General features: G+C 41.3%; 3 protein-coding genes across 5 annotated transcripts; all 3 read right to left on the reverse strand.

Annotated features, from left to right (window-relative positions):
- Positions 1 to 7,103: 7,103 nt before the first annotated feature.
- On the reverse strand, positions 7,104 to 18,747 carry VGLL1 (vestigial like family member 1). 3 transcript variants are annotated; one of them, XM_030576201.1, is made up of 6 exons: positions 17,836 to 18,747; positions 14,226 to 14,353; positions 12,664 to 12,893; positions 11,433 to 11,849; positions 7,898 to 7,957; positions 7,104 to 7,343 (listed from the first exon to the last, which is right to left on the reverse strand). In XM_030576201.1, exons 3-6 carry the CDS (start codon positions 12,872 to 12,874, stop codon positions 7,303 to 7,305), a joined length of 729 nt encoding a protein of 242 aa, XP_030432061.1. In that variant the 5' UTR covers positions 12,875 to 12,893; positions 14,226 to 14,353; positions 17,836 to 18,747; the 3' UTR covers positions 7,104 to 7,302. The 3 variants fall into 3 exon arrangements, with proteins under 3 accessions (XP_030432061.1, XP_030432060.1, XP_030432062.1); XM_030576200.1 differs by lacking the exon at positions 14,226 to 14,353; XM_030576202.1 differs by lacking the exons at positions 7,898 to 7,957; positions 14,226 to 14,353.
- A 783-nt stretch (positions 18,748 to 19,530) lies between these two features.
- HTATSF1 (HIV-1 Tat specific factor 1) lies at positions 19,531 to 39,696 on the reverse strand. The gene is made up of 9 exons (XM_030576198.1): positions 39,415 to 39,696; positions 35,656 to 35,854; positions 35,269 to 35,316; positions 31,686 to 31,840; positions 30,470 to 30,633; positions 29,288 to 29,387; positions 25,229 to 25,318; positions 24,471 to 24,608; positions 19,531 to 23,987 (listed from the first exon to the last, which is right to left on the reverse strand). The coding sequence occupies exons 1-9, from the start codon at positions 39,589 to 39,591 to the stop codon at positions 23,706 to 23,708; spliced, it is 1,353 nt and encodes a 450-aa protein (XP_030432058.1). The 5' UTR covers positions 39,592 to 39,696; the 3' UTR covers positions 19,531 to 23,705.
- Positions 39,697 to 51,270: 11,574 nt separating this feature from the next.
- Positions 51,271 to 57,526, reverse strand: BRS3 (bombesin receptor subtype 3). Its single transcript, XM_030576199.1, has 3 exons — positions 56,227 to 57,526; positions 53,276 to 53,627; positions 51,271 to 52,654 (listed from the first exon to the last, which is right to left on the reverse strand). Exons 1-3 carry the CDS (start codon positions 56,658 to 56,660, stop codon positions 52,259 to 52,261), a joined length of 1,182 nt encoding a protein of 393 aa, XP_030432059.1. The 5' UTR covers positions 56,661 to 57,526; the 3' UTR covers positions 51,271 to 52,258.
- Positions 57,527 to 71,376: the final 13,850 nt, after the last annotated feature.

Here is a 71,376-nt window from a genome sequence, read left to right on the forward strand (position 1 = left end):
CGGGATTACATATGAAACAGTTGTGATGAATTTAACAATTCTTCAACGTGATGCCTTCTAATAGGGCTGGCAGAGCAGATCGCTTTGCCACAGTGTGTAAGAACTTGTCTGGAATACTGTGTCATGAGTCTTTACAAGAATTTATAACAAGTTCATTAATAAATATGGAGAGCCTTCATCTGATCTTCACTGATCCTCATCATGTAGAGTTTGTAAACTGATAAACACACATACTCAGCGAACTGGTATTTTAGATCACTATATTCTCTTCTTTCCCCAAAGACTGAGTGCAGGGATTTTCTTTCTAGGGTAGTTTACAGGAGCCTGAAAACCTAATGATGTGGGTTGCAGTGTAGTTGTATCTGTGTTGGTCCCAGGATAGTTGAAAGACAAGGTGGGTGAGGTAATGTATCTCATTGGACCAACTTCTATTGGTGAGAGAGACAAGCTTTCGAGCCACACAAAGTTCTTCTTCAGCTCTGGGATAGGTATTCTGTGTCATTACTAAATGCAAGGTGAAACAGAGTGTTAACCACAAGGAGTTAACACATGTTGCAATGCAAGAGACCATTCAAGGTGAAGTGGGCAGCTAACACTACTGCAGTCACAAAGGCAGGTTACAAATTGTTGTAATGAGCCACTGATCCAGTGTCATTACTAAGTCCATGATTTTTAGTATCTAGCAAAGGTATGAATTAAGTGCCTAGGATCATCTTTGGAAGATCTCATACAGGTTCTTTGAGGATAAGGACAGAGGTCAGATATGCAGTGATTTGTTTTGTGAAAAGTGTTTGCCCAGGGGTGATATGGTAATTTTGTCATCACCTTTCTGTGAGTGCTTCAAGCGAGCGCATAATGATTCTCATTTCATCTACAGATTTTTGGGGCATTTGATGCACTGGATGAGATACACCACATATGATAGGCATGTGCAGGACCCACGGATCTTGAAAGGTGTGTTGCAGGGTAGGAAGGTGTATTGATCATCATCGCAGTGGAGATATGTCGGCAGGTTTTGCGTCTGTTTTGGCACGATCTAGTGCAGTGGTCACCAACTGGTTGATCCTAGAGGATCTCCCAGTTGATCATGATCTCCAGCGGTACAGTGTAGCTGCTTCTAAGGCAGATTCCCTGCTTATACTGGCCCCACACTGCTCCCAGAAGCAGCCAGCACAGCCCTGGGGATGGGAGGTGGGCAGGTGTCTCCCTCAGCGCACTGCTCCTGCCTGCAAGCACTGCCCCCACAGCTCCCATTGGCCGAAGGAGCTACAGGGTCAGTGCTTGCAGAGAGGGGCAGCGCACGGAGCCACGTGCTCCCCGCCCAGGGGCCGGGAGCAGCATGGGGCCGGGGTAGGCAGAGAGCCTGCCTTAGCCTCGCTGTGCCTGCCACCAACTGGGAGCCACCGGAGGTAAGTGCTGCTCCTAAGGGAGGCTGCACCCCAAGCTCCATCCCTGAGCGTCTTCCCGGAGCCTGCACCCCAGACACTCTCCTGCATCCCAACATGCTGCTCCAGCCCTGACCCCTTCTCAGAGCCTGCACCCCTGCCCCAGCACCCTGTATCCCCTCCTGTACCCCAACACTGTGCCCCAGCCCTGAGCTCTCTCCTGCACCCAAACTTCCTCCTAGATTTTGCACCCCTCATCCCCTCCTGCACCCCAACCCTCTGCCCCAGATTCAGCCCAGAGCCCCTTCCCACATTGCAAACCCCTCGGATCCAACCCAGAGTCCACACCTGCTCCTGAACCCCAACCCCTAGCCCGATGAAAATGAATGAGGGTGGGAGAGAGGGAGGATTGAGTGGGCGGGGCTTTGGGGAAGGAGTGGGGCTTTGGGGAAGAGGTGAGGTAGATCTTGGGTTGCCCTTAAATTGAAAAAGTGATCTTGGGCTAAAAAAGTTGGAGACCACTGGTCTTGTGCTTCTTTGAATTGGTGGGGAGCTTGCTTCTGATGGTGTTTGGAGAGGTTGGGGGTTGTTTGAAGGCCAGAAATGGAGGTTCATGAAATAAATCTTTCAGGATATGATCCCCATTGAGTATGGATTGTAATTATAAAGGGCAAGTCTCGACTACAAAATTAAGTTGACTTACGTTATGTCAATGTATAGTCACAGCATTGGTTTTACATGATCACGCTATGCTCCTTCTGTTGGCAGTGCACATCCTCCTGCTCTCCCAGGAGAACTTTCACGGATTTAACTGTCAGTGTGGGGGGAGGACTGACAGCCAGAGCCCCACCACTGCCCGGGGCTGACAGTCTGATATACGTAACAGCATCCACACTGACACTGCGTTGACCTAACTACATCGACCTAACCTCTGTGCCTCTTGTGGAGGTGAAGTTATGTCGGTGTAACGGGCAACTTATATTAGCAGGAGCAACATTGTAGTGTAGATGCTTATAAACTCTGTAACGTAGACCACACTTTAATGATACCTCACGTGGAGTGGTATGTGACAATCACCTCACCCACTTGTCTTTCTAACAATATGGCATGTCTTCCATAATGCGTTGCTGACTGGATCAGTGTGTGTGTGCATATTCTGACTTGGAAAAGTCACTTTCTTAGTAAATGGGAGCTTGCTACTGAGATTGTGCTGATCAAGATGTTACCTGTGACTTTAATGCCTGAGAGTATTTCCATTTCTGACCCCACTTCCCCATCTCACTCCCACCAAACAGTTTCTGCAGAGGAAATAGAGAGGTTGCACTAGTATTTAAGAAAATCAGAAGTCATTGGTTGATGTCCATTATTAGATAGGAGTGGACATGTCTCAGTACTCTTCCCATCACCATAGTGATTAATCATTTGGAGCTGAAACTGAACAGAAACATGGGACGCACCAGATGGTAATTACAGAAGGCAATATAATATTTTGCCAGGCCTTTGTTAGGAAGAGAATATGTAGTGCATGGGAATGAAGACATCTTTTCCAGAGGGAATAGTACATCAGCATAATCAGAAATACAATTGTGGATGAAAAGTCAAAAGGAGCAGCAAAAAATGCACTCTACCACCAACATTGTTGAAATGGAGAGGCATTGTAGCTGTGTGGGTCCCAGGATATTACAGAGGCAAAGTGGGTGAGGTAATATCCTTTATTGGACCAACTTCTGTTGGTTTGTCATATGTCTACAGTGGTGTTCAATGGGCCACTGCACTTTGAATGGTTTGCATAGTCTGTGCTAAGTACTTATGCTAATACTAATACTTATGCTGTTTAACCTTGTATTTAGCTGAGTACCTTTCCCAGACTTGTGGAAGAGTTTTGTGTAACTCAAAAGCTTCTCTTTCACCATCAGAAGCTGATCCAATAAACAATATTTTCTCACCCATCTTGTGTTTCTAACATTGTTTAGAGGAAGAGTAAAACTAGGCATGCTACCTCCAGCTAACATAGGGGCAAATCTGGAGAAGTATTGACCACTCCCTGATGGCCAAAGGAAGAAATACCTCCTCCTGGAACATTGCAATCTACCAGTTGGTGACCAATCACTGAGACTGAGAGAGTTTGTCAGAGGCTCCATGACTGACAAGTCAATCATGATAAGGTTGCCAGCCTTCCTGCAGCCAAAGGGGGAGATCGGTCACTAACAGTACTGTAGAGCAGCAGTGCTAAGGCAGGCTCCCTGCCTGTCCTGGCCCCGTGCTGCTCCTAGAAGCAGCCAGCATGTCCAGCAATGGCTCCTGGAGGCGGGGTGGGGCAGGCAGCTCTGCCGCATGCTGCCCTCACCTGCAGGTACCACCCCCGAAGCTCCCATTGGCTGCGGTTCCCCATTCCCAGCCAATGGGAGCTTCAGAGGCAGTGCCTGCAGGTGAGAGCAGCATGTGGTGCCATCTGCCCCTCCCCCCACCCCCGGAGCTGCTGCTGAATGTGCCAGCTGCTTCTGGGAGCAGCGTGGGGCCAGGGCATGCAGGGAGCCTGCCTTACCCCCACTGCACTGCTGCCGCCTGAGGTAAGCAGTACCCAGCTGCAGTCCACACCCTGAACCTCTCTTTCACCCAAGCCCAGAACTCCCTACTGCACCCCAAACCCTTCCCAGAGCCTATACCCTACACCTCAACCTGCTGACTGAGCCTCCTCCCGGAGCTAGCACCCTACACTCCATCCTGCACCCCACCCTCCTGCCCCAGACTCAGCCTGGAGCCCCTTGCAGAGTCCACATCTCCTTGCACACCCCAATCCTGTCCCAGCCTGGGCAAAGTGAGTGATGAAGGGAGGGGAGATGGAATGAGTGGGGCGAGGCCTTGGAGAAGGGGCAGGGCAAGGGTGTTTGTGTGGTAACTGTAGTTTCTACATTTTCTTTAAAGTAGATCCTGGGTTGCACTTTAATTTCAAAAAGTGATCTTGTGCTTTTAAAAGGTTGGAGACAACTCTCCTAGAGGAACCAATCCTTACCCATTACTGATATAAATACAAGTGCTCAGAGTTCTTGTACATACAAGTAAAGATAAAATCCCACTATCCTGGAAATTTGCTTTCTGCTTAAATCCCTCTGTTTTTTCACATAGCTATGGTACTCTTCCCTTCCCTTCCTAAATCAATCTAATGTAGCTGTGCACTGCTTTGTATGTGTTTAAAATATTCTCTGAGTAGAATGTTGATGGATATATGATGGGGGGGGTGTGTATAATATATGAGAGAGGGGTGCATGCCTCATGTCATCCCAGTAAAAGATACACACCTTAAAAAACCGTTTTGGTGACAAATAAAAAGCTGGACAGTGGCAATATAACCACCTTTTATATTTTTACAATTTTCAATCTTGACATTCACAGTTTTATACTATCATCTTTATATCTTCAGTTTTTTAAAGAAAATCATTTTAACTATTGCAATTTCAAAGTTGTAATTTCATCTGAGTTATTACCAGAAGCTATATCAGCTTTGATGCAGGAATTACTGAATAGAATTCTTTGGCCTGTGTTAGCCAGGAAGTAAGGGTAGATTTCATTCATATGTTTTAAGGCTATGATAAAAACTCATTGCAATGTGAGCTGGAATGGCCGGAGTAGTAATATCAAAGAAGAAACGTATTGGAAAGCTACACCTAATACTGGATCAGAAGAAGAAAAACAGTTCTGACTAAATATGAAGTGTTAGTTTTCAGTGTTTTTGGTTTTGCAGAGCAGTGGCACTGGTATAACAAATCAGTCAAACTGGTGCAACTTCTGTGTATAAATTCTTATGGGTTTAAAACAGGTCACTGGGCTTTAGCTCAGGCCTGTAACCTTATCAGTGCAAGCCAATCAGCTATAAAGCAGGATTAAACAGTGATGAACAACTTTGTGTGTTACTCAACTAAATCAATATATAATAAAACCCTTAGTTAAATGGGTGTGACTGTGGATAGACTAAGCCTTAAAGACTGTGGCCGATTGTCATCTAGTGTAAATGGAGCTCAGGCTAGATCCTCAGCTAGTATAAATACGCTATCAGTTGCAAACTCTAGATTTTCAAGTGTAAAATTTGCTTATAGGTTATGTAGAGATGGCACATGAAAGTAGTAACCCATTTAATGCACCAGAGGGATATCTTTCAATGCAGACAGTAGATATGTGGGAAGGGGGGGAAATGCCCAAAAGTGAGGGGCTTCTTAACTTACAAAAGTCCCAATGACTTACCATTCAGCAGCTTAAGCAGCAGTAGTGGATTAGTTAGACCTCCCTATTCCTGCTAGTAGTTGCTCAGGAGTTCCATTGAAGCAGATGGCGATTATTGATGAGAACCACTCACCAAGGGGAGTGTGCAAGGGGCCCTGTGTATTGGATCACGTCTTTTTGTCCACATAACTTTTGAATATTTTCAGTCCTCTGAGCTTATTCAGCTCAAGATATCTTATGAATAGGAGAAATTAGTGGCATGACTATAATTAGGAAAATGTACATATTAAAAGATACTCTGGATCTTTACTTCCTGAATACTTTTGGAGGCCAGTAGAAAGCACTACCAGTTGCCCTACATTAGAGAGTTGGCTTCTTTCAAATGCCATAAAGGGTAGAAAGGGCTCCTGTACAGTATTTCTGCCATGAGATACTGCAGTAGTTACACATGTGAACTTGAACACTGATCCGGTGAGATTTTTTCATGCAGTAATCGCAGCAGACATGTATGCTAGAGATGATCAGTGTGAAAGTTAAGAGATGAGTGTGTAATATCAACAGGCAGTATGTCTTCTGGGCAGGCAGCACAGGGGAGTGGGCGGGGGGGTGTGTGTGGAAATTCATGAATAGGACATGCTTGTGAAAAGAAGATCCCTCCAAGGTCAGAGGATTACCATGTACTGCCACCTGCCCAGCAATAATTACTCACAAGTCATATTACTTAAGTTGCTTTAAAATTAAACCACATAAAGCACTGGTGGATACAAGTCACTATCAACAGGAAGACTGGGCCAGTGACTTAATAGGCCATCCTCCGCTCTAACGTCTATTGCTGTGGAACACGTTCATCTTGCCCAGTAAAGACCCAAAATTCCTACCAGATCCACTAGTGCTACTTCACTGAAGCCCCAAGGAGCTGCACAGATATACCAAGGACAGAACTGGTCACTAAGGGACAAGTATAGCCTCAGAAATGACCCATCCTTGCTGATAGTGGAGGTGGCACACTGAGGGCAGCTGGCTTCAGCAGTGTTACTGAGCATGCTCAGCACCAACTAAGCAGTAAATCTTGGGGGGGGGAGTGACCCTGCTAACCCTGCATTGCCTCTGTATAGCCTTGAGTCTCCAGTGGATGCCAATGGGAATTGAAAGTATGAATCCAAATATCGGATCCCTAATGTTTCCAAATCTCTAAAGACGGGGGAGAAATGAACTTGGCTATGTTGGCTTGTTTCTCATGTTCAGTCCTCCTGTGAACAGACTCAACTGAGCTATTTTAAACAAGTTCAAATCCAGCTGCCAAGTAAGGGAACTTGCCAGTGTGAGGACATGAAAGCTTGTGGCATTGAATGCATCCCCCCATAATGGTAATTCTTTCCAAAGGATGGAAAACAAAGGGTTGTAGGGGGATTTTAAAGTGCTAGGAGTCTTTAGAGGGCCCAAGGGCAATGCTTCTCTAGTCAAATATATTTCATTTATACAAGGCAAACTACTATAGTAGAATCACACAGGCTGGAAGTTATTTACTTAGAAGTAAATCACTCTTTTACAAAATAGTATATTAGCATGTGTAGTCATGCAACTGGCTGATTGGAAAAAACACAGAATGGCTGTGGTCTATTTCCTCCTGATTCACAATTGGGAATTATAAAAGTTCACAGAAAGAACTCTTCAGGAATAAAGCAGAAATGTCCATTGGCTAAAAGTATAAGTCTTGTCTTCTAGCCTGAGACTGGATACCTGAAAAATACAGCAATATGAAAGTAGTCAGTACAGCACGAGCCTACATGAATTCTTAAAAGGTTTTTAAAAAATTTTCTTTTTTGGCACCTGGTGGTCATTTCACTGGGGCTATTTTAGTTCTGAGATAAATCACATCACTGAAAGTATAAAGAAGCCATGTGACCAGAGCAACCTCCCAAATGTGGGACAAAGAGCTAAGGTGAGATACCGGCAATAATAGTGGAAGCCTGAAGGATCTGGGGTTATTGCTCTGCTAGCACTAATATTGTAACTGCTGCTGCAGGGTGTGGTGTTTCTAACATCTCTACTAAAACTAGGAGATCGTACTAGAGTTGTGTAGGATGAAAGTAAATCTACCCTAGAGGCAGATAGTTGAGAAACACAGCTATGAAGTGTCCCAACTAGCATAGCAAACCACCATCTCCACAAAGAAACATGACTGTTCTTAGAAGTATGTAACACACCTGGAAGTACACCTTGTTGAAGATTACAAGAGCTCATTCCAATTTCATTTACACTGTTTTACTGTAACTGCTGGTCTCATTACCTACCTGAACTGGCAGGAGTGATGCTAGGGTTTCCTGGGCTTTGATAGGAGCTGGCTTTCCTTTCTTAATTTTAAGGGGAAAAAACATGATAAGCTGTAGTGGTACAACACTAAAAGTAGAATACACAGGCAGTAGTTCTTACATGAAACATTGTGCTTTTGCAACCCAGCTTTTGGCACAGGTGTTGCAGGACCATTACACAGCATTCTGTGCTTTTATAAATGTAAATATCAGCAGGTCTAGAAAAAAGTCCCTAGTGCATTGAGAAGTATCCTCTCTTGGTTAGAGCAAAGAACTAGAAATCAGAATTCCTAGGGCCTGATTACAGACTGCAAGGGGAGTAGCTATAATGACTCACTGTGTGAACTTGAGCATGTAACTTTTTCTGTGCTGTACATTGCCCATATGCACAGTGGTATGTCACAGAACTGTTAGAGCTTTTCAGACATATTAAAGCCTCCTGAGATCCTCAAAGGGAAGACAGTAGTTGGAGAATGGCAACCTTTTCCCCCCTCCCCTCAACAGTTTTTCCCTGACATTTTGAATTTTTTAAAGTTTCAACCAGCTCTGGTGTTAGCATTATTACTTCTCTGTCCTCACCCTATGCTCACTCACCCAGCCTACATAAAATGCTTCCTGCTAGTGTAAGAGTGAGTTCCATATGCTTTAACACCCAGATCCACACTGCCAGGCTTTAATTAGAATCCTTTAAATCCAGAGCACATTGTTAATGTAGTAAGAACATCACTTAGTATTTGCAAATATTAACAATGGCAAACATTACACCCTGCAAGGAGAAATCTAGGAAATATATGTGCAATGTAAACACAAAGCTAAGTCCATCTATTAATGGACCTAAAGCAAAAAATTTCTGTTTCAGAAATACACATTGCGTTTTCCTTATGGGGTCTGAGAACAAAGACACACTCTACGGTCTGACTTGAGAATCTCCTCTCCTTTTCAGCTCCACTAATGTGAGTAATGATGGAAGCCCTTGCAGAGATGGGATGGCAGCCTGTCCAGGCGCACAGGAGGCTGAGTGTTCACCTGTTTATATTCATGGCTGGATAGTTTTAAAAACACCTACTCTGAATTGCTTTGTTAATATATCATTGCCCCTTCCTGCTGTGGACATTCAGCTGTCTGGCCCATAGCAGATGTGCTACACATTCCCCAGTGTCTCTTTAAGGAGTTTTATAAACCATTTTCTTGTGAAATTAATAGGGAGAAGGGGCCAGATTGACAGCCCTGGTTAGAAAAGTCCTGTGTTCTCTCAGAGAACAGGGATAGCATAGGCAGCCGCAGTGCCAGCATCCCTACCAGGGAGTTGAACCCAGCCTGGAGGGACATTGAGGGAAGAGCTTCAATGTCCACATCTGTTCAGTCCTAGGTGGGTCAGAGACTAATAATGGTGCCAATTAGTCCCAACTGCAGTGGCTGACTTTCTGATGTGGGCACCAGGGAAATGGACTAAACTCCTCTCTCATGGGTCCCTGAAAGGTGTAAATTTTGGTCACGAAGCTCTTTAGGGCAGAGACCATCTTTTTGTTCAGTGACTGGCGCCTATCCAAATGGGATCACCTATGGGTGCAACCATGTTACAAATAACTAACCACCAGATTTTCCTGGTGACTGAGTTTGTCTGAAGCTGTTCTGTCATACATTTCTGCCCCCCATCACCATAGTATTGGAGCGTCTCACAGTCTTTAATGTATTTATCCTCATTTCAGCTCTGAGAGCATAGCAGTGCTATCAACCCCATTTTACAGATCACCTCCCTGTCCCTCTGTTCCCTAAGTGACTTGTCCAAGGTCACACAGGAAGCTGTGGCAGAGCAGGGACTTGAACCCAGGTCTTCCAAATCCTAGTGTCTTTACCCCTGGACTACTTTAATCCCTTTTGGAAAGGAACAGGGATAGCCATAGCGTGAATTACACTCTGTCTATAGAGTCTACTGAACATCGTTAAATATTTATTCAGTAGTGTTTGAAGTGAATATTAGTGCCGTCTCCTGGGTCTAGCTGGGAGACCAGCATGGCTCAAGGACCAGCCTTTTAGCCCAATTATTGTTGTAATGGGGAGGGAAAAAAAACTCTTAGGCACATGGACATTTTTTTTATGGGTGCTGTGGTTTGTTTCTGTATATGGGGTATAATTAACGCCTACACAATAGTCAGATTGCTCAAATAATATCTAAACATTCTACTCCATTTATAGCCATACTCTGAGCTTCCAGCACGCACCCAGCTGTTTGTTACCCACTTTGAAATCTACTGGTGAAAAGTGATATATAAGAGCTAGGGGCGCTCAATCATTTGTGTGTGTTCTGAATATATTGTCGCCTACTTACATATTCAGTGTCTCCTCAACATAACACAGAGGGGAAAGAGCTGTGCATGAAACTATAGAGGAAACAATTATAGTGCTACACTATGCAGCCAACACACAATTCCCAAGTACTACAGTACATATCATTGATGCTCTGTTGAAAATACTTCCAGCCAAGGGCTCTGAATTGTTAACTTACCACCTTGTCTCGTGTATCATTTTAGGTTGCTATAAAAGGGACAATATTGGTGTGTGATATTGATTGTGTATTGCTTATTGTGCTAAACATAAGGAGGCAAGTCGGAGAACACAAGTAATGGGGTTATTAGGCTTTGCTGGGGTTAAAGGCTGATTTTATTAGTATGAGACTTTGTGGAAGTAGTTATGCTAAAGGGCTGAGTTTTAATTAGAAGTTAGCAGGCCCAAGAAGTTAAGCCCAGGTCATTAATTCTGCACTCTTATTCTGAGAGAGAGAGAGAGAGAGAGAGAGAAGTGACCACAGTGGTACAATACATCACAGAATTATAAAAGTAATTCTGCAATAAGAGAGTTCTGGCAATTTGGTAACTAGGCAGTTAATTCCTATGCATTAATGCAGTCTAAGAAATAATTGATGTTTAGTGAATAAGCGCATAATTTACAGAGATCCAGAATGCCACATACGAATAAGAGGCTGGTGTTAATCTTGTTATGGTCCAATATATCACATCAAGATTAGGTATAAAAGTTCCAGTCTAGTTCCCTGGTTTTGGGCTTCCTGAACTGGTGTCAGCTAACTCGTGGCCTTCAGGAGTGCTCTGCTCACCGTGTATTCAGCTCTATTTCTAAGTGTTGTAAGTATGCTATCGTATCGTATGGCTTAAAAGTAGTTGCTATGTATAAGGCTTTCTGCTGTTTGGTTATATTGATGAGTAGAATTATGTGGTTTCTATGTAAAGGGTCAACTGAATATGTATATCTCGCTTGCAAATCAAGTCAGTCCTGTAATGAAAGAGAAAATTCTGTATAGCCCACTTTTTAAAAAGTACCTGTGAAAATCAGTGTGTGTGTGATAGGTTTATAGTTTCATTATTTGATCAAGCTACAGAATAAACTGGATTGAAGAGGAGCTAGACTGAATGAGTCTGCTTTTACCACCTTCAGTCATAGATTTTTATTTTTCATTTATAAAGGCAAATCACAATAAAAGGAATAGTAAATATTTTCTTACCTTCCCCAGGAGTTAAACTTTGACTCATATTTTGTAACCTAGCTGATCCAGTAATACAGGCTGAGTTAGAGCTTTGCTTCACGACAGATTCCTGGCTAGATGCTGGGCACCTTTCCTGTTGCAGAAAATCAAGAAAAGAACCGTATTTCCCATCAGACATTGGTCCCTGCACCATATCAGGGTCAGGCAAGGAGCGAGGATATCCTGAATCAGTAAGATGTGGATTAGCTATTGAAGGGAAGTGCCACAACTCTGCAGGCTGAATAGGAGGATTCCGCAGAACTGATGCCTGACGGTGGTCTGTAGCAGCAGCCGACAAATTCAGATCAGAATTCGATGCGTTTGTAGCAAGAGATGATTGATATGACTTGGTCCAATGAGAAGAGAAATTCCACTGATGGGTAGACATGTGGCTATCTAGTTTTAAAGAAAAGAGTGTTGGAAGCTTTATTGAAGTTCTTATTTACTTTTCCAAGACAAATTCCAACTAACTTTTATGGGAATTTTTATCTAAGTAAAGGCTGCAAAATTTCATCCAGATTATATAAAAGGAAACTCTTACAATAATTGACTTATTTAGTACAATACTAGTTTTTAAAAAACAAATCTACACTAAAATAGACTAACCTAGAAAGTCATTACCACCTCTAACTGTGACTGTGAAACATCTCAGGCATTTTTTCTGAGGGGTAGGTGGCATAGGGTTCCTCGATGTTTGTCTGAATTTTTTTGTCTTAAATTCTGCAGCAGCCCTGATTGGCTACTCTTCCCCAGGAGGTGGGCAGGTAGGGAAGGCAGTTAATCAGAGGAGGTTTCCCTGCAGAGAGAGCAGAAATTTGGGTGGAGGGCTGGAGCTTCTCGTGTCATGGCAAGACAAACTCTCTTCAGTTTAATTTTAAAAAATGATCTAAAATGATGTCCTACATCGGAGACAGGTGGAGACTTTCTTCATAAAGTAGAGCCCTGATCCTGCCCTTGGACCCATGCAGAGATTCACTGGGGATCCACGCAGGTGGGCCTAATGGCTTACCCATGAAATCCTAGGTACAAGATCAGGGCTTTGAAAGAATGATTTCACTCTTGATCAGAATTTGGACTCCTTTGTGAAAATGGGCCTACATAGAAGTAATTTGATAATTTGGCCCTCGGTGTCTAAATGTCCCAGCATAACTCTCTAGTGAGTTAAACAGCAGCATTGCATTGAAACACACACTGATGGAAAACTGCTCACCATTCTTCAGGGTAACATCCTCACTCTTGTGCTTTGTGCTCAGATCTTGTGGGTTCTTGGCATTTCTTAACGCTCTAGAAAAGTGTTCATCTATCACACTGTTAAGGTCCCCTTGAAAGTAAGTAAATACAACACTCTGAGACCCCCATTCTGTTTTCACAGGCTGTTTGCTTTTACTCAGTGTTGGAGAGTTTTTCCTTTCTGCTTCCATCTTCAGTAACTAGCAGTGCCTATGAACAAAAACAAGGACTTTTGAGCCAAAGTTGTATTGCCAATGTTGGGTTTGATCATCTCCCCCCGAAGCTCGTAGGACTTGAAGGACCGCTTTCAGTAGAAGTGGAGTCAGATCCTATATCTGGGCTCCTGCTTGCTGCACTCTCCCTTTTCCCACCAATTTGCACAAGGACCTATAAACCCTGTGTGTACATGATTGCTGGCTCAGATTCGATGGGTGCACATGGATATCTGTGCAGGAATGCCAACAAAAGAGCTAAACGATGCCAACTGGCCAGGTTGGTCCTTGCAGTAAGATTTATAATCTATAGGTGCAAAAGGTGGTATGAGCATGGATAAATTTATCTCTGCTACACAGTTTCTGTGCATGTATAGGATCAATGGCTGGAGCTCCCAAATAAGGCAGAAAGAAAGGGTGGGGTGGCAGAGAACTAGTGACACAAGCTGTTCACTCACTAAGCAGTCCCCTTTTGGAAGGCACTGTGCCTAGACTCCACGTGTCCTGCCTGGTATTACCCAAGTCACAAGATGGGAGCCTGATGGTCTATTGGCATTAGCTCTAGGAAGGAATGGTGTCCAAGCTGGCCAAGCTGGCAAAAATAGTATTAAGATGGTCTTAGTCAGCAACCACTGTGCCCGTGTCTCAGGCAGTGTACTCTATGATGTCTCATGGTGGTGCCACAGAACCATTACAGAAGTTACTCGACTGTTACACTTAATGTTAAATTAATATTTATCCTGAGGATCAGAGTGTGCACTTCAGGGATCTCCAACACACTCCAATGTTGGCTTAAAATAGCCCTTTCAAGCTTATATAATAAAAATATTGCTTGCACACAAGCACATAGATGGATACAAGGTAATAGCTATGCCATACTAGCGTCAGAAGCAGTTGCAGAAGCCTTAGATTTATGACCACGTGTCTATAGTCTCTGAACAGCTGCAAGTTAAATTTGTTTGCTTGGTGCACTCAACTCATTTTCTATCATTTAAAACCAGTGCTGGCAAGTGCCTGCTTGACATCAGTTATTGTTTTCTAGTACCACTGGACAAACTGTAGTATGGGAACTATTCTTTGTAACCTCTATAGGAGATGGGATGGTCTAGTGTTTAGAATGGGAACCTGGGAATCAGAACTACGGGGGTCCCAGTATTACCTGTTGCATGCATACAATTCCCAGAGAGGTCAAGGTAAGTGGCATGGATGCAATAATTGAGCTCAAAAGTTCTATGCTACAAATTCAAAAATGTCAGACTTCCAGAAAACAACAAACCCCCCCATAATTGGCCCCTAAATTGAGAGACTTAAATTTTGTCTTAATTCCTACATCAGTCCTGGTTGGCAACTCCTCCCCAGAAGGTGAGCAGGTACGGAAGGCAGCTACTCAGAAGAGGTTTTCCCTCCAGGCAGGGCTGAAGCTTCTCACAGTCATGGCAAGACAACTTCCAGTTCCAGCTGAAATCACAAGGGTTGGCAATACTGACTTATTGTGTGATCTTGGAGCAAGTCAGTTCAACTCTCTGAGCTTCATTTATTCCATTAATAAAATGGGAGACCACCTTCTCTTAGCTCACAGAGCTAGTGAGCAAATGGAATTTCTGTCCCCCAGGAAACTTAGACATTCTGAAATTTATTTTAGAATTTATTTTGTGGAATATTTCAAGATTTTACTTTGTCCTGATTTGGGAAGAAAATAATGTGATTTAGAAACATCAAAATGACCTTGTCAAAACACTTCAGCCAGTAAGGTTGAAACTTCATTTTACAAAGTTTAAAAAAATTTTAAAGTCAAAATGAAATGTCTAAATACTCCACTTTGAATTTTCCCCTCAAATGTTGTCAAAGTTAACACATTCTCACAGAACACCTTGAATCTGACTAACAGCATTTTGCAATGAAAGTGGTGATGAATTTTTTGACCAACTCTGTTCTGAGGCATTAAGATTGATTCACTAATGTCTGGGAAATGCTTTGAGATCCTTTAAGGAACAGATCTCAGAGAATGGCTCTGGCTCCAGAGTCTTGCTACCATCAACATAAGAATGTTGTATCAGAGAGGGAAAGGAAAACCCTGCAGCATGTTCTCTTATGACACTTACTTCAGTGGAGCTTAGACACGTAGTTCCTTACACATTCAGGTTAGACTATCAAGTGACAAACCAAACACAAACAGATGATGCTCTGTATATTTTAATTTATATTTCATTTCGCGGGGCAGGAGAAACAAGCCTTGGCCCAGCTCAGATATTCAAGTCAGGGAATTCCAAAAAACTTTCAAATCCTGACTCGGGATTAAATCACATCTTGCCACGCACAAATGATTGCCCCTATCTAGGTAAGCTTTTCCTTGTTCAAGGCAGGCTATGTATAAATAGCCATATGAGAAATCCTTTGATTACCATATAGTAGACTTTTCAAGGCACTGCTAGGAGTGCATTTATTCATACTAGGCACACTGAGACCAGCATTTCCCTAACTCATTTTAAACAAATCTTTTGTTGGATAGGTGTAAGCACTGATGGAAATTTGAAATCAGTTTAAATGTGAATCATTAGCAGAGGGACTGCATTTTGGAAAGTGATGCTGAAGAGACTTGGAGTCTGGTGAATAACCAACTCAACTTGAGCTCCCAGTATGATGCTGCAGTTAAGAAAGCTAAGATCTATGTACTTGTGGCATCTTAGAGACTAACATTTATTTGAGCATAAATTTGTTAGTCTCTAACATGCCACAAGTACTCCTGTTCTTTTCATGGATACAGACTAACACGGCTGCTACTCTGAAACCTAAGATCTATGGATGTATAAACAGAGAAATATACAGTGGCAGTAGAGAGATGGTATTACCTCTCTATACAGCATAGGTGCAATCTTCAGCAGATTAGTGTGTCCAATTCTGGTGTCCACACTTTAAAAAGTATATTCATAAATTGGAAAGGGTTTAGAAAAGATTGAATAATGAGGTCTGGAAAACCTGCCTTACTGTGAGAGACTAAAGCAGCTCAGTATTTATCTTATCCAGGAGAAAGGTGAAGAGGTGACTTGATCAGTCTTTACATACCTATGTGGGAATTACATTTCTGATCCTAGCACTTCTGATCTTTACCTCTAGCAGAAAGATGTAATGAAATCAAATGGCTGGAAGTTAAAAGCAGACATAAAAAAAGTAGACTAAAAATTAGGTGCAATTAAAAAAATGAGGTCTTATGTTTATACACATTTCCTAGTACAAAGGGGTCCTGCTTCATGATTGGGGCCTCTAGTGCTATCACAGAAATTAATAAACGGAAGGATCAAAGAAGAAGCCTCAAAGAGCTTGGACTCCAACACCACCAGAAAAGCACAATATTCCTACTTGATTTTCCACTGTCATTGTCCATATTCTGCACCAAACAGCACAGCTGATTTACCTTAGTGAAGAAATAGTGGCTCTTACTTAGCCTTGATCTGGGAAATCTCAGGCCTACAGCATCATGTAAATTCTAGTATGAATCATTAAGTGGGTCTCTCTACATCTGAGTCCACAGATTTTTTCAGGCTAGTGGAAGGGATTATGCTCAGGATCACTTGCTGCCAGAGCACTTGCAGGAGTCAAATCTATCCCATGCCTCGCTTTTAGAGGGATGGCAAGCACCCCGTGATTGAACTCTCCCTAATGAATGCTCTTTTAAAAACACCTGTTCCAAGATTTCCTCCGTTATTTGTGATTACACATTAAAAATTCATTAAGATTGTAAAGTCAAGCACTCAATTTCCAGGCCAAAGGACTGCTTCTCTCATTACAAGTCACAATGTCCCTAGATCACCCTAGTTAACCATCCTCAAGCTACTCAAGACTTTAAATTGCATCTGGAGGCAGGTTTTTTTTCCCAGTAGGAGTGCTCAGGCATCTTCAGCTCCTCTCACTTAACGAAAAGGACTGCGTACTTACAGCACTAGACAAGATACAACAAAGTCCTATGAGAAAATAATCAGTATCTATCTAGTTTTCCATACCATGCACATACCCATGGTATCTGTGCACCTAAAACCATGAAATACTGTTTGAAGCCAACTTATGGCAATAGAATCATGACTGAGGTCATTTCTATCTATCCATCCCCTAGAATAAATCATTTGGACAAGGTTTGGGTGATAGGGAGGTTGACAGTATAAAGGCAGGGCCAAGATTTGGGCAGTATGTTAACCACTCCAGCCTTAACTTTCCACTCCTCCATCTCTAGCAGGAAGACTACAAAGAGGTAGCATACATTGCTTCCAGGGCAAATGGTCACAGAGCTAGAAGCCACTAGTTCACTTGCCTACCAAACTACTGTCAAAATGCGTTTAAGAGGAATGTATTGATTCAGAGTGGAAGAGTACAAACAGGGTAGGATTTAAGAATTTTTTTTTAAAACAACCTCTTATTGAAATACAAGGATAGACTTACTGCCTTAAAAATGTATCCCCAGAGCCTCCCCCAACTATAGTGAGACTTGGTGCAGGTAAGAACATAAGAACGGCCATACTGAGTCAGACCAAAGGTCCATCTAGCCCAGTATCCTGTCGTCCAACAGTGGCCAGTGCAGGTGCTCCCGAGGGAACGAACAAGTAATTGTCAAGTGATCCATCCCATTGTCCATTCCCACCTTCTGGTTGTATAAAGTTCATTTGCTCTTTGAGAGCCAAGATGTGTAAGCAAGTCCCAGGGAATCCGAATGGTTACAGTTGCTGCAGACGACAAGGCTCTGTGCTGGTTCTCCAACACAGTGTCTCATGGAAAAACTTTGCCCTCTGTTCCCTGCTGCCCAGAGATCCAGAACTGCCTGGAAAAAAAATTCTCCTTTCTCTCACTGTTTTTCCAAGCAGCATACAAACAGCTCAGTGAAAGTCTCACCCTTTTCCAAATACATGTGGAGAAGTTACTCTAAGAGTACTGATACAACAGGATTCTCTTACCTTATTTTTACTGCCTTCAATTAAGCCCCACTGGGAGACTATCCACACTCTGAACAGTCATGCTGTGGTATGCAGTGGCGTCTGTGATCCTTTCCCAGCATGGACGTGTCAGTTTTGCAGAAGAATCCAGGGAGCGTGCATGAGCTCCCTAGCTGCTTTCTACCCCCTAGCTGTGACTGAATTAGGCGTTTCCTTCAGCTTGTTACTAAGAATGCATGAAATGCACTCCAACAAGTCAACCAGGTTAGGTTGTTTCAGGAATGAGGAAAATAGGCTTTTAAAAATAGGATTTTGTTGACAATGTGTACATAATCAAGGAGACAATATCTACACTGAAGAACAGTTCCTAGTTTAAAAAAAAAAAGTGGCAAAGAACCACTGGGTACATGACCAGGATCAAAAATGTTACCTTCCTACAAAAGGTCAGAGATACCTGAAGTCACTTATATAGATTGTATTCAACATTGAAGAGGAAAGATTGCTTAGATGCCACCCCCAGATGCCTTATTTTCCATTTTCCCTGTCTCCTACCCCACCTTACATCCCTCTGCTTTCTGGTCTCACTGAAGTGATGGCTATAGCCGTGTATGTGGGTACAACAAAAAGTATCTGCTCAACAGAATACAAGAGTTAGGTAGGTTGCTTGCTTGCTTGCTTGCTTAACTTCACTTTCTCTGTCCTAAACACATTCTACCTGTCATCTTGATGCAAGTTACCCAGCAGAAGCTGCAATTCTGGGTGGAATTTAGTTTGGTTTTAGTGTGCCTATCCATTTTCAGAAACTTTCATAGCACAAGAGAGAAAAAATAGAATGTATAGATTGTAAAGTAATCTTACCAGAGATACAAAGTCTGGCTCTAAAACATCAGTGTATATGTACACATGCATTAAAGTTACTATTCAACCACAATTTATAAATATTAATTCATGCTGCCTTAACAAAAAACTTACAAATCAAATGAGGAATTAGCCTAAAAACACTGATCAGAGAAGCAAAGACTGGCTTGTTTATAAGTTTGTTTATTAAAAAGGTAGTATAAAACACAACCCCTTTAAGAAACAAAAAAAAATTCAAGACAAATCAAGAGCTTCTTCGATTCTGTCACAGGGCTAGAAATTATAAGTATGAAGGAATTTTTTTTTTTTAAAAAGTACTTTTCAGAATGAGAATTTTAAATGGTAAATTCAATTTCACTCTAAGGGAAAAGCCAATTAGAAAAACTCAATTTATTGACAGACTTAATCTTACATTACTATAGTAGTATTACATAATGGGTCAGTGCAAAAATTGTAACACTAGCTGTGAAAGCCATTTTTTATTTCTATAACCATATTTGATAGCACTTTCAAAATACCTTAATACCAAAAACTTCAAGCCCTGCATAATCCAGCACACTCACACATCAATTTAACACAATTTCCTTAATATACAAAATTTAATTTGTCATACTACAGCGTATTCTCAAATTCAGACAAAAATAACTGAGTCCAATGAAAAATCTAAAGCCATGTGATATCTTAGAAAGACTTTAGCCAGGTTGCAATAAAGGAGTTTAAGATGTGGATACTGATTCACTACTATTCAAAGGTCAGTGTGGTTTTATGAAGCATCTAATACCTGTACACTTTAGTGAACTGGGATCAAATATTCAAAAAGTTAAATAGTTTAGCCTTGTGAATGAAATCTGGGACAAGTTTTTAGGTCAAAATGCACTGCATTTAATACATTAATGATTTTAAGCAAATTGCAATCCCTGTACAAAATGAAACATATTAAGGATTGAAATTCAGTTAAGAGTTAAGTATATCCAGCTGTATTTTAAAAGTGAAAGTCAGCAGGAGCAACAAACATTTTGATGCAAAATGAAACTAAACTATCCCTACACCTCCTCTCTTCAGACACGTACATGCAAATGTGAAACATACTTAAATCTGCTCCTTTGCAGCTTTTTTTCCTCTTTTCCAGTCCATCTTTGCATGGTACTTAATTGGTTTAGTTTTACCACCTCTTATGCACATAAGCATCTATGAATCATTAGACTATTATTCAGTTATAAAATGACAGATCAGTATGATTTGGCCATTCAATACTAATCTATTCATTATTTTGAACTTGGCAATATTATCCACACTTTATATAAGTGCAAACTATTTAATATTCCCCCCTCTTTGTATTTAAATTCTTTTAAATACACTCAGTGCTTTGCCACTATTTAAATCTACGAGCAAGATCTTCAGAAAGCAGGTCTTTGAATTTGAGCTACATTGATTACTGACAAATCATTTACTGACAATTTACTGCTAGACCAGAAACAGTTGGCCTTTTCATAAGACATTATAATATATATATTTTAAAAAAAAAGGGCGGGGGGGAGAAGGGTAACTTCTTGAAATGTTCACTTCTGCAAGACCTGTTTTCTCTGCTAACTGTAACAACTTCATAAAGGTATCCAGGCAGAAACAGCACAGATCAGATTAGGAAAACGGCTTTCAAAAGCTAAGGTTTAAGGTAGGGTCTGAAAGCATGCAGTATATTAACAGCACTTTGGAATGAAACATAAGGAAAACTAGAAACCCATATTGAATCCTGATCTTGCCATCTTTACTGAATTGAGGGGATCAGACTCAATCCTATAAAACTACTCACAAGAGCAGTCTACTTCAGTGGGACTGGTTATGTGAGAGTTTTGTAAGTCTCAGGCCATGTGACAGGACTCAAGTTTTCTGCTACTTTTGGACTGTACCCATGTAAAACTATTTTGGGGGTAGATATTGAATTTCAGCAGTTTATTACTACAGTCACTTGGCATAAAAACACTTACTAGATGTCTAAAAAATTATTAAACAATAATACATTCACAGATCAGAGTTAATTCCACACTATCCACTAATTTATTGTACTGTAATATTAGAATTCATAACCATGTGCTTCAAATTCATGTTTTGTGATCGTAATTCACTATAACCAGATGGCAAACTGTAATTTCCCCTATAAGCTAATGAATTATGAAAATTTTCATAATTATTGTATACAATAAAAAGGGAAAAGTATTCTAACTTAAAACCACTATTTATATAAACACCCCACTGGAAACAGTCATTGTTTCACCATTTGTTTTCCAATCACTATCACAATTCTTGTATAGATCATGGATAAGCTGCTGCTTTTAAAAAAATATTTTCCCTATTTTGCTGTCAAAGCATAAAAGGAAGGTGAAGAGAGGTGCACCAACTTCAATGTTAAGATCTCATTGTAGACCGTTGTTTGGCTAGAAGCGGAAACAAATGGTTCAGAATTTCAGGCAGTGTCATGAAAATAATGTTTATATTCTTAGAAATTATTTCAAGATGCCAGTAGTTTTGTTTTGTTTAGTTTTTGTTGTTGCTTTGTCTCCAGTCTGAAATGAGGAAAATTTAAAAATTTACCCCACTCAAAAAAATTTCAGTAGGTAGGCAAGCCAATCAAATTTTAAAATCAACTGAGAGGGAAGTTACTGTACATACATCAATTCCTTAGTTTTACATGGTTTTTAAGCATACTGTTAAATAGTCAATACTAAACTATATTTGATTTGACACTAACTGATAAGGCATTGTAGTACTGTAAAATATTCATTTAAGCATTCTCTACAGCAACTTCAATTCCCCTTTTTAACTGGTACATTGAACTGCTGAGAATGTTTTATATAATTAATTAGGACCTCCAGAAATCTAACAAAGCATGCCAGCTTGACAGGTCCAAAGCCTAGAGTTTGGGAGCTAGAACAGAGAAGCATTGAAAACAATGCCCATGGTAGTAAGCTGCATGTTGCACACACAAGCTTTAAGTATTCACGTTTGTAATCATGAGAATGGTTAAGTACATACTGTACCAGCAGGAACATTTTGTTTAGAACTATATGGGCTAGAGACAGTTTGAATTTGACACTATCCATAATTATATGCTAGCCAATACAGAATCCTTAAACAAATCAGAAGCACTTATTTTGCTAAGGTTTATAATTCATGATGTGCTCAAAGATGGGAAGAGAATCTACTGAGATAGTGAGAATTCAGTAGTTTCCTCTCAAGGGTATAATCAACTTTTAAAAAAAAAAATCACTAAAGGGTGTTTTATTTAAAATTAAATTGTCACACTAGTTTATAATTAAAGTATCCATCAATTTAATACAATCAGGAGTTACAAGTCTGATGATCTTAACTACTATTCTGTTATCTAGGTTGCTCATAAGGAAATAAGATGCAACCACAATGGCAAGTATTATTTTATACAAACTTATTGCCATAACCTACATAAACACACCGATTACCAAAAAAACCTAGCTACAGTGTAGTTTTTCAGACAAATTTCAAAAAAATCAAAGGTAAGTACAGTACAAATTAAGGACAACCAAGGTCCTCTATCAAAATTGAGTGCTTCAAGTTGGAAACACAAGCACTAACAACCATAATCTTTCACAACCCGCTATCTTCTTTTTTCAAAAGAATCAACAATTCCAGTTGGAAGTTTAAAAAGTATCCGCAAATGAACAAATAATCCAGAGCAAGTTCCAAATCTTAAACAGATATGCTGAGGAACTAGGGCCAACATTTGTAAAGAGGATGCCTAAAGTAATGTTGTTCAAAAGTGCTCAGCATCCAAGCTGATCCATTGAAGTCGCTTTTGAACTTCAGACTACTTTACACATCTAATTAAGGCGGCTAACTTTAGGCATTGTTTTGAAAATCTTTGCCTAATTGAACAAAAATGTTTAAGTCAATTTAATGGCTAGTAAAACAAGAAAATATAAATATAAAAGGGCAGCTAATTTTTGAAAAATATGTTCCCCAATATTCATAGTTGTGAGAGACAACCTTGGGATTAAAGGTTAAAATCTTTTAAATGTTATGAAGTCTTTGGTGGAAGGGGCCCCTCAGGCTGTGAACTAAACCAAAAGCATCAATCTCAAAAAAGAATATGGTTCATACTGACTCCCCACCCTACCAAAGAGAGAAAAAACATTTCTTAGATTTAAGGCAAAAGAACCCCAAAAGCCCTATGGTCAATGTATAATTTTTACATGATTTCAGCATATGGAAATACTTCATTCTACCATCTGAATTTAAATTGAAGATTAGAGGTCAGCTTTATTTACATAGTGTTCTGGTGCTGAAGAGCTTATGGGTGCTAATCTCCTCCAAATACTCACAACTTGTTTACATCAATGGAAGATTCAAGGAGGACATAAGACCCCCTCTATACTGAACATTCTGATTTTAAAGTATCTTCTCACATATCTGTGGTTCCGTGTAGGCTATGGCAAGATTTCCAGTTTTGTAGACTGACCAACAATTTCGTGCTATTTAAAATGTCTAATATGGCAACGCATGTACAGGGTGAATGTATTGGGCCTTTCTGCAACAACTGTTCTGTAAAACTGTCAAAAGTGCTCAAGCCAGTTACTTTAATAGGAAGATACCAAGTTCCAAAAGGGTAGGGAAACTAAAGCAAACATTAAAATCAACTTTAATATCTTTGTATATTACTAAAATGTTTTTAGATTCTGTGTAATTGTTCAAACTCTGGAGTTCACATACACTTCACATTTATATAATTTAAACACTGACAAGCAAATATATAACATAAGAAGCCTGGTCAGTTCTACTGTGCTCTTGGCAATTTGAGATATTTTGCTTGAACAATAGCCAATTAACATGAACTTTAAGATCTTCATTAACTACTGCTTTTAATAAAAATTTCAAAGCACAAGCTGATGACATCAAATATGCATATGAACACATGAACACTGTCTGTAGTCACCCTGAAGCACAGGATAAGAGAAATCCAAACATCACCCTAAAAAGCATGCTTTCATAAAATATTAGAGATGTTATGTATCTGTTTCATCATCACTGCCTGCAAGGCTGCTGTCTGTTGATGCCGTGCCATCTTCATTAATTCCTTCACCATTATCCTCTCTCTTATGAGCTTCGTCATTCACATCACCTTTAGATGTGCCATTATCTTTTGAAGGCCGATCTTCAGGCAGTTTCACACTACTCGCTGCAGAATTTGAAGCAGCTGCAATTTTCTGTTTCTCTACATCAGACTCTCCTAAAAATGACCCCCACAGCTTGAGCCTTTCCTCTCTTTCTCTTGAGGTCTCTTCCACCTGTGTATAAATAAACCTTAGTTAAAATTACTACAGAAATCCAACCTTTCACTTAGTGTAAAAGAAGTTAGTAGTTTACACTTGTTAAAACTATGCAACAGCTACTTTATTATAATCAGCATTGACTGCAGTAATACCATGAGGTTTCACTTGAGTCAGGGCCCATTGTGCTAGTTGTTAATGTCTGTACAGCAATGAGTAACTGAACAATTTACCTTCAGTGTACAATTAAGATAATTGGGGCCTTTGAAAATTGGATTAAATACAATTTTTAATAGAGCAAAAAATAGGCCTGCTAGGATCCCAAATAACTAACATCTGCGGCTAAGCCAGGCTTAATATTTTTTCTTTGAAAAGAACATTTAAATTCCTAATTTTATTTAAATTTAGGATTTTGTTTCCTCTATTTTTAAAATTAAATTGATTCATAGTTAAAGAATTTTTAGAAATTAAAATTTGGTTAAAAAAAACAGTAAGGATTACCTGATAATCTGTTGTACCATCCCATGTTTCAGCACTTAGCTGACGACCACCAAACCACCTTCCATTGAGAGCTTGTATGCACAGATCAGCTTCCTCTGGTTCTTTAAATGAAACAGATGCCACACCATCTGGGTGTCGCTGTAAGAAAAAGACAAAACCATATGATATACATCTCTAAACAGGAATTAAATTTTGTTCCAAAGATCTTTACTCTGCCCTTGTAAGAGATCAGGTACAGTTTTATATGCAGACATGTACAAGCTTGTTCATGTGCATATACTTTTACAATATGTATCCTTCCATTCTTTTCAGATTTTGAAGCAGCACCATCTTTAGTACTTCACAATTATGGTTTTCAGCTTTAGGTTTTAAACAAAGCTCCTTAAAATCTTTTTGTACACAGTCCAGTCTTTAAAAAAAAAATAGTTGAATTTAGCTATTTGCATTTTCATGGGTGCATGCTTTTCAACTTCTAATGAATCCGTCCCCAAATCTGTTGGAGAAGCTGAATATTGCATCTAGACATAGGGGGAGCTGGAATATGCAGATGTGCAGTTTAACTTCACTTTTGTTAAAATGGGAAGAAATTCTGAATTAAATTCAAGAACTGAAAATTTGAAAAATGAAATTAAGATTGCATGAAAAACAAATTTCAGAGAACCAGAAATCTTATATTTTAAAGGAGCATGAACATCTTGTATATTTGCTTTGAGAAGGTACAGTAATTATGACCATGCAACATAATAGAAAATACCTACATCAAATAAAAGAACCTTCTTTACTTCTCCAAACTTTTCACATTCTGTCCGCAGGTCTTCCCTAATCTCATTCAGTACTAAAGGATCTTCCTGTAAAGAAATACATAAATAGATGGATTTGTTGTAAAAATAAGCTTTTAAAACAAAAAATAAAGCTGAAAATTCCCTTAAATGTGTATAAACTGCAGACTGGAATTTACACTCTTATGTCCTATAGTTTAAAGGATTAATAGTGGCAATGTATTATACAGGAAAAACACTGGGTACTTTCCCTTATATAGTATGTTGCAAAATAATGACAATTCAAAATATTAAGAAATAAGCAGAGATTTGGACCAATCAAAGTTTTGAATTGCTCCAGCTCCAGGCAAAAACCTACTGGTCCATGCTTCAGCTCCAGACTCCACTCCAGAGCCCTGGAAATAAACATGAAGCTTTGTTCCAAACATAAGAAACAGTTTAAGTGACCACTCACAGTACTAGCAGAAGTCTACCTCTAGGAATCAAATACTGCATTCTTTTCTAGACACCACCTCCCAAGAAAGTTTTATGAAATAGAGGAAGTTCAGAGAACAACAAAAGTGACCAGGGAGGCACTGAAGGGCTTTAATGTGACCAGACATACTCACTTTTGAGATTATTTTGGTATTAAAGCCAGTCTACACATCTCTGGTTTTACTAAAATTGCAGTGACATCTCAATCCCAAGGACTTCTGACTGTCTTTTTCCATTCCCAGTGTACTACTCTATGTGCTTTAAAAAGGAGCATTGTCAGGTCCTGCGTCTCAGTTACTGCTCAGCTCAGACTAAATGTGTGGTAGAAGCACAAATCTACAAGCAATTAGAAAGAAATCCTCTGAGGAATGAGTGAGATTTAGTATTGTGAAATGGGATAAAATCGTGGAATAAAGGCAAATTTAGTATTGGTATCAGGGAAACTTCTTGATTGAAATAGGATACAATAAAAGCCCCATTGATTGGAATACCCTAAAGCTACTTAAAAATATATTTCTAGAAATCTATTTTCTAGAAAATAGTGAAATTATTCAAGAAACCACTCTTACCAGGCAGCCTCGTATTCTTAAGAGACCATGTCAAACTATCCCCAAATGAAGCGTACACTTCCTATTGTGGCCAAACCCCAGCAATATGAAGAATACGTATTACCTTCCTAATGCATGGTGCAATGTCTCTGAATATGTCCAAAACTTTTAGAAAGACAAGGTGGGTGAGGTAATATCTTCTATTGGATCAACTTCTGTTGCCGAAAGCGACAAGCTTTTGAGCTTACCTATAGCCTGGGACCAATACAGCTACCAGTGCAAACAAAACTACTCCAGCCACTATGAACGATACTTCTTAGCAGATCACATGGCAAACTCAGACCTAATTTGTACACTTGCAGCATTCCTTTTCACATTTTCTCTCAAATTTTGGACTGTTTTTTCCAAACCAAAATCTCACTTTCTAATTTTCTGCTCTTTCCTACACTCAGTGTTTTCTACTAGTATTTGCAATGTCTCCTACTTTAATATCATTTTTGAGCTTCATTAATGTTGTTTACTCCCTCTTCCAAATCAAGATGTTTAATTAGATTACATTTGCCGCCAAGCCCTGTTGCATTCCATTAGATCTTTCCATCAAGATGCACTGCTGTTTATCACTGTCCTTTGTGTATGGGCTTTCAGGCCTTGTCTTCACAGCTAAAAAGGTGAGATTTTTACCACAAGGTAACTTGCAAATTAGTTCTCAGGGTGTAAACACAACGATGACTTTACCTTGCAGTAAAACTGAAGTGCAAACTAGGTGAGGTCAACATAGTGGTATAGTACTGACCTCACCTAGTTTACCACAAATGTTAGTTACTGAGAGGCTAAAAAAGCACCACCTAGCAGTGAAGACAGGGCCTCAGCCAGTTTTGAACCCATGTGATGATTTTTCAACCAAGCCAGTTTGATTTAAGAGTATAAGAATCTACCTAAGTTTACTAAACTGCAAACATTAAATCTCCCTATTTCCCTTCATCCACTGAATCAAGTGATATTACATATTAGAACTTAAAATCCTCAGTACTTTAAGGGATTCATGCTAGCAGCCAAAACAACATTACTGGCATGTGTTCTTTTGGACAACTTATTTTTTGTAGGTGTAATTTTCTTTATTTTACTGGGGAAAAGGGAAAACCCACTTTCCTTCTGCCTCCCACTCAGTTGCCAATGGCAACCAAAAAAACTGCATGCTGTTGTCAAGATTACAACAGTGAGAGTCAAGACTGCTTTCAGACCAATGCGACAGTTTAGTTTTAATTATTTTTTTACCTCAAACTTACTGGAGGAAATGTAACATCACTATAGTATTTGTGGAATGGGTTCTCCATGGTACACAGGGATAGTTTTGGAATTTGGCATGCAAACAAATTTAATTTTGAATCCTAAACTAAAATTAGTCTAGTTCAGTGAGATTTTTAAAATACAGGTCTTAAATACATGGTGCTCCTCATTAAAGGGATATAACGTACTGTTGTAATGGACAAAATATATTTTGAAAACTGGAGCACATACCTTTAGGTTTTCAGAGTTCACTGGAGAGAGCCATAAATTTGTCTGGCATTTCAGGAGACAATTTCTGAATTAAAACACTCTCACTTTTTTCCAATCTGTCAATGTTCCTACAGCCTTTGTTTTAGCAGAGCAATTGCTGCCATTAGACTAATCCTGCCCAAGCCTGAAGGTTGAGAGAATTTATCAGCATGTATAAATGTGTGTGTCTTCATACCATAAATTCACAGATAGCATAGCTTATGGAAAAGAAAAAGTGAAGAAAAGTTATATTTCATGAACGTGGGTTGAACTAAGGCCTTTTCTACATGATAGTTTTGTCAGCAAAAAGGCAGCTTTTGTCAACAAAACAGTGGAGATGTACACGCTACAATGCTCCTCAAAATAAAACCACCTCAAGAAGAGATGCAGAGCTTTTGGCAGCAAAGTTAGATTGACGAAACATCAGTGTAGACACTGCTTTCATTATGTTGCGTAACTGGCCTCCAGGAGGTATCCCACAATGCCCACTGAGACTGCTCTGCTTGCTGTTTTGAACTCTGGTGCCCTGCATCCAGCTGCACATGCATGCGCCCTTCCCCTTGCAAAACTCCAGGAAGTTCTGAAACTGCTCAACGTGGAGAGCTCACATAGCTACTATCCAGCTGAGCAGGCCAGCTCTCAGCAGCAAACACAGTGCCTGGATACAGGGGAGGGAGTGGATCTCCTTGGTCTGTGGGAAGGGGCGGCTGTGAGAATACTCTGAGGGAACCACAGAATCAAAACATTAATGTGGAATCCTGCTTTCCCCAGCAGTAGGACCACAGCAGCAGGCAGGCAGGGCCAGCTGCTGCTTGCAGGGGGGAGACAGCTGTGCAGAGCCAGGGAGGGCAGCAGGGGCTGATGGCAGGGTGTCCTGTGTCCCCTGCTGGTGGTGTGGGGAGACACACCAGCTGGTGCCACAACCACCTCCAGCAACCAGGAGCAACAATTGCAGGGCAAGTCCTGCTTAGCTCCAGCAGCCCTGGGATGAAGCATGCTCAGCGCAGATGGTGTCTTCAGAGTATCTGCTATCAAAATAAGTCTCTATTGAGCATGTGCAAAGTGTAAATTTTAACTTGGCCATATTTTGGAGAGTTTCCATGGGGATGGCAAATGGCATCTATGATAGCAGCGAGACACACACAGCCAAATTTCAAGCCCCTACAATAAACCATGGAGGCATTCGAGCTTCTCAAGGAAGATGCTAAGGTTTTTTAAACAAAAACAAAAAAATAAAACCACACATGGGCAAGGCAATATTTTCCCTAGCTTTGTTCTTGGAAGTGGATGAACCATATTAGCTGAAATTTTCAAAAACATTCAGGCTGAGGCAGACACTTGGCATGGAAGATTTTTGCCTGAAAAGTTAACATTTAGCAACGTTATAAGCAACTGAAAACAGGGTCTGATAATGGTAAATGATGGATGATGTTGACTATTGCCGCACTACCAGCTTCACCTATTATTTAGTTTTTCCTACCTCAAAATCCTTTGGATGGAACATGTTTCTGATGATAACAACACGCTCATGTCGCTTTCGAGCTGCACCATCTTTCTTCTCAGGCCTCCAATCCAACTGTCTAATGAAATGAAGCAATAGTAAGACATTGTTGCACCTTTCTTCAGGTTCTACAAGTATTTGTTGAAAAAAAATCATTAATTTGACATACAGATTTCAGTAGTGATAGCTACTTTGGTTCTAAAGAATTATTTTAAATGTTCTAGAAAATAGAATAGAAAAGTGACCAGCAAGTTAATCACTGTCCTCTAGTAAAGCAGCTTCAAATACCATAAACATGCATAAGAATGTCATAATACAGACACAAGCCCAATTTAACTTCAGCAGTCAGTGAACATTCAGAAATATTCTGTAGGCTGCCGCTGAACATGGGATAAGAAAAGGAGGCAGAGAGACATAACTGGGCTATTAAGTACCTTGAACAATTTAGGACAAAATATTTGAAGTCACCTAATGTTACAGTTCAGACTACGACTCACTTAAAAGAAACGTTAACAGAATACCAGCTTTAAAGTACAACAAACATCTAAAGATTCCCCAAAAGGTAATTCACCTCCACATAAGAAATTTTTTTAAAATAAAAACATTTGAATGCTGAAGGCAGATGTCCGTGTATAAACAGGCAAAAATAGAAAGAAGTGTACTTGTTCATTTACTAATTGGAACTTCATGCTAACTGCTTTAGAATTGTACGTGTAATGCAATTATTAAATTTAACTAACAGTAACATACAGGAAGCTAAACAGTCCTGTCTCCTTACAGGATCAGCGTTAATCACAAGAGATTAAAGTGACTCTACAGGGTTCCGTAGATTCAATAACTCAGGAAGAGAAACTTCCATCACATTTAAAAAAACAAAACCACACACACCAACACTTTCTGCCTCTCAGCTGTAACACTCTGTCCAGAAGAAAGTAATGGAAGTCTTTGGTTTTCTATGGACTCCAACCAAACATGACAATTCAAGGGACTTTCAAGATGCCAGCATTTAACTTATATTCCTCACCCCACCCCAATGAAATAACTCTAAACCTAATCTTTGATCTTTCATGGTTGGTATAACATTGAATAAATAAATGACTATGAAAAACTGTTTTAGCTAAGACATTTAGAAAAAACATTTTACTGAAAGAAGTTACAAACTTTTGTTGTTGAGACAGCCTCTTCTTGTAGTCTTTGCATTTCTTCTTCTTTTTGCTTGCATCATACTCCCCCTTTAGTTGAAACTTTGCTACTTCAACATGCAATTTGTAGCCTCTAATCTCATCCTCATCCAGAAGTCTTAATGCAAGCTCAACTGATTCTCGCTATTTGAAGATAAATCAAATTATAGTAAGCCTTAAAACAAGCATCAATGAGAAGGTTTTGATTAAAAATTAAAAATGAATTCCTCTTCAACCAAACAAAGCTTGATCTGGTTTACAAAAATTCATGTTAAAAAAAAGGGGCTACACTTTTAGTATTGCTTGACTCTGGCCCAAAACACACATTCCACCAGTGTATTTAACAGACTCACCCTCCCCCACTCAACTGCTGTTCACCAAGTCACCACTTCTCTTCATTCCAATCTTTCTAAAAACTGAACTATGACAGTTCCAGTGAGCTATTATAATTATAGGGAAAAATTTAAAGAGAAAATTTTCAAAAAGACCTAAGTTCCACTTTCAAAAGTGATAAGGTCCTGAGTCTAAGCCTCCTTGAAAGTCAATTGGAAAGATCCTCAAGGTTAAATACCTCAGTCAGTGTTTTGCAGCCTGCATTCTGAAAATACAAATCAGTAACAGAATTCAGAAAAACTATTGTGACAATACTATGGCCATAATGTTGTGATGCAGCTTTTCTGAATTCTGCCCCCGTGTATTAATTATTTAATATTTGTAGTGCATAGAATCCTGCTGTGAAAGACACTGTACAAACATAACAAAAGATGGTCCCTAACCCAAAGAGCTTGCAATTAAGTAAAATGAGTGAAAACAGGTGCATACAATGGACTGTGAGGGAAGAAGGTAAAGATTGTGAACAACTCTATGATCAGTGGTCATCTTAAGGCATCAAAATGCCCACTCAGAGCCCTCTATTAGCAACATCTAATAAAAACCAACAGTGGTTGGTAAGTGTCAGAAAAGTGTTGTAGCCATGCTGGTCCCAGGATATTAGAGAGAGAAGGTGAGTGAGGTAGTGTCTTTTATTTGACCAACTTCTGTTGGTGAAAGAGAGAAGCTTTTGAGCTAGAGAGAGCTCTCCATGTCGGAGAAAAAAAAATTGCAGCCTTTCATATCTGACAATAAAGAACTACTTTGTCATGAAGCAGAGCCAAAAAAAAAAATAATAATAATATTACACTGAGTACACCACTGACCTTGAGATAACAACAGAGGCCATCTCCTTTAAGATTTCCTTGCTTGTCTTTATAAAGTTTAATTTTATGTTCTTCTGTCTGAGGATCTCGCATAATGATACCACACTTTGACATAACTTGTATAAACTCATCCTTTGTAATGTCTGGAGGCAAACCTGCAAAGTAAATTCAACCATATAAAAATCTAGAATGTATTTATATAGTGAATTCCAAATCCACTTTTTCCACCACCACCGAGAGGAAACAAGAATGAATCAGTCATAAAATGAAAAATACCTGTCAGTGCAATGTTCTAGGTGAGATTTTACATGCACAAAAATAAATATAGTTTTGTTAACTAATTTAGTTTTGAGAATATGTTTTATTTCCTGTTAATTGAATGTTTGGTAATCTTTTTGCTTTTTAAGCAAGTGAATTGTGGAAATGTTATGGTTTCTGTAGTAACCATTAACTACATCCACAGATCAGAACACTCAGAAAAGTCTCTGTTGCATTAAGTGTTTTTGGACTTAGGTTAATGTGTTTGCTGTGTCATTGTTTTGGGATATTAAGGAAACTATGTGCATATAAATATATTAACCTAGGGGTTGGCAACCTTTCAGAAGTGGGGTGCCGAGTCTTCATTTATTCGTTCTGATTTAAGGTTTTGCATGCCAATAATACATTTTAACGTTTTTAGAAGGTCTCTTTCTATAAGTCTGTAATATATAACTAAACTATTGTTGTATGTAAAGTAAATAAGGTTTTTAAAATGTTTTAGAAGCTTCACTGAAAATTAAATTAAAATGCAGAGCCCCCCAGACTGGTGGCCAGGACCCGGGCAGTGTGAGTGCCATTGAAAAATCAGCTTGCGTGCCGCCTTCAGTACCCGTGCCATAGGTTGCCTACCCCTGTATTAACCAATACACAGTTTTTTTCATGGTGCACACATTTAGGTAGCTACACTTTAACTGGAACAGAAAGTTAGACACTGCATAGCCAGCACATTGGTCATTCTTACCATTTTTTCTAATTTAGTACAACATGCCTTCATTTAAGACTTTGTACATACCAAAGTTTGAATTTTTTTAAACAAATGAGTTATTTGAACAGAAGAAAAACAGCATTTGAAATATTTTTAAATTATGAAAAATTCCTGAGGTAGCTAAGCCTAGAGAAAGGAGAGTTCCATGTTTTAAGATATGCTACTTCACGTGCATGTTTTTCTTGTGCTCACGTAACTCAAAAAACAAGCAGTTGTATTACCTTTTCAAACAAATTCATCTTTGGGCTAAGAACAAGCATGAGAAGGTGCAAAAGATACAATGTAGTTTCACAAATATTGTATTGCTGTAAAATTGTCTTCCCTTCCCCTATTTATTCTGTTTTTTGCCTCCATTGGCTAAGGGGGTGAAAACATTATCTTGTCCTAGGCCATGTCTACATCTAAAATTTTGCAGCGCTGGTAGTTACAGCTGTATTAGTACAGCTGTATAGGGCCAGCGCTGCAGAGTGGCCACACTTACAGCAACCAGCGCTGCAAGTGGTGTTAGATGTGGCCACACTGCAGCGCTGTTGGGCGGCTTCAAGGGGGGGTTCGGGGAACGGGAGAGCAAACCGGGAAAGGAGACCAGCTTCGCCGCGGTTTGCTCTCGCATTCCCGGAGCCACCCAGCAAACCGCAGGGAAGGAGACCTGCTTGCTCGGGGTTCCGTGAACGAGAGAGCAAACCGGGAAAGGAGACCAGCTTCGCCGCGGTTTGCTCTCTCGTTCCCGGAGCCACCCAGCAAACCGCAGGGAAGGAGACTTGCTTGCTCGGGGTTCGGGGAACGAGAGAGCAAACCGGGAAAGGAGACCAGCTTCGCCGCGGTTTGCTCTCGCGTTCCCGAACCCCCTGCAAACCGCAGGGAAGGAGACCTGCTTGCTCGGGGAACGGGAGAGCAAACCGCGGCGAAGCTGGTCTCCTTTCCCGGTTTGCTCTCGCGTTCCCGGAGCCACCCAGCAAACCGCAGGGAAGGAGACCTGCTTGCTCGGGGCTCCGGGAACTAGAGAGCAAACCGGGAAAGGAGACCCGCTTCGCCGCGGTTTGCTCTCGCGTTCCCGGAGCCACCCTGCAAACCGCAGGGAAGGAGACCTGCTTGCTCGGGGTTCCGGGAACGAGAGAGCAAACCGCGGCGAAGCTGGTCTCCTTTCCCGGTTTGCTCTCTCGTTCCCCGAACCGCCGAGCAAGCGGTTCTCCTTCCCTGCGGTTTGCAGGGTGGCTCCGGGAACGAGAGAGCAAACCGCGGCAAAGCTGGTCTCCTTTCCCGGTTTGCTCTCTCGTTCCCGGAACCCCGAGCAAGCAGGTAAGGAGAACCGCTTGCTCGGCGGTTCGGGGAACGAGAGAGCAAACCGGGAAAGGAGACCAGCTTCGCCGCGGTTTGCTCTCTCGTTCCCGGAACCCCGAGCAAGCAGGTCTCCTTCCCTGCGGTTTGCAGGGTGGCTCCAGGAACGCGAGAGCAAACCGCGGCAAAGCTGGTCTCCTTTCCCGGTTTGCTCTCTCGTTCCCCGAACCGCCGAGCAAGCGGTTCTCCTTATCTGCTTGCTCGGGGTTCCGGGAACGAGAGAGCAAACCGGGAAAGGAGATCAGCTTGATTATCAGAGGCTTCCTCCTTCCACGGAGGTCAAGAAAAGCGCTGGTAAGTGTTTACATTGGATTACCAGCGCTGGATCACCAGCGCTGGATCCTCTACACCCGAGACAAAACGGGAGTACGGCCAGCGCTGCAAACAGGGAGTTGCAGCGCTAGTGATGCCCTGCAGATGTGTACACCTTCAAAGTTGCAGCGCTGTAACTCCCTCACCAGCGCTGCAACTTTCTGATGTAGACAAGCCCCTAGTCTAGACCAGGGGTTCTCAACCTTTTTCTTTCTGGGCCCCCCCACTCCCAACATACTATAAAAACTCCACAGCCCAGCTGTGCCAGTTTTAGAGAGCAGCAAGCAGGGCAACTGCCTAGGGCCCTATGCCACAGGGGCCCCCACAAAGCTGCATTGCTCAGACTGGCTTCATCCCCGGGTGGCGGGTGGCAGGGTCAGGGCCCCGGGCTTCATCCCCATGCAGTGGGACTTCGGCTTTCTGCTGAGGATCCCAGTGAGTCTAATGCTGGCCCTAATTGGCAGACATCCTGAAACCTGCTCACAGCCCTGTAGGGACCCCCGGTTGAGAACTACTGGTCTAGATCAATGATTCTTGAGTTGTGTCCATGTACCACCACAACCTATGGAGCACTTGCTGGTGGTTCTTGGAGTACTGGCTGGCCACACTGGGCTCTCTCCCCCACTTTCAGCCAGCTACATTGTATTTAAATAGGTAAATTTATTCAACACTTTCCCAGTACTACTTTTCCATCTCAGCAACTGCTGTAGTTGTCATAGGGATGTTATACAATCATAAATGTGAGCATAAGTAGGCCATGCAATTATGATGGTGAGAAGAGGGAGTCAATCAGTGAGACAATGTCCTAAAATGAGATCCACACTATTAAGTGTTCTGGAGCAGACATATTTATATAAATTGCTTAACACACCTTTGGCACTACATTTAAAAAAAAAAGTGATGACTTACCCGTCACATACACATTTGTGTTTTTGTCATCTTCAACATGAAACCATCCTAAAAACAGAATCATAATTGTAAAAGTTGTGCTAAACCCCTAGAAACAGAACAGGATTTTAAACATTAAGCTCTCATTTACCAGTTTCACTAACTAAATTTCCAAGAAGCTTCCACTTAACCCAAGAGAGCTCAGAACACTATTAGTAATTTGATTATATTTCACATTAGAAATATAGGTTTTTAGAACCTAGTAAGTGCTATGCAATTTCAGAAGTGTTTCAAGAATTTTCAGAACAGATGCCTGAGCATCTCTACTGTGCATAATACTAATGCACAATTACATTTGCTCATTAAATATTGTACATTTTCCAGCTTATGCAAAATGAAGACCCTTACCTGCATCAAGTTTTCTTTTTTCTCCTTTTTGTTTAGAATCTGTTTGTTGAGGTGCTTTTTTATTTGTCGACTGCTGTGCTCCTGCTGTCCTAGAATCCACGGCTGGCTTACTTTCAGTCTTTGAAGCAGAGGAACTGTCTAAACTATCTGTAGCGAAGCCATAGTTAGCATGATATGTTGCCAGGAAGTCTTCAGTCACCTAGAAAAGGAATGTTAGATATTAATCTATAATAGAGTTCAAAGATAAACTCCAGGGCACAATTACAATTTTACTGGTGGGGAATTTCTGAAGATAACTACTAAACCAGTAATCCAGATGCCTTCACCTACAGAGGAAAATATAAAGGCTCAAATGGACACTGCAGTTGAAAATTTACAAATACCAGATATTAGTAAAGCCATACTGAGAAGTCTGCACACGCTATTCAATAACTTTTTTCTATATTGCAGAAGAACTTAAACACATTTCATTAGTGGCCCCTTTTTTCAAGGGGAAACTTTTAATACTTTCACTTACCAAGTTAGATTTGTCTGAGGCAGAAAGAAACCCATAATGTAATACTAAGAACAGAACTCAATTGCTCTCAACCACGAGCAAGGAGAAGTGACATTGACAGGCAGCCAAGAACCAAAACACTGACTATTAAATTGACTGACAATGTGGACCTCTGTCTTCTTGAAGAAAGATTTTCAAACAAGACTGATTGATGTTAATAGATAGTGTAAATCTTAGTATAGGCCATATGCACTAATACACAATTAAGTCAAAGATCATAATCTTTGGCTCAGACTATTACCTGAATGTTAGCTGTTTCCCTCCCAACCAAACTTCCCTGTAGAGTGTATGAGCAGTGTCTAAATTTGTCTTTCACACAAAAATTTACTATATTAAATTAGATGCAAAACTTACAATATCTTATTTGTTGCTAGATAAGTTTTAGTACAAGGTTTTTACAAACCATTTGCAGTACTGTATAGTTGTAACAGGACAAGAAAACATACTAGTTGAAGTTTAGTTTGACATTTTAGTGTCACAAAATGGTTACAACCTCTCATTGTTTAAACCAACTTTTCCACTGTCAATATGGTTAAGTTTTCAGACAGCCTCTTCAAAGATGAGAACTCAGCTTTGTAAGAAAAGGTTAGGTTTTCCTGAACTAACCTATATGCTAGAAGTTTCATCTGTGTTCAAAAATACAAGAGTGAGATCGTAGGGATTCTGAATAACTCCATGCTTGCATAACTGGTAACTAATTAAATCACTACAGCCTACCTGAACTTTTATATAGATTATTTGGGTCTCAACATAAAGGTTTTGTTTGGAAAACTCTTATCTTAACAAGGATATGCCCATGGCAAAGAAAGAGATGCAGAACTGTCAATTTTCAGAGTAGCAGCAGTGTTAGTCTATCCACAAAAAGAACAGGAGTACTTGTGGCACCTCGGAGACTAACAAATTTATTTGAGCATAAGCTTTCAAGGGCTACAGCCCACTTCATCGGATGCATGTAGTGGAAAACACAGTAAGGAATTGTCAATGACAGTCATCTTTCTCCAACACAGAATTAATCTTAATATAACGTTTTCTGGAGTTTAGTAATTTGCCAAATTGCTGCAGAACCATATAACACTAAATTCCAGTGTTTAGAAATCACTAATATATCACAAGTGCAAGAGTTTGCTTACACAATAGAAAGTCTGTCCATCTAAAAAGGCCCAGGCCTAATTTAGGAGGGATGCGTTGACCTTTGAAGAATCTTATATTAAGGTGCCACCAGGCTCCTCGTTCATAAAGACTAACAGATTTATTTGGGAATATGCTTTCATGGGTAAAAAACCCACTTGTACCCCTCTCACATTACGGTAATCCGCACTATATTTGGCTCCAGCCAATCTCAACAGCTCATGACTTTCATGGGTGCTGAATTCTATCTTAAAAGAATTTTTTTAATTGTTTTGAATTTTTCAGTGAATAGTTAAGAGTTTTTGTTTATCAAATAACGTAATAAATCAGTGAATCAATACCTCTAACTAGCTGTCCTGCAGCAGCATAATTTTTAGATTTGAGTGGGAAGAAAAATGTTCCAACAAAATGAACTTAAAATTACTTCCGAATACATTACCAACTTTGTTTTATTTCTTGAAACTGGACTGGTTGCTAGTGTAAAACAATTTTTGTTAAAGAGGTTATTAATAAAAAACCTCAGTGGAATATTAATATATTTGATATTCCATTTACCCAAGGCCAGCTGAGACTGCTGTGCTCCTGCTGTCCTAGAATCCACAGCTTATCTATCCAAACCAGGAAGATAAAGGGAAAACAACTGTTGCTAGGACTGATCTTCTGGAATATTAAGCGGACAACTTCATTATAATACCAGCCATGAACATAATAGCAGCTACTGTACTCCAAGAGTGAATTTTCAAGCTGTGAAAGGTTCCAGTCAAAACATTAAAAACCTAAATCCTCTCTGCCCAGCACAGGCAAGTGCAAATTCTCACACAATTATCAGAGGGGTAGCCGTGTTAGTCTGGATCTGTAAAAGCAGTGAAAAGTCCTGTGGCACCTTATAGACTAACACGAAAGCTCATACTCCAAAACATCTGTTAGTCTGTAAGGTGCCACAGGATTCTTTGCTGCTCTCACACAGTAGCTTACCAATAGCCCTCAATCCTATTCTGGTGGAACATTAAGAGATCATTATTTCAATGCACATCTAGTCATCAGATTCATTTAGGGGAAGCACAAACCATGAGCAAAAGAATACTGGAAGATATACTTATCTCTTAAGAAATCAAAAAACTTAAAATGATTAGGTATGATCCACACACAAAAAATGGGAAAGCATACCAGACTTCAGACACAGACCTATGGTTACGTCATGGCTAAGGAGAAAACTCCACATGCAGTGCTCTATGAAAGGGTGGGAAGTTGCTTGCAAATTACTGACCCACCATACAATCCCCTATCCCTAATGTCTGCATCTGTACAGCAGCAGAAATTCTGATCAAGTGTGAATTCAGCCAGTCACCTGAGCTATTCTCATAACTGAGTTGCACAGGGATTAACAACTCCTGTATTTAATTAGCTCTTAATGCTATCAAATCCCAGGGTTATGAGTTCAATCCTTAAGGGGGCCACTTAAGTGTTTTAGGGATCTGGGGCAAAATCAGTACTTGGTCCCTTGAGTGAAGGCAGTGGACTGGACACAATGACCTTTCAGGGTCCCTTCCAGGTCTATGAGACAGGTATATCTCCATATATTATCTTCCCACAGCTCTTTAGGAAGGCTTATCCCACAGTATATATAAATATGTATTATTCCAGAAATTTCTGAAACTTGTAAAAACATTGCCGCAGACTGATGCTGAAACAAAAATCATCTGCAAAGGCAAACTTCAAGGAAGCCCTAAGAAGTATCAGAGCCTTTTGCCGCCCCTCCCCCCATATTGTTATCACCCAGATATCAAGGCACCCGTAACGTTAGACGGGGCAGCACCGCGGGAAAGAGAAAGCCGGGACAGAGTAATGCTGAGACAGCTGGGGGCGAGGGAAGACTGCGATGAGATACAGCAGCTAAAGGCGGCCAATGCTTTCTCGTGCTGCAAAGGCATCGGCCCCCTCCGCCGTGACAGGCCTGCCCCTGCGCTCGGCCTGGAGCCCCGCTCCTGAACGGCATGAGCCAACGGGAAAGGCTCAGGAACACAGAGGGAAGCAGGGGCACCTGAAGCGGCCGCTACCCTCGCGCCCCGCCGCACCTTAGGGAACCAGGCCTTCTTTTCTCGGTCCCACTCGTAGGCCGTCCCATCCGCCGGGTCCACGTAGGTGAAGGGGTCGGGCTCGCCCTCGCCGCTGCGGCGGGCCTCGTACAGCTGCTGGAGCCGCAGCTGCTGGTAGAACTCCTCGTTCCCGTCCGAGCCGCCGCCGCCGCTCATCGTGCACGCGGGCCGCGGAACACGCCTCCACCCGCAGCTCCGAAGCCTCGCGAGCAACGAGCCCCTGCCTCCCCTCAGGGAGGCAGCCGCTACCCGCCGAGCCCCGTTTATTTACCGCCCGGCCCGGGTCTCAATGCGCAGGAGCGGAAGTGACCTCTGCCGCCTGCCTGCCCCACCCCGGAAGAGACGAGATGGGAGGAACCATTCTGAGAGAGTGTAGGTGGGTATGGAATGGACGTGCCCAACGGGCTGGGCCAGCACGTGGTCAGCTGCGGGCCAATGAGAGGCACGGGGAGAGCGATGGCCCCCTCCGGGGAGCAGGCAGGCCGTGGCTTCTTTTCCCGCCTGGGGCGCGGCCTAGCGCCCTATTTCCTCAAGGGCGGGGCCTGGGAAGGTCCTAGATTGGTCCCAAACCCAGTTCAGGGCCTAGGCGAACACATGTTTCCTGGGGGAGCGCACCGCACAGCAGGGCCCCTTTCCCAGCCACCGACCCCAGGCGTGACCCAGTGCAGCTTGTGGTGCTGCTTGGCTCATGAGGGAGGGTGGCCAGGCCAAACCAAACCAAACCAAACCAAACCTCAGCAGCAAGGTGACCTCCTGCACCGGGCAGCGAGGCCTAGAGCAGGGAGCTGGGCCCAGCCCTGCAGGACAGGCTGCTGCTGTGGGGCAAAGGGGGGGGTGAGCTGTCCAGCCCCTTTGCTCCCCAGGGCTTCCCTTTTGGGCGGGAGCAGAGCAGAGGGTGTAAATGGGTAATGGGGGGGGGTGCAAAACAAGGCAAAGTGCAGCTGGTGGGTTGCCTTAATAAAAGACGTGGGCACCACTGACCGGGTGTCCTGCTCCATTCAGCTTTGGGAAAGGGGCCCTTGAACCTGCTCAGGGCAGGAAAACCCTTCCTCTCACACCGGTCCTGCTCCTCTGGTCCTTGTTCTGCATGGTGTGAGCTCACCAGAGTCTGCCCTGCCGCAGGGCCTTTGAACACAGTCCATTTCCTTTGTCACTCTCGGGCCCCATTGCTGTAATTTATGTCCTAATCCCTTGTGGGCCATCATCTTGGCCTGGCTGTGCTGTCACATATGCCCCCCTCAGGCATGCCTAGTGGTGATACCTTGATGTTCTTGAGATGCCATTGTGCTGCTGTCATTGCTGTTGTGCCATGATGCTACCGTTTATCTTGTCCACTGTGCCCACTGCCCCGTTAGCGATTCCTCAGCAGGAATCTCTCCAATCATGCAACAGAAGCATATGCTGTTGGGCGATAGACTTGTGCAGCTGGTTTAGCTCAAAGGATGCTAACTAGTCCCATCAAAATCAAGACTAGTCTTCACATGTCTCTCATTCACACCTGCCTGATGTTCATTTCAAAAGATAGCAGAGGCCTTCTCACTTCTCACCAAGGTAAGAAAGACAGTGTCATTTTACCAGTCTTCATTTATACTCTTAATATGGAAATGTGTTTTGTGTGTGCTGTCACATTTATGCAGAAAATGGCAATGCATCCTGATTAGGTCTTCATTGTATCTGGTATCAAGTATCAGGGAGTAGCCATGTCAGTCTGTATCCACAAAAACAACAAGGAGTCCAGTAGCAACTTAAAGACTAACAGATTTATTTGGGCATAAGATTTCTTGGGTAAAAAACCTCACTTCTTCAGATCCATGGAGTGAAAGTTACAGATGCAGGCATTATATAATGACACATGAAGAGAAGGGAGTTACCTCACAAGTGGAGAACCAGTGCTGACGGCCAATTCGATCAGGGTGGATGTAGTCCACTCCCAGTAACAGATGAGGAGGTGTCAATTCAGCAGAACTAAAATTCATTTGCAAATTTAACATCATTAATTTGGGCTTGAATAGGGACTGGGAGTGGCTGGCTTATTACAAAAGCAGCTTTGCCTCTCCTGGAATCGATACCTCCATATTTATTATTGGGAGTGTGCAGCCCCCAATCAGAAGGGAGAGAGACATACCTCTCCACGCAAGAGAGGTGACAGCTGGGAGCCAGAAGTCTAAAAGTAGGTGTCCTTGCTGGACCATGGAGGGGGAATACAGATGCAGTTGCCCTAAACTATGACCAAATCATCTAGTGATTTTCAGAAGATGATCAGACTTTTTGAGTTGCAAGTATGTTTATTTGCAAAAGAATATGAATAGAAAACTTTATTTTTATGTGCATTATAGAAAGCATATTATGTAGACTTTTTTTGTTATATGAATTTTGGCTTAAGACTACAAAACTGAAGTATTTATACAACTTATTTGAACTCTTTTTCTAAATAAAAACTTCGTTGAACAAATCCATACAGATTGGCAACTCTTGATTGCTGCAGTTGCAAAACAAACTTTTTACCCTACAGTGGGAAAGATATGCAGTCTAGAAGCTTTTTGGAAATCAGTATTCTAGGAACAAATATATCTTTACTGTCATATACACTGAATGGTAGTAAAATCAAAGTAAAGCTCTGAGGAGAGACAGAGATCAGTTAACAGACTGTCATATAAGAATGCTACTGCTATAAATATAGACTTTAAGTAATCTCTGGCTAGTATACAGAGAACATCTAATGTGTAGTTAGTGACATCATCTTCCATCTTTCACGAATTTTCTTTTGGCAGAACTATGATAATAGTGATCCAAAGATAGTTTGTAAGTGATTGTAAAAACAGACAGCTTGAGAGGCATTTGAGTTACTTTTGTTTCAAAGCTCCCAAGATTAACATCAATTTTTTAATTAACCTAAATTTTATTTTCATATCTTTGAATAAAAACATCAACACGTATGCCAGGAAAAAAGCAGTTTCTATGGAGCTGTGGTTCCCAAACTTGTTCTACTGCTTATACAGGGAAAGCCCCTGGTAGGCCGAGCCGGTTTGTTTACCTGCAGCCTCCGCAGGTTTGGCCAATCGCGGCTCCCACTGGCCGCAGTTCGCTGCACCAGGCCAATGGGAGCTGCTGGAAGAGGCAGCCAGTAAGTCCCTCGGCCCACGCCGCTTCCAGCAGCTCCCATTGGCCTGGAGCAGCGAACTGCAGCCGCTGGGAGCCGCGATCGGTCGAACCTGTGGACGGGGCAGGTAAACAAACCGTCTTGGCCTGCCAGGGGCTTTCCCTGCACAAACGGCGGAACAAGTTTGGGAACCTCTGCCATAGAGTGTTGTTTTAATCCAGGAAGCTCAGCATAGCCTAAATTAGAGGGTTGAGGGAAGAACTATAATGATCCAGTTAAGGGAATTTGACATCTGCTGATCCAGATTATGACTTCAATTAAACTGGTGAAAGTGTAGAGTCACTGAGATCAGATTATTGTAAGCATTTACAAAAACTGATTCTGATGTTTGTTTGGAGGCAGAGGGGAAACAACATCAATACTAAGTAATGTCTCTGAATGCTGTAAAGAGAATACAGCTTACATTTTATACTGCTTTGATTATTTTGTCAGATCTGTGTGTAACAGTTTCCTGTATCTGTATCTTTGGCAAATATAGTAAGTATTTAACTCATATTTATGGAGGACTTGGAGAGTGGTAATGGGTGAATAGAGCTTTTCCACCTCAGGGCAGAGCAGGAGACCATCCCAGATCATTGAGTCTGATTCTCAGAGGGACTGAGTAATATACATTGCTGGTACTCAGCATTTCGTAAAGTCGGGCACTACATGTCCAAAAGATACCATCATGTGCCTGTTGGATGACCTGTTTACTGGAAACTGAACTGACACTAGATAAATGTCCACATCAGAGTACCACCCCACATCTGACACTAATTAGCACCACTGTTGTCAATTTCAGTATAGAGACCGAGCATTAAATAAGTGTGGAAAACAAACTATCCTCTCGCACACAAACATGGTTCCTCCAGGTTGAAGCTTAGGACTGCTGGCCGGGCAGTGTGAGGAATGCTTGCCCTGCTCTCTGTGATGTAATCAGTCAATGAATAATTAAAGGACTTCAGTCTCTAGACCTAACGGTACATTTTTTAAGAGCATTAAATGTGAAGTTTTAAATTCCTCTTCATCTATGACTTGGTACAAACGTCTATTTATTTACTTTTTTAGTTTATCTTGCACTCCTTCTGACTGTCCAGCACAGGTTTCCTGGCTGTTTTTAATTGGACAAAACAAACAGCATATTTTCTGCTGAAACTGCAGCCTGCAAACAACTTAGCCAACATACAGGAGGTATAAGTAAGAAACATGTTTTCCATGTTAGTCCCCATTTTTAATCAGACATGACTGTTCTGTTTAAACAAAATAAGTATAGGCTAGCATTGACCATCTAAATGATATGTATTACAGTATTTTGCTGTTAGGATTACAACATTTTATGATGTGTGGCATACTTTTCAAGGAAATGAAAGCCAAAACACAACTGGTTTTTCAGTTGTCACGTGCTGTTTCAGAAGATTGCGAGGTTCCTTCTTGTATTTTGTCTGATTAATTTCCATGCAGTTGTCTGTTCTCATATATATTCTAAAATAATTGAATAAAATGAAACTATTTGTAATTTATTAGTAATTTCCACGGAGTTGGATTATTTATTGAATGCAAGACATTATCCGTATCATATCTGTTACGGCTGTAAAACATCCACTGGCTCACTATGTGTAGTGATGATGTCCAGTGATGATAAACTGCAGAACCATGTGATAAATTGGCTGACAGTGTAACCAGCCCAATAATCTGTCTCTACTGAGATTACTTCTTACACTTCCAACTGCACAGCAAATTCAAAGAAATACCACTTAAAAATGTGTGGCTTGGTTTTGATTTCCCCCCTTTCCCCAAACATGGATTTCCTCTGTCCTGGCCCAAGACACAGGACACACACTATTAAGTTTTGGAGCAATGATGGGTTTAAAATCCAATATCTTGAATCGTCAGGGATAATTTACAGTGGAACACAATACTTTTTACTAGCTCATGATATAGCAGATTGCAAATTGCTACATTGTTATATATAGAAAAGCTATTTTAGAGGTTTCAGAAATCTGTTATAAATTTTCCTTCTCACAGACTGCTGTTGGATTTATTGTACTAAGGGTGTTTCATTTTACAAGCAGAAACATATTAAAATAGTATCAATAAATTGTTTTTAAAACTCTCTAAAATAATTTCTCTTTAAAATCTGTGATATTAAACAATAGCCTGAGAATATATTGTGATATAAGGTTTGATTTTTTGAATGACCTATACAATTCGTAAGTACTCCAGCCAGCCCAAACTCATTCAGATAAAATTTTACAAAACACCATACATTCAAGTATACACACACATACGTATGTTAAATGTGAAATATATAGTATAATGCATTGATTAGTTTATTTACCTAATCATCTCTAGAAGAGATCAGATGTCCTTATATGCTAACTCTTGCATTTTGATCTCCTGGTGAGCTGATAGCAGCCAAAGGTGGAGTGAAGAGAGAGAGGAAATTTTTATGTTTTATTGAAGGGAATTTCAGACAGTCAGTATCTTACAACAATGTTTGCATCATGGCATTGCATCAATATGTGATGGGGCTGTGCCATCCCAAATCAGCATCATACTACAAAGGAATGTTAGGATGTTGCACCTGTCATAAACAGATAGCTAAGGGTTAATGTCTCTTTCACCTGAAACACCTGACCAGAGAACCAATCAGGAAACCGGATTTTTTTCAAGTTTGGGTGGAGGGAATTGGGTGTCTGGGGTCTTTGTTTTTCTGTCTGCCTGCTTTTCTCTGAGCTTTGGAGAAGTAGTTCTGTTTTCTAATCTTCTGTTTCTAAGTGTAAGGACAAAGAGATCAGATAGTAAGCTTAGTTACCAGCTTGGACCTGGTACTTGCTGCCACCACCCAAAAAATTAGAGTGTTTTGGGGCACTCTGGTCCCCCTGAAAAACCTTCCCTGGGGACCCCAAGACCCAAACCCCTTGAGTCTCACAACAAAGGGAAATAATCCTTTTTCCCTTCCCCTCTCCAGGTGCTCCTGGAGAGATACACAGACACAAGCTCTGTGAATCCAAACAGAGGGACTTGCCCTCTCTGTTTCCAATCCTGGAAACAAAAGCACTTTCCTCTTCACCCAAGGAAATGCAAAATCAGGCTAGCCAATTCAACACACACAGATCTCCCTTGATTTCTTCCTCCCACCAATTCCCTGGTGAGTACAGACTCAATTTCCCTGAAGTAAAGAAAAACTCCAACAGGTCTTAAAAGAAAGCTTTATATAAAAAGAAAGAAAAAATACAAATAGCCTCTCTGTATTCAGATGACACAATACAGGGCAATTTCTTAAAAGAATATTGAATAAACAGCCTTATTCAAAAAGAATACAAATCAAAGCACTCCAGCACTTATATTCATGCAAATACCAAAGAAAAGAAACCATATAACTTACTATCTGATCTCTTTGTCCTTACACTTAGAAACAGAAGATTAGAAAACAGAACTACTTCTCCAAAGCTCAGAGAAAAGCAGGCAGACAGAAAAACAAAGACCCCAGACACCCAATTCCCTCCACCCAAACTTGAAAAAAATCCGGTTTCCTGATTGGTTCTCTGGTCAGGTGTTTCAGGTGAAAGAGACATTAACCCTTAGCTATCTGTTTATGACAGCACCGTGATAGTTTGATGGCTTGCTGTGACTCCATTCATTGATAAAAGGGGTTCCCAGCTCTTCAGAGTTGATTATTAGTGCTCTGAATGTGACAGTTAGTAAAAATATAGTGTGAATTCTGGCTCCAGTGAAGTGACTTGTCATTTCCTTCAATGGGACCTCAGGATTTCACCGTTTAGTAATCAGACAGAGAATTCAGAAGAATATATTTTAAGGGAAAATGCCTTTGGGCCAATCTAAATGGCCACTCTTGAGTTTGCAGAGAGGTACTCTGGGTTGTGCCTTACCCTAGGGCTGATCTTGTAGTCCTTATGCACATAAGATTCCAATTACATTCAATGGCAGTCTTAGCTGCATAAAAATGACAGGATCAGGGCCATTTTGTTAAAAATTCAGGCTGATACTGTCCATGTTCACAAAGAAAATGACTTCCATGAAATAGCTTACCTTTCTGCTGAATAGAGCATCTGCTGCAGAGCCAAGAATCATCCACTGCATAGAGCTTGTATTCTTTTTAATAAGTACCAGTGATTGAAAAGTACAAATGCTTTAGCTGTGTGCAACTTTAGTTTATTCTTTAATTGTAATATGCTTAGCAGAAATACATTACTGTCAGCAGGCAGCCCATGTTAATCTACTTACAGTAAAATAAGACGCTTTTCTCAGAAACGTAAGAGAAAAATAATTAAAAATTGGTGATTTTTATGAAATAACTTTAGCATTTCTATTTGTCAGAGATTCAGCTTCTTACAATATATGCATGCTTTGATATGAATTGGTTTGCTTTTCTGAATGAAAGGTAGTTTCAGTCCCAAGCCAGTATCTTACATGATGATAAGCACAAATTGAAATACTGATAATATTAATGTTAGCAAAAGTTCTTTTAACAATGTCTACACTTTTACTCATTCAAGCAGGTAATGTTTACAACACCTAAAAAGCAGTCATATTGTAATGATTGTCATTTTAAAAAACTTTTTGGTTTAAACATAATATTTTTTAAATATATTTATAAAATTACTAATAGTGCAAATACTACAAGCAAGTTCCACAAAACTGAAAGCCAAGATTTGGAGCCAAGGGTCATTTAATTAAGGAACTCCTTGATAAGTGAAGAGATACTGGAATTATTTTACTGGAGGATAGAAATCTTTTTAAGTTCAGCTGAATAATACTTTTCAGCCTGAAGAAAAACTTTGGCCCTGATTTAGCAAAGCATCTAAGCATGTTCTTAAACCCCACTAAGTCCTATGCTGAATTGGGGCCTTTATAGTTAACAGGGCTATTAAATGTGCACAAGCAAATTAAAACATCATTAGATGAAATTATATGTTACGTGCAAAAGAAAGCAACCTGGGCATATATCTCATTTATAAAATAATATAGGGGCCCATCCTGCAAGCCTTCATGTTACATGAGTAGCACTTACGCAAGTAAGGCTTTGCAAAATTGAGCCCCTAGTTTTCAATTATTTTTTGTTTTTACATATTTTGCATATTATATTCTCTATCTCAATGTGAATTTGCATTACAAATCCAGACTCCATCATGTCACAATTCTTTTCTAAATCACATTCAGTGCTAGTGTAAGTGGGCATCACATCCTTAACTTGAGTAGATTTAGATCTGCATTGCCCAGGGCTGAATTTCGCTGATAATCTGCTTTCTAGAAAGATACATTAAGAAAAGATTGCGAAGGAAACCTTAACACCTTTTCCCTACATCTAATGTTGGTAGTCTAGAGAGATATTATTAATTACATATGGATTGTTAGGTGGATAGATGGAGTAGTAACTTCAGATTGTTCAGATAAAGTAAATGTTAACCAATACATCACTGATACATTGTATCATGAGAGTACAAATATAACTATTGTTGAAAAAAGGTAGAATGATAAAACCATATAGTGTGTTATATGATGGTGTCAAGAATCTGGGCCTGCAGCAGAGCCAGTCTCTGGGTAGCCTAATGAGTGCAGCTGGCCCGTAGTAGACCACATGATTGTCTTACGTGGCCTGTTTGTTGGGAAGAGTCCACAGACCAGCTCTTAAGCTCAGCAGTTTGGTGGCTGCTCATTGCTATGATAACACATGCCTCAGACGCAGTCCTGCTCCTGCCTTGCCTCCAGGTAACTTGGTTCTGACCTTTGACACCAATTTCTGACTTTGGCTTTGACCTTTGGCTCTGGCATCTGTCCTCAGCCTCTGTTTCTGACCCTGGCTATTGACTCCTGCTCTAACTAGTAGGCATAACTCCTGCTTCAAGCACTAGGCACAACTGCCTACATCCCAGTCACTGACAGATGGAATAGTTAGGTCCTGTCATGGCCTGCAATCAGGGGTGGCTCTTGGTATTTTGCCACCCCAAGCACGGCAGGCAGGCTGCCTTTGGCGGCTTGCCTGCGGGAGGTCACCGGTCCCGCGAATTCGGCGGCAGCCTGCAGGAGGTCCGCCGAAGCCACGGGACCAGTGGACCCTCCGCAGGCATGCCGCCGAAGGCAGCCTGCCTGCCGCCCTCACTGCAACCAGCAGAGCGCTCTCCATGGCTTGCCGCCCCAGGCACGCACTTGGCGTGCTGGTGCCTGGAGCCGCCCCTGCCTGCAATATAGTTGATCCCTAACTGTCAATGTGCAATGTCCAGCAGAAACATACATTTATAACAGCATGCAATAGCAACAAATTAGCTCATTTAGAACAATAGATACAGAAGGCAAAAAGTAACTAATGCAAAGCAAGAAAAACGATGAATCTTAGAAGCTGCCATTTCTAGGGGCTGTTGTGAGGAAAACCCAAAGATTGCATCTGAAGAAGTGAGATGTAGCCCACGAAAGCTTATGCTGAAATAAATTTGTTAGTCTCTAGGGTGCCACAAGTACTCCTGTTCTTTTTGCGGATATAGACTAACACGGCGGCTACTCTGAAACCAAAGATTATGTACTCTAAAGTTTAGCCTTCAGCAGAGAAAGTGTCAAAGTTTGGAAACACATGGCAGATTCACTTTCCAGAGGCCCTTCAGAAACGGGGGTATGAAAGTATGGAATTTAAACGCAAACTCTAGGTGAGGAAAGAATGCTTTCTTTTGTTTGAAGTTCCCCATGTTCAACTCCATGAAGATAAGTTTGTTCATATTTGTGTGGGTTTTTCATCAATTGTAGGCCTATCCCATAGCCCTATTAGAGGCAAAGGGAAGGGGGGCATCTAAATGTTGTTCAAGGTACATGGGGCCTGATTCTTTACTCCATCCAAGCTGTGCTTGGTGCAGGACTAGCAAGGGAGGGAAAACATGACTTGAAGGCACTTTTACGTTCCCCTTATCTTGGCTACGGCCCAGCTGAGTCCTGTTCTTCTCTGACATCCAAGAATTTCCTGGCAAGTGAGGATCACTGGGGTTCAGGAAGGCCCTGACCATGAGCCTTTTCCCCCAGGAATGCACAGGAGGCTAAGAGGAAGCTGGTTCTGCACAAGTGAATGTGCTGTATCAAGACACAGAGGGTAAGAGAAGATTCCGGAGCCTTATTCTCCATAAAATTGTAGTTTTATGCTAGAATATTTCCATTGATTTCAGTAATGGTGTAACAGAGTTGGGAATCAGGCTCTTAGTAGTCATATGAAAGTTACTGCTTGAAGCCTCCAGAATGACGCATGCAGAATTACAATGACATAAGGCCAGGTTTGATGGGTTTAAATGGGTAGTTTAAGGCAGACAAAAAGGGTTCATTAGAATGACTTTAGTATTTGCACAGTTTGGTTTTGCTATTCTGTATCAGGAAGGTAAGCAGAGAGAGGATATATATGCACTGTCTACACAATACAGTCAAACCCCCAAATTATGCAGGAGCATTTCATCCATCCATCCAGTGTTCCAATTTTCTACACACTGGTTGCTGTTGCTAAGGGCAGTACAAGTAATTGCTGCTCAAATGTGTTGCATCTTCAATAGTTAATATCCCTTCTGATTAGGAAATAAAATATAGGATTTCTCCACCCTGCCTACATACCATATTTTGTCATGCTAACACCTGCACTATAGTCTCTGTTCTATAAGTTCCTCCCCAGTTTCCTTATTCAGATGGAAATTCTGTTTCCTCAGTTTGGCCAATGGAAGGTCCATAGGGATTTCCTGACTCATCTCCTGTAAAGTAAAATTCTAGTTCAGGTCTCAGAAGTGTCATAAAATGTTTGTCTTCTGGGACTTTTGTAACTCTGTGAGCAGGAAGACTGGCCGCCCAGCATTCCCTGACAGGAAGATGACCCATGCCAATAGTCATCTTGAGCTTTTCAGCGCTATACAGACTCTTGTCTACAGCCATGTCTGGCAGGTATGTCTCTCATCAAGGTCAATTGACCTGAGAGCAAGGGGACCTTCCATTATGAAAGAAACTTATTCTAATAACCTGGAAAACAAAAATCTAAAACTTACTATAAAGCAGTGGTTTTCAAACCAGGTCGTGACCCAGTACTGGAAGGCACTGGGTCTCAGTGGCTCTGGTCAGCACTGCCAACCAGGCCGTTGAAAGTCCCAGCGGCGGTGCTGCCCGGCTAAAGCAGGCTAGTCCCTAACTGTTCTGACACCAGACTGCACCGCGGCCGGCAGCAGGTCTGGCTCCTAGGCAGGGTGGCGGGTAGGGGAGGGCCACAGGGCTCTGTGTGCTGCCCCCACCCCAAGCACTGGCTCTGCACTCCCATTGGCTGGTTCACGGCCAATGGGAGCTGAGGGTAGTGGTGTCTGTGGGCAAGAGCTGCATGGAGCTCTTTGCACACCTCCTCCTAGGAGTCGGACCTGCTGCTGGCTGCTTCCGGGACGCAGCGCGGTCTGTGGTGCCAGGACAGACAGGAAGCCTGCCTTAGCACCCGTGCTGTGTCACTGACTGGGAGCTGCCTGAGGTAAGCCTGCCCCCCAACCCTATGCCCCAATCCCCTGCCCCAGCCCTGAGCCCCCCGAACCTGGAGCCCCTTCCTGCACCCCAAATCCCTCATCCCTGGCCCTACCCCAGAGCCTGCACCCCCACCCCAGAGCCTGAACCCCCTCCTGCACCCAATCCTCTGCCCAAGCCCTGAGCCCCTCCCACACCTCAGACCCCTCATCCCCAGCTCTATTGTGTCATGTGCATCAACAATTTTCTTCAACTGGGTTTCCAGAAAAAAAGTTTGAAAACTACTGCTTTGAGCAAACTAACTCCCAGCACCTGTTCTAGCTCTTACTGACTGTTGAGTTGATAGGATAGATATATTGATCAAGGGAGGAAAAATCAAATACTAAATAATAACACTTAGTACTTTTATAGGAATTTTTGATCTATAGAGCTCAAAGTACTGAACAAAGGTGGGTAAGTTTGATTATCCCCATTGAACAGATGTGAGTGCCAGATGTGGATTTTCCACCCCCCTGAGCAATGCTGTTATACTGACATATGTTTGTAGTGTAGACCAGGGCTTAGCACTGTCTCATCATTGTGCTATCGCTTTCAGCGTAGTTTATTTTTTTTCATAAACTGAAATTAAACAACCTCCCCCTAAACTTTCACGCCAGAGTTTTGACCATTGTTCAATATTTGGTGCAAGGAAAGTGACAAAATAAGAAACCTCTGTGGTTTGTCATTCTATGGAGAGCTGCTTCCGTTTTTAAAAACATCAAAGGCAACGTAAATGCTCAACAAAAGGCAGCGCTCATTGTCACTACTCTGTGGCCAAGAGTATAACAACAATTCTAATTTTTTGAACACAGAACCAGTACAAAAATATTCCTGCAGCTCGAGTGAGTTTAAATGTGTTTAACTGAGCTTAACTTTGTCAGCTTGGTGCAGAAACCTCAGGCATATGGAAAGGATGCATAACATTCCCAGGGAATAGGCACTGTCCTTCTGACTGAGCTTATATCAGTTGTGTTTCTTCTTTTCCCCACACACACTGGTGTGATTTCTCCATTGTATAATTGAAGATATTAAGAAGTCCTGCTGAAGATGCTTTCACAGACTGTATGAAGGCTGCATTCTTTTGTTTACTTGCGGCTCCTAGCAGGGTCCCAGTGCACTGGAATCTTGGGGGAAGCATGATGTTGGCACATCTCCATTATCGAAGGACTAAACACTCTCCTCTTCTTTTGTGATACTATAATCTGTTAGCAAAGTAACACTGATTTCTGAGCCATTTGTGCTGCCTGTGGCTGACAAAGCTCTTGTAGGTGTGTTGCTGGGAGGCCGTGTGGGCAGCCTCACCTTGCAACACAAGATTTGCTTTTTAAAATGTTGGCGGAAACTTTTACTCAGCCAATAAAGAGCAAAAGGATTGACACAGGAATTGCTGAAGGCCAGAGCCCGGGAGAAAATAGTGACTATAAGATGAAAGGCAGAGGCATCTACGGAAGAGTGGTAGGTGAAAGATCGATACAAATAGAGAATGTGGTTAGGCAGCCAGCAGAGGGCAAACAAACCAACTAGCACCAGCACTGTTTTTGCCACTCTCTTGCGGGATTCAATCTAGGAAAAAATAATTGCATATCTAGTATTAATAATACATATTTATGTATTATGCTACTCCCTAGAGGGCTCTGAGACCCTTAATAAAAATCAGTCTACATACAATCATTATTGAAAGGCAACATGGCAACAAAGCAGAAACTAAAGCATTTTCATTTTCACCCTTACATTTTTGTGCCTTTGGATAGGGTGTTTTCACTTGGGAGCATCTGATTATGAAATTCTCTCTCCCACCCTTTGGTCTGATAGAACCCACTGAGGCCTCATCTAGACAAGGATTTAAGGACCGTGATGTTAACACGTTAGCTAATGCATTCTAGAGCAGGCTCTGTCCCTCAGTGTTTAGAATTTAGTGAAAGGTGCCATAACTACTAAATTCAGTGTGGTTCTGATTCATAAAGCATAATTCATTGCTATTCAGCAAAGCATTTAAGCACATACCCAAAATTAAATCAATAGGATTTAAGCACGTGCTGCTTGCGTATACAGGCTGCACTTTACATAGACTTGTTACTTTTCTACTGTGTATGTAAAATGTTTGCACTCATATTAAATTAAGATTTCAATCAGCATGCTTAAATCTGTAAAAGCTGGGCACCTGAGATTGTGATCCTTACTTACCTGTTTACGGGCATGGCCATGTTCTTCAGCTGGCATGTTGAATGTGCTTTTGTACAATGTTTTGGCAATAAGAAAATAATAGACAGAAATGACAATTAGCGGTATAATATAGAACACCAAAAAGCAAACCAGAGAATGAGCTTCTTGCAGAATCTTCTCAGATACAGGATAAGGGGCACATGCTTCAAAAGATACATTTTTTTCAGGATTGCTGAATGAATATAAATCCGAAAATACAGCTTCTGGGATTGCTAATATCATGGAGACAATCCAAACACAGCCAGCTTTACAGCAGGTCTTCAGAACTGCATCTGTTGTTTGCAGTTCCAAGGGCTTAACAATAGCTCTGTACCTAGAAACAACACCAACATCATAGTGTTAGAAAAAATGCAGTAACATTAGTCTTGTGGCACCAATAATTTAAATTTGTGGGGACAAATTCATGCCTGATATATCTCCACTAAGGTTAACATAATTGTCTTGGGAATGTAAAGGGATGAATTTGGTCCATTTTAGTTTTTAAAATGATATATATATATAATGCATTTGTTCTTCTGTATTTTGAAGTGATGCTAGCCTCTCCATAAGGAGGGCAGAAGCTCAGGGATGAATTTTAAGCATGCACTTAAATCCTATTGACTTTGATTGTCTTGAAACTTTTCTCCCCCAGAATGATCATATGTCCAAAATAGACTGGTCTGCAAACTCCAAATTCAGTTTGCTTTGTAAACCATTCAGAGGAGAGGTGCCGTCTAGTGTTTGGTGGGGTTTCATGTGTAAGTTAATATTTGTGGGGCAGAGAGGTGGAGTTGTATATTCTGTATTATATGTGCACAAGGGGAGGTAAATGGGGAATTTACAAAGATATGTAATATAAAGAGCTGGTGTGGAGTTGCACATGCCCCACATTAAAGGTAAGCATGAAAGGGTTGAATTAAAGTTTTGTGGAGGTAGACATAGCAACAAAAGGCAGAGGAGGGCACATGAAGGGAAGATGGAGTGCTCCTTCCCAGTCTAGTTCAGCCTAGAAGAAGGACCAGGAAGCTCCCAGACTTGGAATGGGGAGGGGGGGACTGGAAACTGACCATTTTGCTACTCCAGATGGGCTATTCTGCTTGCAAGGGGCTTTATAAGTTCAGGGATGTTTGTTTTCCTGATGGCTGCAAGCCATTCCTTGGTTGCCGATGGTTTGTTCTTGTTTTTGGACCAGGCAAAAGAAAACTTTTGCACTAATTCCTTGTGCAAAACAATCACAGCCCAGGTCGCACTCATACAGGACAGTTTACACATGTATACAGAGCAAGGTTTAAAATAATATATAAACACTTATAAACTGACTTGTTGTTGATTCCTGGCTGTACTGCTGCAACAAGTGGGCTTAGCCAGACCGTGGGGGGTGGGGGGAGAATGTGTGGACTTGGGTAAACGTGTGGGGACAGGAGAATGTGGAAGGCAAGGGACCAAAAGGGAGGACTGGGCATAGGGAACTGGGAAGCGCATGAAACCACACTCCCTGCTCTCAGAATGGATGAGCCCTGGGTTAGGCAGTTTGGGGAGATCCATGGAAGAGGGCAGGAGACAGCCATGAAAGAGAATACAGTGAAACGTGGCACAGATCAGTATGGAGGGAAGGCAGAGCCTTCAGTGGAGTTGTACCAATTTACACCAAGTGAGGATCTGGCCCTCTGTTTCTCCTCTGGGCAAAATTAGACACACTACTGCAGACTAGAACTTTAGTAATAACCTTTTTCTGACCCCAGGCCCTCAGCCAATCAGAATACAGTTGCTCATGGTGTTATAATTAACACGTTCTGAACTTTGAGAGTAATTTTAACCATATAGTTACCGGATTAAAATATTGTTCCAGGCAACTATAGGATGGCATCCAGTAAGAATTGAATTCAGAAGCAGTTGCCCATTTTCCTAATACTGATTTGGATTTATTTTTTTTTCTCGTTCTATATACTTGACCTAGTTTGCTATTAACTACTTTTTCTAGTTACTGGTATTTGAAAACCTTTTCCTTCCTTTAACCTTGAGAGTTCACTTTAACTGTTTGTAGTCTTTGATAATTCATGCTTATTACACTGCTGCCTTCTATTTGTTGTTATTCAGTCATAAATAAAGCACATTGTAAATGCTTCTTGGTGAAAAGGGTTATTCCAAATCACTTGTGAAGTCAGTCAGATGGAAGCACTTATGTGCTCTAATAATAAAGTATTCAGATTAGTCTGAGTTTAATTTGAGGTCCTATGAAGTAAAATGTCACTGGAAAAGCTACAGTAACTAGAAGTACAATAGCAATTAAAATATTGAAATAGTGCTACATTGCATCTCAATCATAGTGAGCAATTGCCATGCTTAAAATTATTATTGTATTGCAATAGCCTTCAAATTGTAAAGAGAGTCTTAAAAGTAATTTGAATTAACGGTTTTGATTATATTTTACCCCTCAGTGGCAGTCAGTTTAGTCAGAGTTTTAAGGCCTGATCTGAAGTTAATGGAAGGAGTCCCATTGTCCTTAGTCCTTTTCACATGAGGATGTGTTGTTCATCCTCATTGACTTCTTCTGTACACCACTAGGTAGCACCAATATACAAACTATATTTTCCCTGCTGTGAGCCTTTTATCTTTCATGATTCAGTAGAGGGAAAAATGCCTTTCTTATATCACTTCAAACTAATAAAAGGTCAGATTATTTTTTAAATTATTTTTAAATTCACTTCATTAACACTTTCAGAGAATATTGATCTCTTAAACAAATTGGAGTTGATTTTTAATGATCATTGGAAAAAAATCATCTAGCTTTTAATGGGAACATTTAACATCATATTTATCTATCCAAGGACTAAGTATTACAGATTAATGCAAAGTGATGGCTTCTTCCCTTTTATTCATTTCTATCTTAATGCACAAGTACTTCCTGACAAACCAAATTGCTGCAGACCTACCTGTCAGCACTGAGAACAGTTAAAGTGAACACTGATACTCCAACTGAAGTTAGCTGGATAAAAGATAACAGCTTGCAGCCAATTCTTCCAAAGAGCCAGGTATCTACAATGTAGCGTGTTGCATCTACTGGCACACAGGTTAACAAAAGAAGCAGGTCTCCAAAAGCCAAGCTGGTTATGAAAATGTTTGGAACCGTCTGCATTGATTTAATCTTGAAAAAGACTTTGATGAGTATAGCATTTCCGAGGAGACCCACTGAAATGATTACCGCATATGTAACATAAATTGTGCACAGTATTTCTAATCCTGGAAAGGAGTCTTCAGTCCATGCTTGATCTGCAATATCGTTGTCAGTGATAGATCTCAGTTGTTCTGTAATATTGACCGATGTGTGTGAAGTCTGATTAGCTGAATGCCAGTGTGCCAGAGACATCTCTTTAAATGTGTCTTCTTTCCAGGCTGAGTTGAAATTATTGAGAAATGTTTAATTCTCAGCCTGTATCATGTCAGTAAGAAAAACCGTTTAAAAGGTATATAATTATGTTTGAAATTAAGATTCTTTAGTACTTTAACTAATTCCTTTCCCCACTCCTAAGTCCCAAAGTATGATTGGGATAATGCACACAGATCCAGTACTGAACTGTGTGGGAGGTGGAGAATTCTTTTATTGGCTTTTCAGCCATTGGAGGTGGGGAGGGAGGAGGAAAAAAGAGGTTCTTAAAGGTATTATCTGCAGTCATTTTTTTTCTCATTGAGATACTTGTGAATAGATTTTTTTTATCATTATTGCCTAGTAAATATTTCTTAAGGCTGTGTTACATATTTTACAAAAGAAATGTACCCTGTACTACTTATATAGGAAACCTTTCAGGTTTTCAGAAGATTATAGATAAGTGTAAAGTCTACTAATTAACTTAGTCCTCCGCAGCATGTGTTAATAGTGGATAAAAACATATTGAAACACAGATAATGAACATCTGTAGAAAAAGATATCAAGTTATGAAGCTGTGTTGATTTTTACTATTGTATAGATCAGTGCCCTACAGAAATGTGGACACAGTAATCCAGTGGGCTGCCAAAAGACAATTTAAGGTAGCAAACTATGGCTCCATTGCTGCTAATGCTTACATACGTGCTTAATTTTACTGACCTGAGCAATCCCATTGACTTCATTAGAATGACTCATGGTTAAACTTAAGGAGATATATCAGGGGTTGCAGAATTGAGGCCTGTTATCTTGTGATCACCCATATACCTGTCAGATATGACTGGTAGGACTGATAACACTGGTCTACAATTTTTGAGAAGTTGTCTGCTTCAGAGATAAAATGTGATATTTATTATGTATTTTGATGTGCTGAATTCAAATGTGACAATTAAAACAACTGATTGGCTACTGTTTCTAAGATATTTAAGTTTTTACATTTTATGTCTATGTATATTGTGTCGATAGTAGAGTGTTAATCATAAATTGTAAACCTAGGTCTTTTCGTGTGTTTATAATTGCTTTACCTGATAATATTTCACCTGTCCTGTTTATGTAACACTTTAAAAATCAGCAAAAGGGTTCTATAAATAAAAGTTATTATGAAACAAAAGGCAAAAAACTATTATGTACATAATTTAGTCCTATTCAGTGTCTACTTGGCGCTTCTTGGCTTGTCTCTTATATTCATTAAATGGAGCATCTCTTGTCACTGTCCAGCAACAGTCTGCAAGCATTGATGGGCTCCATTTGCCCTGATAGCCTGCCAGGAGATTCCACTGCTGGAGTCTGGAGCCCAACAGCTCTGCCTTACTCTTGGGTAGTTCCAAATCCCTGACAAGGTCATTCAGTTCACCTTGTGTTATGAGGTGTGGTTCAGAGGAGGAGGATGGGAGAAAATGTGGGTCCTGTGACATTGATGGTTGAGGACTAGAAGTTTCATCCTCTTCCTCTTCCTCGTCTGACTCAAGTGAGAATGATTCTGGTGCATCAGGAACCGACACCGTGGGGTACTGGGCGTATAGCTGATGGAATGTTTGGATAGTGCACAGTCCACTTTTTCTTCTTTGACACACCTTTCCCAACTGCAGGCACCATGCAGAAGTAACAATTGCTGGTATGATCTGTTGGCTCTCTCCAAATCATTGGCACTGCAAAAGGCATAGATTTCCTTTTCCTGTTCAACCACTGGCCAAGATTTGCTGCACAAGTGTTGCAGCATATGTGTGGGGCCCACCTCTTGTCCTGATCTCCAATTTTGTAGCCAAAATAAAGGTGATAGGCTTTCTTAACCATAGTGGTTATACTGCGTTTTGTGAGGCAAAAGTCACTTCACCACAAACATAGCAGAAGTTATCTGCACTGTTCACACAAGTACGAGGCATCTCTGCTCACTTTGGCTAAACAGAAATGTGTTCCTTTGCAAAATCAAACACTGGCGAATAAGAGAGCACGACACTGTATGATTTCTAGAGCTGATATAGGGCAATTTGTTCAGCAGAGTGATGTAAGCTTCGTTATGATTGCATCATCCATAACTTCTAGGAATAACATGATGCAATTTATATCATGTATGACGCAATACCAGCTTCAGAGTGCATCATTCATTGTTTTGCCTAAAAAGCAAGTACTGTCCAAACCCAGTCATAGATTTATTCATAGATCCAGTCAAAGATGTATTTCAGTCATTTCTGGTTTAAATTCAGATCCCTTCCCTTTATACTCACTTATCCTCCGCCATTCCCAAGTCAAGGGTCGTATATACTGACCCAATAGCATATCTTGAAAACTAGAGCCAATCAACAATTTTAAGCATCATTTTCGTTCTCAGTGACCCAGAATTAGTAAAGTTGGACTACATTTATTTCAGAAGCATGTTGGCTGTAGAGCAGTGTAACACAGATCTTTTGGCAGATAGTTATAGGAAATGTTTAGATTCCCTATACAGGAGGAGATTGTAAATCCAGATATTAGTAACTCATTTCTTCAATTATTTTTAATTCACTGGTTAACAAGTACAAACCACAAACTATTGAGCGTGTAGATCAGGCCTGCACAACATGCGGCCCGGGGGCCACATGCAGTCCGTGTGAGCTCTCTGTGCGGCCCATGGGGGGTGAGTAGTCAAGCGGCGGGTGAGGGAGGGGGGGCTGAAGAGGCGGGTTGGCAGTGGCGCGGGGTGGGGAGGCGAGCGGGCGGGCAATGGGGGGGGCAGGTGAGCTGGCGGCGGGGGAGAGGGGCTGAAGAGGCGGGCGGGCGGGCAATGGCAAGAGCTGAGTAGGCGAGCTGGGGTGGTGAGGGGTGAGCGAGGAATCAGTGGCTGACCTGTTCTACTGATCTGGTCTGGTTCCCATCCCCTCTCCAAGGGTTGCAGCTGGCTGGAGGTGCTGCCTTCCACGCCTTCCTCATTCACACCTCATTCATTCAACAGGGCGATTGATTACAAAGTGGGGGGAAGATCTTATTTTACTTCTAGCAAAAAGACATTTTTCTTTTACCTTAATTATACTACCTTAGGGGCCCGCTATAACATATTACCAAGGTTCAATACCGCTGTTTTCGTGGGGCAGCGCTGGGGAAGGAGGGTTTGCTTCCGCGGGGCGGGCGGCGCTGCAGGGGGAGTATTTCAGGGGGGCTGTGCTGTGCTGGGGGAGTGTTGTGTTTGGGGGGGGCTTGGCAGCACTGGAGGGGGGGGGCGGAGGGGTTCAGCCCTCAGTTGATTTCTTTGGAGTAATATGGCCCTCGCCGCTTTGAGTTGTGCAGTCCGGATGTAGATGGTAGAAGTGATAACACAGATCATTTGACAGAACGGTAACTTATTAGCTTTCTTTATGTTACACTACTTCAAAGTTATTAGTGCTATGGTTCTTAGTATCCCAGATTAGGCAATTAAGAGTCAAATTTTATTTATGGACCAAATTCTGCTCTGAGATGACCCCATTGACTTGCATCCCCAAGATATTGGGAATTGGACCCTCTGGGTCAAATATACCGTTAGTATAAGCAAGCAACACTCTCTTTTTCTTCAGCTTGGGAAAGGGGGGGATGATAAAGGGCAAAGATCTGTGTCTGGAGTGTTTTTTTTTCCTCCACATTCTCTTATTTAGCTGTTAGACAATAGGACATTTTCCTTCTTTCATAGCCTTACAGCATCCATATTTTGAATCGCTGTCTATTTCTCTCCACCAATTTAAATAAAATATGAATTTTTGAGAGGGGATTTGCTGGATCTCAGCACAAAATCCAATCAGCATAAATTAATCTTGTTCCATGTAAAGTGATAAAAAAATCAGATCCTAAAACCATACAGGAATCTCCTGATTTTTCTGTATGACAGCCAAAATATCTGCACTCACCACTATGCCATATTTAACATTAAAAAATCAGAGGGGCATGCAGGATACACACAAGTTGAGTCTGTGTAGAAAAACAGGTCATAGATACATAAAAAATATGTAAGTCAAAAATTAAAATTAGGACCCCTTATTGGGTTCTTTTTAGTAGACAGGTTCTTATCACGATCATCCCTCTTAAGTCCCATTGTATGGGTATGACGTGTAGGCTGCTCACAAATTTAGGTACCTTTGAGGATGGCCTGATTATATTGTCCACCCACACCGACATAGTTGTGTACATTATGCTTAATATGGAATGCTGCAACTGTAGCACATTGTGACAGCGTAATGTCACATAGTTATGTAAAATGTTTAGATTCCCCATAAAGGAGGAGTATGTATTTCCAAACATTAGGAACTAATTGCTTTCATTATTTTTATTCACTGGGGGGCAAATACAATTCACAAACTGTTGAACATCTACTAGACTAGCACAGAGAATGAAACACCAGATGTGTGTACCTAAAACTGGGATTTAGCTGAGATAAACTTGTAAATCACATTGGGATTATATTCAAGATTGGCCCATGCTGCAGTGTTAGGGTGTAAATCCAGATGCGAACTTCCCCAAAGTCTCACGATATTCAGACCCACTAGAGAGATTGGAGCAGGCAAAATAAAATCTGAGGCCCAGATTTTCCTCTGCGGTTTGACCACTGCACATGACATTATTGGAGAATGCTAGACCTAAGCATATGTAGTTGACCCTGGGAAGATCACTTCAGTGTAAGGGATCTTCTCGTGGCTTGGAGACTCCTGAACTACCACCTCTTCCAGCAGCTAGCACAGGGGCATGTTCAATGAAAAGGACATACATGATGGGCTTCCCTGCCTTCTGGCAGTCCTCAGTGGCCATATTGGTCCCTTGGGGTTGCTGACAGCTGGCACAAATTAAAGCAATGCAGGAAGAGGGAGCACAAGGAGGATATAAAGCCCCCTTTTCACCCACTCCCAAATTGTACTGTGTGCTCCTCCGCCAAAACCAAGGATCTGGACTCTGGATCTGAATCCAGCTGTCACAATTTGGTGCAGGGGGGTGGTTCTGATGCAGAGTTTTGGATCAGGGCATTTCCATAATATTTACAATTTAAAAGCCAGAGTTACTTGGGAATATGGGGACACATTTAGCCTGCTCTTATTTTTCTCTAATGTATGGTAGTTGCACAGTACAGCTTTCCACCCCAGTTTACATGAGCATGCCACATTCGAGCAGTAGTTTTCCTGCTTAGGTCTACTCTTTCTACACACAGTTTAGATATTTACCAGCTTCATACCTCCTCAATGAGAGCTGTCAAGGAGAGGCTTGCCTGCCTCTCATTGATTCTTCCCAGGGAGGACTGGAAGCTGTTTGCATTTCTGATAGAGGTATTTTTGGAATCTGAGAGGGTCCTAGCTGAAGATTTACAAGCCATCCTGGCACTGATTTACAGAGCAGAGAATGTTTTCGCAGCCAAAGTTCTAGTAGATGGAAATTTCACTTTGGAAAAACAAAACTCCCCTGGATTTTAGGGAATCCAACAAAATATGTGAAAAGTCACTAAACCCACAAAATGTGCATACTGTTCATGATTATGGGTCTCTACCAATCAGATCTCATATGGTAGGTATTCAGCTTCAAAGAGAATAGTTTGTTTTCCAGTCTGAATTTAGGCAAAACAAATTTTTAAAAAATTAAAGGAGATTCTGACAGATTTCCATTGTGAAAATCCAAATGGAAAAAGGAAGGAGGAGAATGACATCATTACTCTAAACAGTAAGCAGCAAGAGCAGGGTATTTTTAAACTGTATCCGGAGGTGTTAAAGTAAATCACTTTAAGTAATTCTGACTCTCATTCTTGAAGAATAGTGTTTTATAGAAAATGAATGTTCCTTTTAAACTCACCTGCTGAAAGATAATAGAAATAAACCACTTCAGAGTGCTTCATTTAGCTGTTTCTCTGAATGAAAATGTTCTGTTTTAATGCAGAATGCATGATGTCTTTTAAGTAATTTCTATGAACTGTGCAGTAATTAGAAAAAATACCTTCTAAAGCCATTTGCACTGTAACAGACCAAGCATGAAGAGAACAACCAAGGTCATACTTCTGTTAAAGGACTAATTTGTCTAACGTGCAATTATTCTGTATAGTGTATTTGTATTATATTTTTATCATTTTATTAGACAGGCAGGGTTGATTGTTATTTATCTGAAATACATGAAAAAGATTCACAACTAAACTGGCAGGTATAGAGAATTTTTAGACAGGAAAATGCCATTTGGCGTAACCAGCCTGTGCTCTTAAGGATTATTTTAACTCAGCTTGCTAGGTAGTAATTGTATTGTCTGTGCCTAGAAATATTTAGCTGTCTCTTAGGCCTTGTCTACATTACACAATTTTGTAGACAAAACTCAGGGTTCCTCGACAAAAGATTTACACACTGCAATGCTCCTTGTGCCGACAAAATAAAACCACTTTGACAAGATGCGTAGAGCTTTTTGTGCCAAATTTATATCGACAAAGTGTGAGTGTAGACCCCGCTCTTGGTTATGTCATTGTAAATGTCCCACAATGTGCATCCTGACTGCTGTAGTCAGCAGTTCAAACTCTGCTGTTCTGCACCTATGTACACAGACATTCACCCTTCCCCCTTTAAAGGCCTAGGAATTTTTGAAATTCCACTTCTTGTTTGCTCTGTGTGGAACGCTCACATCGTATCTTCCCAGCTGACCGGCAGCTCCACACAGCAAACTCTCTACGGCTTGGAGCACGCCTGAGATGTTGGATTTGCTGGCACTGTGGGGAGAGGAGGCTGCGCAGTCCCAGTTCCACTCCAGCTATAGGAACTTTGAGATCTACGTCAGACTTCTTGTGGCTTGTTGGAAAAGGGCTACAAACAGGTCATGCATCAGTAACATGTGAAGATAAAGGAGCTGAGGCAAGTGTACCAGAAGGCAAGGGACAAAATCTTTGCTCTGGTGCTGTGCCAAAGACCTGCCACTTTTATAAGGAGCTGGACACCATCCTTGGTAACAACCCCATCTCCACCGCCAAGAGCCTCATGGATATTTTGATGGGGTTGAGGACAGTGGACTCAACCCCAAGGACGAAGTTGTGGACTAGTGGGTCAAGTTTGAAGATGATGTGGAGCACATAGCAGGTTCGTCTGGTGTTGCAGTGAATCAGGACCTCTTTTTGATTCCGGAGCGGTCTAGCCAGTCCCAGCAGTCCATCTGGTATGCAGGAGAGGAGAGCCCTGGTAAGTGATCTTTTAGAGTTGATACTGCTCTGTTATATGAGCTGTCCTTTGCTCTTTATATTCTAGAAGTGGGTGAAGGAAGAAGTGTACAAGACTACCTGTGTTTGCATGTGCTCCACATTCCCTTGTGCAGCTAAGTAATGCAGTGGAAGAGTGTGTTAATGCACATCGGGATTTCAAGGGAATCCTCCAAAGAGGTCTCTAGGAAGCTTTCCTGGAGGTACTCACCATCCCCTGCCGAAGGTTCCTTGACAGAGCTGCTTTGTTTTTTCCTCCATGGTAGGAAACTTTCCTATGCCAATCGGCAATCACTTTTGCAGGGAACAGGTGAGCAGCATAGAAACCAGGTCAGAAGCCGCATGAATGCAGGGAGATGCACCCTTGCATCCTTGCTTACCCTCAGGATTGAGATATTGGCTTCAATGACCCCCGCCTGTGGAAAATGGTGGCAGAATTTATAATATTGTTGCTAGATGCCTGCAGTGATTCCCCTTAAGAAACCACCTAGACCCTTTGCACCATCTTGACAATGTTTGCTCAGATGTGTGCTTGCCAAGGGACAGTGAGAAAGTTATTCATATGAAAAAAAAAAGTGGTGTATTTGGTATAATGATTCAGTGCTGTGTGTGAACTAACAATCATGATTCTGTTTAATTGTTGTGCTTCTACAGATGTGGCCTTCAGGGGAACCCCCTACACACCAGCAGAACGCCTCCACCAGACAAGGAAGTGAGCAAGGAGGACATGTTCTGAGAGGTGCAGCAATCCTCAAAAGCTGAAAAAAGAGAATGCAGGGAGCGGAGAAAGACACTGAAGGAAAAATCTGAAATAGAACAGAAATGAGAGTGAGGAGCAGGGCCAGGTGTGGATGATAAAAGGGATGGAGGAGCAAACAGAGAGGTTGGAAGTCCCTAATCATGCTCCAGGCAGAACCCATGCATGCTCGTTCCCCCTGCAGTTGATACAGAACTGCTTTCCAGGCCCTCCCCAAATTCCTCCCACACATTCCTTGCAACTTCCTAAAATGTCTGAGTACCCTATTCGCTCCACCCCTTCACACAGCTTCCAAAATGATAGTTGGAAGAGCCTACGCTGCCCTGTATTCTTATTATCCTTCCCACCAAGCCTTTTGTGTGTGCTGTTAATTGGTATTTAATAAAAACAAGCTCTCTGAGAGAGAACCAATCTTTGTCTGTCTCCTATACATGGTGGTTACTGCTGGTAGTAATACATAGTGGCAATTGGATCATTTCCTGACTACAAATCCCAGTCAGGAATCATCACAATTTTCATACAAGGTGGCAAGTTAACAAAGCATGGCAGAGTGCTGTATAGAAAGACACGTTACTGGTGCTCATTGTCAGAATGTTGCCTCAAAGCCTTCCTGATTCAAATAGTCCCCTGTTATGCCCTTCTAAGAGCCCTGGTTTCTGGCTTCTCAAAATAAGTCACCAGGCAATCTGCCTCTGCGCTCCACCCCGGGGGAAACTTTTCACCCTTAGCTTCGTAAATATTATGGAGCGTGCAGCAGGCTGCTATGACCATAGGAATATTTTTCTCATTTAGGTCTAACCTACCATAAAGGCAGCACCCGTGCACTTTTAATCTGCCAAAGGCACATTCTACGGTCATTCTTCACCTGCTCATCTTATTGTTAAAGTGCTCCTTGCTGCTGTCCAGGTTTCCCATGTAAGGCTACGTGAGCCATTGGGAATAAGAGGTACACTGGGTCTCCCAGGATCACTATGGGCATTTCAACATCCCCTGCACTGGAATCATCTGTTCTGGAAAGAAAGTCCCTGCTTGGAGCTTTCCATACAGGTCAGTGTTCCTGAAGATGCATGTGTATGCACCGTCCTGGACCATTGGTATGTGCTGACGATAGAGCCATCCAAAAGGTAGGACTTAAGTGTGGGTCAAGGGCAAAGTTTCTGCATGCCAAAGGTATATGTTTTATGCCCTGAGGTGGCGCACATACCTTTGGAGGGAGTTAGAGGATTCATGGATTGCAGTTTCTTCTCAAACAAGAGGAGGGAGAATGTGCAAATGTCAAGATATATGGTGTACATCCCCAAATCACAGTTGACTCAAGTTATTGCTGAAGAGTTCTCAGTCAGTCTGAACAAGTGATGCTCCGTTTGCCACAGCACTTGTGCAGGATTAGTAAGCTTCACATTAGCAGAAGAGACTGTTCCTGATGTAGTAAGGCCTTGTGACAGGGTATCTATATCCCCATTCCAGCACACACTGCATCTGTATTTCAGTTTTCCATTGGCATTTCCTTCTAGTGATAGAATTGAGTTGGAGTTTAGCACTCCAGCTAAACCAATAAGAGTCCTCCCCTTCTAGGGCAAAATAAGAGTCCAGCTAAATCAGATAGCCTTTCACCCAGGGTTAGCCATTTTGAAACAGAGGTGAAGGGTGACTTCCTCCTACCCTCTGCAGAAGCCCCATCCTGGGATCTCTTAACAGTTCCCCAGCCTTTAGCTGCCACCAGAAATGTGTTGTCCAAGGCCCCTCTCTTCTCTTTAACAGCTTCTAGCCACAGATCCCTTTGCAGATTCTGCTCCAAACCTCTCCTCTGAGTCCATGTGGAAAGGCTCACTCCAGATCTCAATCCCTAACCTCCTCTTATTGACCAAAAGGATGTCTCATTTATAACCCAATCCCCTTCTCCCAGGAGGCCCCACTTCCAGATACACAACCCTTCTGAGTACTCCAGCTCTCAGACTCCTTGGTCTTAAAGGAGCCAAGGTCTAAGTAAAAGGCCTGCAAGTTTTGATTAACCTCAAAATGCCAGTGTGATCTTTTACAATCCTCCTGACCTGAGAGCCCTGGAACTACATATTTGCAAGTATTATCTAAACTTGCTCTGCTAGAGGCATACAAAATAAAGGATCATGGACATTGTTGACAATTCTCTTCTCACTGCTACTTTTTGTTGTCTTTTGGTTTCTCCAGTCTCTGTCTTTGACACTGAGAACAAACCAAAACTTTGTTTTCATTTCTCAGGTCTCTTTATGACTATGCACTATTTTTAGTTGTACTTTTCCTAGGAGAATTCTGTAAGCTCTGATTGAGGATCATTGGTGACACCTTCCCCACCTTTGGTCCTGCTTAGTTGGTCTTGAACGTTTCACCTTCATGTTGGGCTAGTGGGAAGTGCTGTGGAACCTGTCTAACCAGTGGTCTGCCAAGCACAGAGCTGTGTAGTGCATTGGGGTGTAATGTACATCCAGCACTGGAGCTACAGCTTCAGTAACTCCTGTTTAAATGGAAGTTAATAGTATGTTAAATTATGGTAACACAAAGTCACTGAGTTAAATACAGCTCAGCTCATTAGTAATAATGATATTATTATCTGATTGCTGTTGAGTGGCCTATGTAATTTATGTGATTATTTCCGGTCCATTTTCTAGTGGGCAAGAGGCTAAATATATCACGGAAAAACTCCTTACAATTACCACAAACTGGCATCTGTTTAGGCAACATAATCGGAGAGGCCAGAGATTGAACGTACATGGAGAATAAATGCTTCTGTCAGAGACAGAGCATAATTATTGCTTAGAGCACAGGACTGGCCGTCTAGAGTTCTGGGTTCTGTTCTCAGCTCCATCTCTGTCTTTCTGTGTGACCTTGGCAGAATCACTTAACTGCTCTTAATCTTCCTGATTGTCTTTGCTGGTCAGGTGAGTCACTTTGTACTGCCTATGTTGTTCCTTTTAAAGGGATAACAAGAGAGTTGTGTTTCTAGGACTGTCAATCTGATGCTATTCACCACTGAAAAATAAAAGGTTACAAAACTGTCTTCACACCTTTCATTTTAATCATTTCCAGTTTACCATTGGCCCATCTCTCTGGGGTATTCATAGTCTCCATCAATAGGGCACAAAACATATTCTGAGCCATCGAAATGGGTGGCCAGTGTTGAGGAAGCCCTAGCAATCATTATCTTGGCACTGCATGATTCTGAGCAGCATCTGGTCAGTAGTAATTATTGAAGGCAACCTTTTTATGACAGAGATACATTGAATTAGTATTGAATACGTTACACTATCCAGTGCTTAGAGCTCCATTCTAAATCATGTGTGTTGTAAAAAGGGCACATGGGCCTGAGCAGACTTTTCTAGACTGAGATAGAAGACCTCATGGTAACATCTGATCAGAAATGATTTGGAAGTAAACACAAGTTATTCAATTCTATTTTCAAATAGTAAAAGATTTATCAGCATCTCTAGAGGCAGAAATAACACCATCCCACTGCTTCTGTGTTGCAAGAGGTAGGTTGGAAGGCCAACTCCGATGAGCTCTCAGAATCATTGCTTAGCGATGCAGCACCGAGAACGATAGCTTGTCGGTTAAAGCCTGAGAAAAAGCAAACTTGCTAGAAGATGTAAACTCAGAGTGTCCAGTAGAGGAGCTGGTGGAATTTAATTTTCTTTGTGATGTTTGACAGGTGGTGTTCTCACCACTGTGACATCACATCATCCCAACCTCCTTGACAACTTCTGAGAATCCCTCACTAGTTTTAATAGATGAATGTTCAGAATCTATTTTCATATTGGTTTGTTAAAGGGATTTCTTTGGTGTCACTTCTCTGCGGAGAGGAAAATGAGCATAAAAAAATCTCTTAATTTCTGTTAGCAGATGAATGCTCAGAAAATGAAATAATCCATCTGGAGTAATTGTTGTGGGTATCTTTAAAACTTTAACTATGCATTTAATTTGGATCCTGGAGATTTTTATTATATGCTAAATACTCTCTGATGCTTAAAAGCATTCAGTATTGTGTATTAAGATTGAACTATATTATGCAACAGATAATTATTCTATACAGTATTTTGATTTGTAACCTGCAAGTTGGTTTGCCTTAATGATTTACCTTTCATTTATCAAATAACAGTCTTCTAATATCTAAAGAGAGACTGAACATCTAGGAATATCCCAGATATCTAACTGTAAACATTATTGAATCTTGAGTGGATATCAAAAAATAATTTACACAATTTGTAATGATTCAACAATCATGCAGTAACATACATATCTATTGCACAGGTTGTTAATGTGCCCTAAATACATTGGACTAGAATGTGATTTGTAGTGCATGCCCATGCAGAAAAGTGAGAACTACCCATATACTCCCGTGTGAGTGACATGGAACTTGGGCCTGAATGCTGAGGAGTCAGCAGATGCTGGACGCCCATTCAGTCTCCCTTGAGGAAGGTGGGTGGGAACGGGTGAGGAATTGGCGGAGTCGTGGCTCCATTTCTCCTAGTGCACTGCTCTGTGTACTTAAGCTGGCATGGGGTGGGTGTGGTAATTTTGTGCTGATCCAGATTTGTGCGAATGACACAAAGTTGAGAGTTATTGCCCATACTTAGGAGGACTGGAATATCATAAAAGAGGGTCCGGATAACCTTGAAAACTGAAGTAATAGAAATAGGATGAAATTTAATAGTGCAAAGTGCATGATCATGCATTTAGGGACTAACAAGAAGTTTTGCTATAAGCTGGGGACTTAGTTGAAAACAACAGAGGAGGAGAAAAACTTGGTTGATCACAGGATGACTACGAGCTGCCAATGTGATATGGTTGTGAAAAAAGTTACTGCGATCCTGGGAAAGCATCAGGCAAGGTATTTCCAGTGGAGATAGAGAAGTGTTAGTACCATTATACAAGGTACTGGTGAGACCTCATCTAGCATAATATATGCAATTCTGGTCTCCCATTTTAAGAAAGATGAATTCAAACTGGAGCCAGTGTAGAAAAGATCTACTAGGATGATCAAAGGAATGGAAAACCTATCTTACAAGAGGAGATTCAAAGAGCTTGGCTTGTTTAGCCTAACCAAATGAAGGCTGAGGGAAGATATGATTGCTCTGTATAAATACATCAGAGGGATAAATACCAGGGAGGGAGAGGAGTTATTTAAGTTAAGCACCAGTGTTAACATAGGAAGAAATGGATATAAACTGGCCATCAACAGGTTTAAGCTTGAAATTAGATGATGATTTCTAATCATCAGAGATGTGAAGTCCTGGAACAGCCTTCCGAGGGGAGCAGTGGGGGCAAAAAACCTAACTGGCTTCAAGACTGAGCTTGATAAGTTTATGGAGGGGAAGGTATGATGAAACTGGATACATGCCATTATAGGCAATCTGTGACTACTAGTAGCAAATATCCCCAATGGCTAATGACGAGACACTAGTTACAGCTAGTGAGTTACTACAGAGAAATTTTCCCTGGTGTCTGCCTGTTGGGTCCTGCTGAAATGCTCAGAGTCCAACTGATCGCCCTATTTTTCCCGAAGTCAGATTGGTAGAGAGCCTGAGGGGTTTTTGCCTTCCCCTGCAACGTGGGTCATGGGTCACTTGCAGGTTTGAACTAGTGTAAATGGTGGATTCTCTACAACTTGAAGTCTTTAAACCATGATTTGAGGACTTCATTACCTCTGTCAGAGGTTAGAGGTCTATTATAGGAGTGAGTGGGTAAGATTCTGTGGCCTCCAGGATGCTGATCATGATGGTCCCTTCTGGCCCTAAACTCTATGAGCAGCAAATTACTACATCTAACTTGCCCAAAGCAAGAGTGCAGAGAGGGAACTTTGTTTCCCAGATGTATCTCTGATACACTATGCCTCCCAGTACTACTGCTGGGGTAGTGCAGCTTACGCATCACTCCCTTGTTCAGTGTTGGATCTAAAGGCATAATCTAGCCCAGTGTTAATAACCAGCTGTGATTTGACATAAAATCTTAATGGATTTTTAAAAATTCCCTGTGTGAGTCAGTTTAAAGCAGAACATGTTTTTCTGGTGTATGTACCAGCTGTAAGCAAGCAATTTAAGGGTAACTAAGAACAATTCAGAAATCAAAAGAGCTTCAGATGAACATATCCCCAGAGTGAACACATTCAGCAGATGCAACTAAAAACCCAGTGTGGAACATAATTTGGTTTTGTAAGAAAACTCGAGCCTTCATTTTAGATGCTAAACTGGAACTGCAGCACCAGAAGCTATTCCAGTCACTAAAAATTATTAGGGTGTGAATCATGAGAGCATAACAATTTTTAATTAGATTTGTCTTTGTGCATCTCGTATTCCTGTGAATAATATCACTGCACAATTCTATGACAATGTCAGTGGAGATATGCTAAAGGAAAGCAAATGTAATGGGGCCTGTGCAGAAGATATTATTCAAGCCCAAAGAAAATTACACATCTTCACTCTTGCTGACAACCTAAACAATGCTGCATTTGAGATGTAAATGATACACTGTTTAGCTGGAAAAGCCATTAGACACATGATGTAAAATGAAGCTAACCACCTTCCTAGAACAAATGGTGCTGTGCTTTTTGCATAAGCAAGTTGATGTATTTTTAAGTTTGCGTCCAGATTTTGCTCTTCAGAATGAAAATCAGACTACTGAGGACTAAAACATCCACATCTCCTGCAGTATGCTTGTTGACCTTCCCGCTGTTATACCTCTAACATGAGAAAGATAGATGGATCCTGCCCTCCTTACTCAGGCAGGAC

The sequence above is a fragment of the Gopherus evgoodei genome, chromosome 9 (genome assembly GCF_007399415.2).
Source record: "Gopherus evgoodei ecotype Sinaloan lineage chromosome 9, rGopEvg1_v1.p, whole genome shotgun sequence".
NCBI classification, from domain to species: domain Eukaryota; kingdom Metazoa; phylum Chordata; order Testudines; family Testudinidae; genus Gopherus; species Gopherus evgoodei.

What these genes read in the sequence shown, in the direction of transcription:
- HTATSF1 (XM_030576198.1), bottom strand. Translation starts at nt 39,591, where the DNA reads ATGAGCGGCGGCGGCGGCTCGGACGGGAACGAGGAGTTCTACCAGCAG. An exon ending in CACAAATGTGTATGTGACGG is followed by an intron (nt 31,841 to 35,268) that starts GTAAGTCATCAC and finishes TTTACTTTGCAG; the next exon opens with GTTTGCCTCCAGACATTACA. An exon ending in ATGGTACAACAGATTATCAG is followed by an intron (nt 23,988 to 24,470) that starts GTAATCCTTACT and finishes ATTTATACACAG; the next exon opens with GTGGAAGAGACCTCAAGAGA.
- BRS3 (XM_030576199.1), bottom strand. Translation starts at nt 56,660, where the DNA reads ATGTCTCTGGCACACTGGCATTCAGCTAATCAGACTTCACACACATCG. An exon ending in ACTGTTCTCAGTGCTGACAG is followed by an intron (nt 53,628 to 56,226) that starts GTAGGTCTGCAG and finishes TGTTGTTTCTAG; the next exon opens with GTACAGAGCTATTGTTAAGC. An exon ending in ATGGCCATGCCCGTAAACAG is followed by an intron (nt 52,655 to 53,275) that starts GTAAGTAAGGAT and finishes ATTTTTTCCTAG; the next exon opens with ATTGAATCCCGCAAGAGAGT.
- VGLL1 (XM_030576200.1), bottom strand. Translation starts at nt 12,874, where the DNA reads ATGGAAGCAGAAAGGAAAAACTCTCCAACACTGAGTAAAAGCAAACAG. An exon ending in GGATGTTACCCTGAAGAATG is followed by an intron (nt 11,850 to 12,663) that starts GTGAGCAGTTTT and finishes CTTTAAAACTAG; the next exon opens with ATAGCCACATGTCTACCCAT. An exon ending in AAGTTTAACTCCTGGGGAAG is followed by an intron (nt 7,958 to 11,432) that starts GTAAGAAAATAT and finishes CTTAAAATTAAG; the next exon opens with AAAGGAAAGCCAGCTCCTAT.